Raw genomic sequence first — 72,089 nt, 5'->3', positions numbered from 1 at the left:
GTGTGTGTGTGTGTGTGTGTGTGTGTGTGTATGTGTGTGTGCCTTTTATTACCAGTGTACTTACATTATTCCACCTGATTCATTCTTGGCCTGCAGGGAGGAAGTCACTGGAGTCACTTTCACCACTTCCTGTTTTTTTCCACTCCTCCCACAGGGTGGGTTGGGGTGGGGGATCAAAGGTCATTGTCTTCAGGTATCTATGTTTGTTCTGTGGCTCTGTGTGTCAGCAGGACCTTGGCTGCTGTATCAGACAGGAGATAGTGGACTTTAGCTCCTCAGTCTTAGATCAACGGCCCACTATCTCAAAGGCTGCCAGCCTTTCCCAATGTTTGCCCAATGTTTGTCCCTGCTCCGGCACAGAAAATGTTGACACGGTCCCCAAGGTCCCTCTTTGAGTCCCTCCTCCCTCCGTGGTCGTTTGTTATCACACGCTCAGGTTCAAGAACATTTTCCATTTGCTGCTTAGGGTATGTATTTGTTTTTGTCTCGGCAGACAATTTTTTTAGAGCTTTGTGTGGACATTATTTTTTTCCGCGGCAACGTTGTAAGAACATTTATGTTGAGTATCATCACACGCTGATGTAACACTCCATGCCGCAGAACCTTTGTGACGAAGAACAGAGAGGGAAAAGAAAGGAGTTAGGACCTGATTTCGATTTCTTCTCTGTACAATCCTCCTACCGACAACTGAAATGAGCTGTCCATCGTTTGAACCATTTTGACACCTACACCTGCAAAGTGACTGTGGGCTTAAAACAGCTGAATCTGATTATTCTCCATCAGTAGACGTTTGTTTACAGAGGAAGGTATCAGTACGTGCGAGTGTGTCTGTGTGTGTGCGCGTGTGCATCTTCTGTTTGCTTGATTTGTCATATGGAATTGTACGCCTAAGCAGCTCTAATTCCAATCAAAAACCATAAAACAGATGTATAGATCGCCGGGATGGATCATTCAGCATGTGTTGGTAATTAAACACAGTGTTTCATCTGCTGTGGGTGAAGCAACACTATACTCCAGAGCCACTGGCACAGAGTGGGATTAACTGTGGGATGCCCACATTTGGCATCAGTGGACACCTAGTGGTCAAAATGTGAAGTTTACTCCTTGTCTTAATCATCCCATCCCATAATTCTTTGTTTAATTCAGTTTTTTTCTTCTCTTTATTCCTCATTTACCTTCATTTTGCCCTCTCCTCTCTCAGCATCCTCTTGGTGTTTGTATTTGTTTGGTGGAATTAAAAGATTCCAGTTGGACAGATCATTGTGCCCCCTTTTTCCTCTCTCTCTCTCTCTCTCTCTCTCTCTCTCTCTCTCACACTCTCACTCTGGACTGGAAGGCTCCAACGCAACTGGAGCCTCGGAGGCTCAAGAGAGGAGCCTGGGAAAGGAGGAACAAAGGGCCGGCCGTCTGCAGCCATCACCAGTCTGCACCTCCTCTCCTCTGCCTCCTCCTCCTCCTCCCTCTTCTTCCCTCCCTCGGTCCCCTCGCCTCTCTTCCCTCTCGCCACTGGCCAGCTCCCCAAATTAAGACTTCAGACAAGAAAATGGGCTCACTAAAAAAGGGAGCGAAAGAGGGGGCGAAAGAGAGAGAAGGAAGTCCATAACAAGCCAAGAGGAGCAGAGCGACAAAGCCTCTGTTGTTGGATGGCAGGGCCCCTCTGTCGCTCTGCGAGGAACTGTCACTGTGTCAACTTGGACCCCTTGTTGTGAGGAACACAAACAAAAAACCATAATGAACACACACACACACACACACAAACAGAGAACATGCTCCCATACACAGAGGACATCGCTCACACACAAAATAGGCTGTGTGAAGTATGCAACTACACGTCCATCAACACGCACAAATCATGCAACGCACTCACGGATTTAAATAAGTAGAGACAGGATAGGTGAAGAGACAGTGTGTGATGCTGCAGCTGTAAATTCCCATCGCACACTTTCCTTTTTACTGCCAAGAGAGGTGGGGGGTGCAAAGTGAGTATGTGTGTGTGTGTGTGTGTGGGGGGGGGGGGGGTTAAATAAAGGTAGTGAATGTTTTTGAGTGTGCGCACACATGTGAGAACATGTGTCAGCGGACAATAGGAGGATAAATGATATATAAATGATTAGGGCCTTTAAGGTGCACGGAAGGCCTCCGGGGCAAACACCTGTTACAGGATCCTCTGACACACACACGCGCGCGCACACACTTCAAGAGAAGAGGTCATGGGAAGTGTGTGTGTTTGTGCATGCATAACTGTGCGTTGAGGGTTAAGATGGAGGCTGAACTAGTTTGGCTTCTTCCAGTCTAAACTGAGTCTAGTGGCTCCAAGACAGATGGCACTCAGGGCAAAGCTGGTCTGGGATTTCTGTCCCTCTTTCTATCTTCCTCTCTTTTAATAGCCATTATTGGCATTCTTTGCCTCTTCCAGATCCCTGAATCAGAAATCACAGTGGCCCATTATATTTCCTATTGACCCATTTGGCAAGATGGTGGGAGCAATGAGTGCTGGATTAAATCAAAAGCAGTTTATAATCCCGTAATTCGAATGTTTTAATTACTTAGATGAACAGGAGGCGTTTGAGCAAAGGCTAATCTCTGAGACATAAGGGGGAGAGACACAGAGACAGAGACAGGAAGAGATTTGTCTTTCTTTGCAACACACACACCCACAGGCTTACTCGTTGAATATTAGCGAGTATTAAAGTTTATCACCTGTTATGAAAAGCAGATTAGGAGATTCACAGACTTGATAATTCATATTAAGGCTCAGTGGCGTAGAGGAGGGAAACTACTGCCAAGCTTAGTCACCAAGTGTCGGTATGTCATTTGCATTTGTATCTGATTTTGATCCCAAATGGTCTTGAAATACAATTTATTAGGCACTATTAAATAAAAGCAAAACAGCTTAAAGTGATACTTCAACTAAAAAGTTCAATGAACATTTTAAGTACTCAGATATAAGCGTCTAGAACTCACATTATCGCCTTTTCCCCCTCCAGCATCACTTCTTTTGTCACTCCAGAATGCAGGAAGAGTCAGCCATGTATATTTAGCTTGAAGCTAAAGGCAATTTATAGCTAACAAAAGCTAAAAACAGAATGTTAACTTTGATTTGAGCTGAAGACAAACAGACTATAGCCCTTCTGTGAAAAGAAGAAAAAAAAAAGCAAGTTGGTTCAGCTGAATATGGCAGCTGGTTGCTAATGTGAGCTAGCAGCAAACTGCAAATGTTATACTTTATCATCTTTAGCTTAAATCAAATTGTTTATGGATTACTGACCATACGGCTGATAACGAAGATGTAAATTATAACCGACGATACGCTTGGGAGTCTGTGAAATGATAATCTTGGCCCTCAGAGGCCATTAGCTTCACGCTTCATATAAGTGGCTGGTTCTTTCTGCATTCTGCGGTCCCAAAATAATGCAGGAGGGAAAAAACTGTGTGTGTGAGTACTTGAATGGCAAAATACACATTTCAGATAAAGTATCACTTTAATACAACAGTTCCTAATGCTCACTTTCAGAAATTTTATTTGTGGTGCTGTTGAACTCTACTGAGACATCGAGAGAGGTTTCTATTTACTTTTCATTTTTTCACGTAGTGGCATCAGTTAATTTCACCTGCAGCACAGTTTCCAGCTTCCAGTATGAATGTGTGCCCGTTTCTAGAATAATTTCCACTATTGTCATAAATATTTCTATTGGAGATGTATCCAACATCCATGGCTGTGACCAATCCCAAAATTGTCTTTGATCGCCGCCCCTCCTGTCAATCCAGCTGTATGACAAAGGCTGCTAAAGCAAGGCTGATGACCTCATGCCTGGGGTCTGCTCCATACCGAAGGGGTCTTAACACCGTTCAACTTGCCTTTTGTGTCTGGGGCCATTTTTGAGATGGTGCTGAGTACAGAGAATCGCCTCGCTGTATCTCTTGGGGCTGGGGATGCACACACACATGCGCCGACACACATCCCCTTGATCCATGGGCTGGAGCGTTGAGCCAGGAGTGAGCCTTAAGACAAGGAGTGACAACCGGGACAGCTGCAGGGGCTGGAAGCCAGTCTTATAACAACCCCCCCCAAAACCACCACCACCCCCACACACAGCCTCCAGCCAGCCAAACAAGCCATTGTTTCTGGCCAGCGCCTGTGGTATTTCATTTGTCATGAAATGGATACAGACACGGGATGAGCATGAGGCTCATTCTCCAAAAAAGACGCTGCTACTGCAACTGCTACTGCTGTGGCTGCTGCTTGAATCGCTAACTCTCATCATCCTTAACCTTCTCATGCAGCTTGCCCCAAGCACCTTGCTCGGAACTATTAATAAACCAGCTTTTTCCAAGGTGGGGGAGGATGGTCGAATGGTATTGTTTGAGCAGGTAAAAGAAAAAAAAATGAAAATCTGTTTTCGGTGCAAACTTCATTTTCTGTGGTTTCTTAGAGGACATGAGCCCAGAAGGTCATCAGGTCAAACTGTACTGATGGATGCGTGCCTCTGTCAGACACACGCTACCTGGTTCATGTCATCTTATAGAGACTTCCGACACATGCATGGCAAAACGATGCTCCAGAGATGCTTGCGGTCTTCATAAAAACAGTCAAGATGCTAACATATTAATTGCCCTCACTACTACATCATTTTTAATTCTCCAAGTCCAGAAGAGTTCATGGGCACTAAAACAATGCCCCTCTATCTCTGTCAAGGGCATTCCTTGGCACAACAATAGGACCATCTCCTCCCCCTGTATTTTCCTTTCCTCCCCTCCCTCCTCATTCTCCAGCCCCTCCATCAAAGAGCATTCCAGCTCCAGAGCCCCCCTAAGCCCTTCACTCAGGGCTTGTCCATGTGACACGGCACGCAGACAGTCATCTTTAAGAATTGATTCACTCTGGTATCCAAAGCCTAGGGAGCCAGGCTGCCAAGATACCCAGCATAGGCGCCACTCATGGGCTCCAGGTACACAACAGCTGCTCCCCAACAATAAAGACCAAAAAAATGGGAGGCACTCAGAGGGAAGATGCGGCCCTAACCACCCTCTCAAGCGTGAACTGGTCACCTTGAGCCAGTTGTTGCCTGCCTTCAGAGAAGACAAAGGATTCGGGTTCAACTTTGCTGTGAGGAGGTGGTTAGTGAAAGACACCTATTATTCAAAAATAGAAAGAGGAGTAAAAGTGCAAAATATGGATGGTTTTTCTCACCGTTGGATGCAGCCACAGCTGGGCTACAAGGATGGTACAGAGAAGATCGTAAATAAGACAATGGCATGTTGTTTTCTTCTAAGGTAGATCATCTGGTAACACAATGCCTGCTGGAGGTCAAGTGAAGGGGATGAAAGCCCACGGACCCCCCCCCCACACACACACGCACACACACACACACACACACACGCACACACACACAAACACACATATCTGTAGAGTGATACTACAGATAGAGATCACAAATCACAGAGAAGGAGACAGGAGAGATATTACCTCACCTGAAGTGTTTCCATAAACTCCAGTGTACCAAAGCCTTGGGAAGTGGTATCACTCTTCAAACAGGTCCTGACCCACACAAACCAGTGATTTATGATGATACAATCTAGCGCTTCATCCATCATAAATGAAAGAGATTAAAAGAATAGACTATGGATATTCCACAACCACAGGAATTACTTTAACTGTTGGGCGGCTTTGCGTTCTCTAAACACAACTTGTTTAGGAAGAGAGGGAGACATACATGTTTCACTTTCTTCCTTAAAGATAAAAGATGAGGCATCACAAGAAAGAAAGACAGAGACACAACTTTGCATCGTCTGTCTTTTCATTGAAGTTGGAAAGCGATGGCAAGCCCGGGGAAAGAGATGGTGAGAGAGAGAGAGGGAGAGGGGGGGGGGGGGGGGGGAATTTACCAAAGCTGCTCAGGAGGGCCCTCATTACGATATTAAACAAGATTTAATAAGTGAGAGTGATTTGATGAGGTGATTATCCTGGCCCATTAATCAAGCAGGTTTCTGGCCTCGCTGTAATATGGCCCATCTTTCCCTCTATACCAAAGCCTCTTTAGACGCTGAGCTCCTTACTGCGCTAACGCCGCTTCAGAAACAACACCAGGCCAACAAAAAAAAAAAAAAGGCATATTACATCTCATCTCTCAAGCCTGTGGATATTTTCAATGTTCGCTCATCCCTCCCTCTCCCCCGTCTCACCCTCCACCAAGTCCGCTCTTCTGGTACATCTGATAAATTGAACTCCTTAACATCTGGGTCAGAAAGTAAAGTCTTATCAGAGGGAGTTAGGAGTGATAACTGGCAGCGATAACGAGAAAGCATCTGTTGGCTTTGAGGCTTTTAGGTTTGAGAATATGTTCAGGATCCACTGGTTGATGGTTTCCTGGAGAGGTAGGGGAAGAGTGCTTGTGTGTGTGTGCGTGCGCGTGTGTGTGTGCGTGCGCGTGTGTGTGCATGCGCGTGTGTGTGTGTTATAGCAAGGTGGGAGACCTGGACCAACCTGCGCTCCTTCACTCCAAGCTGGAGTTGTTTCTGAGCCAGTGTGGGCCAGTATTTTTGAACTGGTTCGGTCCAGTGCATTAAAACTGGTTTAGACCTGAAAGTGTGAACTGGTTTAATCCGGAACATGTTGTCTGCCTTGGTCCAGTCAATGTGAATTGCTATAATCTAGTACCTGTGAAATAGTTTGGACGGCATGGCTCAGCGGTAGAGTGGCCATCTAGCAACCAAAGGGACGCTGGTTCAATCCTCACTTCCCCGGGTCACCATGTCGAATCGGCCTTGAGCAATATACTGAACCCCTAATTGCTCCTGATGAGTAGGGTGGCACCTCGCATGGCAGTTCCACCATCAGTGTGTGTGTGCGTGTGTGTGCGTGTGTGTGTGTATGTGTGTGTGTGAATGGGTGAATGAGACGACAGTGTAAAGCACTTTGAGTGTCGCTAAGGTAGAAGGTGTAATATAAAAATGTGTCCATTCTGTATGTGTGAACCGGTTTGGGTCAGTGCAAATGAACCAGTTTAGTCAAATAAATATGAACTGGTTTGGTCCAGTACGTGGGAAATGGTTTGGACCTGTAGGTCTGGCAGCCAAAGACAAACCCCTTTTATATCTGACAACTCTTCACTCATGCAACGTTGAGCTGACGCCTTGGGTGCAGATGATTCTTGCTCGTTCTTAACCCTGCTGCTACCAAAACCGGGCCTCCTCGTTGTTTTGTGCTCTTAGCTCAATTGTCTGGTGTGTGCATTCTCATGATTAAGATAGCAGTCGTTACGTCTGTGGTTCCACACAGGTTTATTAAATCTGGCATTAAAATAATCTTCACATGTGCACCTGGTACAACAGTTAGTTTGAGGTCAGAGGATGAGCTGATTGATTCGTTAGTAACAGAAAGTTAATATGCAACAACCTACTTATTGAGGCGCCACGAATGTGAGTATCTGGTAGTTCACCACTGCAACAATCGCAGTACAATAAATCAGACAATCAGAGTCGTTTCTCCACTTTTTAAATCTACAATTCAACATTTAATTATAATTCATTTCCATGGAAAAAAACTGCACTTCCTGTGAATTAGCAAAAATTACTGCACGCCAGAGAACACAAATACACTCAAACTCTCATAAATGTTCTTTATTGGTGAGCGTGGTAGTTAACATGCATTCACATGCTAATGGTGTACATTAACATCGTAGATGTGTAGTTAATCCCTATCATTAAAGGAGAATCCAATCCCACCCAGGAGATCCATTTGGATCTGAAAAAAAGCCTCCTGGCCACTGACTGTGCAGGCGTTACCTGGGCGTATTTAATAAAGATACACAGTATAACTTCATCAGGTGGAATGATAAAGTGATTCAGTCAAATATAACCTCAAGAGTAGGAGAGATAAGGTATTACAAAGACAGACAACCCCCCGAAAACATTTTAAAAGCTCAAGTGGAAGAAGATTACCTTAAAGCAGGCGTGGGACGGAGCTTTTTCTGGGAACTGCCAGAGAGTATTAATACAATAAGCACAGAAAATATAATACAAGAATGTTTTTATCAACGTAATCCGGAGATACGAGGCCAAACCAACCTGGAATATAATCCCAAGGAGAAGGTCTCCTGGTTATTTGTTATCAGGGACACACACACACACGCGCACACACTTACCGAGTCTCTCTCTCGCTCTCTCTTTCTCCCTCCATGACTCAAACTGGCTTCAAATAATCAACAGATAATCTTCAAGAGGATGTTGTTGTCCCTTCACTCTTATCTTACTGTGACATCATCCTCCAGTAAAAAGGGTCAACAGGTTAACCGCTAGGTTAAACCGTCAGCGAGAGGTCACTTTGGTGATATTTAAATGGTTGGGACAACTTATATGAAAGTGTGTGGACTCTAGAGAAGTTATACTGTCCTTTTATGTGATTCAGTAATAACTCCAAGTGTGAGATGGCACTCGGATCCCTGGAAAACACAGTCAGCCGGTCGGAGGCAGTCAAACTAAACAACCGTTAGCTGATGACGTCCATCAATCCCTGAATTTCTATGAGTTTAAAATACGCGACAACTTTAGCTACTGTCTCTGAGTACTGGGAGTACAGAACTTCAGCATTCAATTATTATCTTCTTTTTTTTTTTACTGATCCTACGCCTGTGATTACGTGTGGCAAAGATAAAGACAGGACAATGAACAATAACATCCCATCACATCCCGTAAGAACTAGAGCTCGGCAGACACGATGTGGAGCCAAACACTCTCATATCGCTGTACATGTTTTTTTCCTATAAATATTCCTCAAAATGTAGCCATCAAAAATTTTAAAGCAAAGATATCTAGTACAACAGGATATTTTACACTGAAAAATAAACTTTATGAAACAATAAACTTCACTATGAATGGTTTCACAGTTTAAAAACTTTCTGAATTTTATTTTGCAATTAAAAAAAAAAAAAGAGAGAGAATCATATAAGCACTTATCTGACAACATATACTCCGTTACTGATCTGTCCATGATCTGGCCAATATCGGCCAGTATTACCGCCAAAGTGATATCACTCAGGTTGAACCACTTTAAACTCTGACTGAACACTCATCTGCTTTTTCTGATTCATTTGATGAATCAATTTCTGTACCAAACTTATTTTCATGTCAGTTAAATCTCGAACACTTGAAAACTCACTATTGAATACATTATCCCCAGATCTATGCAACCCAAACAAACTCTGTTTACCTTTAAGACAAGAATGAACTAAATGTTCTATAATAGCAGCACAAGTGAAACAGAGACATCTCCAGGGAAGACGGGGTTTACTTGAAGGACGGATGCAACATGAATTCGTTAGCTGACACTGGCGGTTGTAAGACAATGTCGCCTTGGCGAGTAACTTTGTCTCGCTCGCTCACTCGCTCGCTCTCTCCCTCCGTGTATCTATGCAGCATAATTTGAGTAAATGACAGGGGAACATCTGCTGTGCATAAGAGAGAGGCCAACACTTTAACATGCAGATGTCTCTCTCCATCTGCATTAATTCAATAATTACCGCAATGGAGGGAGGGGAAAAAATCTTTTTTATAGCTTAAGACAATGTTATCTGTGCCAGTTGGTATGGGGAGGGCAAAAAGGGAGGGAGGGGAGGGAATCAGTGTGTGTGTGTGTGTGTGTGTGTGTGTGTTTGCTGCTGGAGGTTTGTGAGAGGAGGGGTAGATTATTACACCATTTAGCCAGAGCAAGCTGTCACATTGTGGAGAATCTCACTAATTCCATTGTGCCCTTGGTGCGTCACTGGCAGACTCCAAGTGACCGATGATGCCTCGACGCCACCACTTGGCCGCATCACGACCAAACTCTCGCTTCACTCAGCGTGTCTTTCATACATATGTGTGTGTTCGATGACTAATCTGTCTATTACAATGTCGGCAAGTGTGTGTGTTTGTGTGAGTACTCACATGTGTTTGAACTAATAGAAAAACCTGCATCAGTGCGGTGTGTGTTTGTGTGTGTGTGTGTGAGAGAGATTATCATATAGTGTCAAGGTCTCTGAATCCCAATTAAGGGGGAAATTAAGGTACAGCAGCAATGACAGAGGACAGCAGGTCAAGGCTTTGACACATTTTACAAATATTGAAGTGTGCTTGTGACATCTAAAATGGCAGGCAATCACATTTTGGCCGGCACCATCAATTACCATGAAAATATTGGGCCACAGAGAGCATTAACACGTAATGATTTCCATTCAAGTAGAGCTAATTAGTTTATTGAAAGGTGGACTCCAATATCTCCCTCTCATTAAAAGCATTTATAAAGCAATCAAACAAATCTGATTATAATGTCCTTGTTTGAGAAATGAAAGGGATCAAATCTGGACAGAATGATTTAAATGATAGGAGGAGGTTACTTTTTGGATATTAAAGAAACAGATGGCAATATAGCCGGGAGATGTCTACCAAAAAAAAAAAAGAAAAGAAATAATGTATTACGGTATTCATTTAATTTTTCATGATACTGGATTGATATTCAAGCTCACAGGAGCAATATTGTATCAAAAAGTTCATATGAAAGGGTATCGAGATCCACGTGTGTTAGTGACAGACACAGGAACTTAAATGCGCTTTATTTTTCGATGTGATTTTTACGGCCGCAACATTTGGTGTGAAACCTTGCAAGTATCACCCGAATTACTTGGATTGGAAACTTTGAAACAAAACCTTTCTATTTAATTAAACCTGCATTCTTTATCAGAAGATTACAAAGGAAAGTCAGCTCTTATTTGAAACTTTTCAGTAAATTACAAAAAGTGTCACAGTTTTTATTTTATCGTACCGTATAATATTGAAATATACCCTGATAAAACCTTAACATGTACCTGTGTATTGTGATACACATCCAGAGGTGGGAAGTAAAAATACCTTGTTACTGTACGTGTGTAGATATGCAGTTACTTTGACTACATTTTAACTCAAACACCTGTACTTTCTACTCCACTTTTGATTACACCTTTAAGATTCTGTACTACTGTACTTTACTTGGGTAAACTGGTTGAATCAGTACCTCTGCTTTTACTTTTTTTTTTTTTCTTCAAAATATATATCTAATCACATGCCAAGTGATACAAATACTTATTCTGCCAAGCGGCACCACCAACCAGTCTTGGCATGTGACCTCTCTGTAAAAGGTCACATCGTGTGAGAGGGGCTACACGCACACACACACACACACACACACACACACACGCGTGCCCGCGCACACTCACACTCACACAGAAACATACACACAAACAATTAAGGGATGTATCGCTGTACATATATGATTACATACATATATGAACATACAACCTGACATAACACCCATGAGCATGCACACACTTGGATCCTTGCACACACACACACAGACACACACACACACACACACACACACACACACACACACACACACACAGACTCTTACATGCCTGCTAAACATAGGGACAAAGGAAAATATTTGTATACTTGGCAGGCCAACTTCCTTTGATTGCAGGAGTGCTGCTGTAGGAAACAATGCACAGGCACTATTAATACACCAAGGAGAGGGAGAATTCCTCTTAGAGGAAAGCTCAAAGGAGCCAGGCTATTTACAGACTTACTGACTGATTGAATGACTGACTGTACTACACTGTCGTCTCCATCTTGTCTTACTGTTTTTTCCTGCAAGGACTCTGACATGCTGACACATACAGACACCATGCCACAGAGAAGTTGCATAAAGCCTCCTCACATACATTTTGCTGACTATTCTGGTTTTGGTGCACTGATTTTGAAAAGAAGCAAGTAACAAATCTCTTCCACCAGCCTTTGACATTTGACTGGTGGTAAATAGCCACCCGGCAACACTTATGATCGCCTCTCCTTTCTAAAAGTGCCCAGTTAAAGAGCATCAAATCCCCACTCGCTAAACCCACACAAGCCCAACCTTCATTAGCATAGCTAACAAACTCCCTGGAAGAGCAACAGTGGATGGAGAGAACAATGGTAGTCTATTAAAGGGGTGGAGGAGAGGGTGAGATGAGGGGGGAATCTATTGTTCTGTTCTTATTTAGACCTTGGTGTCACCCTGCAACTGTTGTCACTTCTAAGTTTAGCAGGACGGCTGAAGAGGACAGCGCAAGGAAGGAGGGAAGGGAGGTGCAGGAGGAGGAGGAGTTGGGCAGAGGGAGAATGAGAGAAAGGAAAGGGGATGGAGAGAGATAGGGTGAGGAAGAGGGGATGATGAAGGGTAGAGGGTTAGATGGAAGCAAATGGAAGACGGAAAGAATGCAGGATGAGATGATGTAGATTGCAGCCAATCGGGAGGAAGAGGGGATATTAGGATGATGATGGAGTAAAGTTGGAGTGGTGGAGTGACTTCAGTGACACGCGCACATACACACACACACAAACACACACACACACACACACACACACACACGTGCATACACATGCTCAAAAAAGGCCAACACAGATGATTCAGCTTTGCCCAAGTGAATGAATGATGAGGTAAATGTCAAAAAAACTATTAAAACTCTAATGTTGCAACTAATTAGCAAAGCAGTTAGCATTCAGGTAAATATAGCCGCACCTCCTCTCTCTCCCCTCACGTCCTCTACTCCCGGGCACAGGAAAGAAGATTCAAAAGCTTTAAAGAAGTTGTAAAATATTGCAGTAAAACATCAGTTGGTGGTTTTCCACAGCAGGAACAGGTCAGCATGTGTTTTTGTATGTGTACAAGTTCAGGTCCCTGCTGAGGGGCCCCAAAACCTGCCGGCGGTCGACGACAGTGATGGTCCATCAGCTTCTTGACTGCTGGGAGCTAATGTTTCATGAGGAGTCAATACAGTAAAGAGCTGGTTTGGTTAAATCAGAGCGAAACATTTGGTTACGAAGGGTAGGAATCACTATGAACTTGACTTCAGCAGAAGCGGTCCACCTGTCGCCACCATCCATGACCCAACTTGACCCCTGTGTTAACACCAGTAACCAGGGAATTCTTCTTCCCTCCAACAAAATGATTCTAATTGATTGACACTGACTTTGTCTCCATGTGATTTAAACACATTGTAAAAACCACTGAGCAACGCAACGTTGTCATGGTCATATAAGGTAAGGTATAAGGTTGCCCTGATTTTCCTAACAAAACAAAGACAATTTTAACTAAATATCAACATAGAAGGAACAGAGACATTTGCCTTCTTGCAGTTCACTATGCTCCATTGGACTCCTCTTCTACTTGCTCTATTGTTTCACTGAGTTCGGGTCACACGAGTCATGTTCGACTCATCTCTCCAGTTCATTCTCTGCACTGGAAACAGAGCAAGTGGAAGTGGCCAGTGCAAATGTAAGTACTACCAGGCACATGTCCCGAGTTCCTGCAGTGGAAAGCCACCTCGTCTTAGTGTTGGATCAGCATGACAGTGCTACAGAGGACCAAGAGAGCTCAAAGAACTATCAGGCAAAACCCAAGAAGGAAGGAAGAAAGAAAGAAAGAAAGAAGGGGAGAAAGAGAGAGAGAGAGAGAGAGAGAGAGAAGGGAGACAGATTAGCCCAGCTGTCTGCTCATAAAGCAGCCGAGGGGTGAGGCGCTAAGCCCTCCAGTGAAAGCAGAGCTTAGGTGGGTGACACAGGGCAGTAGACCCCACTCAGCCCACAGTGGCCTACAGCGTAGGGTGTGAGCCAAAGCAAAGACAGATAAACAGTGGGAGATGAGGCTCTGCGCCTGCAAAGCCCACAGGGCTAAGACGGCCGAGCAGGCGTGCAGGCAGGCAGGCGTCACATTCCCCCCCAGCCGGGAGTGGAGACATAAGGGGTTAGACCTTAGGCTTGGCTCCCTTACTGTCTGATAAGGGACAGGGTGGGATGGTAAACATTGTCTCGGTCAAGTCACCGAATTTATCTGAAAGAAAGTGGATTTACTGTGCATCGCTTGGGCTCAGGGTAGAGAAATAAAGGGGTGATTCATATGGTTTTGGCATGTATGCCCCCCCCCCCCCCCCCCGCCCCCAAAGACAACCTAGAATAATCATGAGCAACTCTGCAAACAAACACAGCCCATCTCTGAAGCTTTGCCCTGCTGGTGACCCCTAGTTAGCGCAACAGTCTGAGAACAGCCTGCGATGACAAGGTCATGAATATGAGCTGATGAGGGCCCCGGTTCACCACTACTGCAAGGCCGAGAGTAGCAAAGGTCCTTAACCACACTGGATTTCACACGCAACCCTTGTCCCCAGCACTCATGGCACAGAGGCATTAACAGCTGCTGTTTTACGAGGTCCCCAATGTGACAATACCCAGTGAATATCCATCAGCAGTTTGGCTGCGAGCTTTCATACAGCGTCTTCGGACGGTGTGAAAACAGAGGGCTTATGACGCGTGATCCTTGAAGAAGGGGAAGACAGCACCCATCATGTACGGATCAAAACAAAACACAAGAGTCACACGGCTCTCACAGACGGATGGAACTCCGCCGTCCTTGAGGACGATTCCGTCTGTAAGACTACACTGAGCTGAACAACTGTCATACCCACTGTATTAACATCAGTTTGCTGACTTTATACTATTTGGTTCAAATTTGAGCCTTTATTGAAACTATATCTATAATATAATACTGTTTGTTTTTTTTAAAAAAAATCATTACATTATTCTTTTATTTTTTTTGAAAATAAAGAAAAATTGGTGAAAACTCACTACGTGCTCACCACCAAAACCACCAGTCGATGTTGTGCGTCTTTCTTGGTAACGAAGTGACGCATTCAAGATTTATTCCTGACACACTGGGACTTCTTGATTGACTTTTTGCTGTTTCCTTCTAATGATATAGCCCAAGCACAAACTGTGCTTAACATACCTCACCGTGACATGAGCCCTTGATCATAGAGTAATCCAGCACTGTTATCAAAACAATCACACTAGAAATAACTTTTGGAGCGTGATAAACATTATAACACCGCTGCGGGCAAAAGCTTGGCGTCGTTGACAGGTGACCTCATGAAACACACCTTTCATGTGATATTTCACCCAAAAAGTGCATTGTCCGTTTTAGCGTCCCCACAATTAGTGGGGATTGTCTTGATCTCACAAAAGATGTTGTTGTTTTTTTTTCCCCTCCTGCATCGCTTCTTGGTGGCTCCAGAATGCAGAGAGACTCAGACGCGTACGTATATTTAGTGAATGGCGAAGGACAGCTAACAACAGCAAAACCACCCACAAGAAAATCTGTTTGCAAACTCTCAAGGGCATTATCGGGTGTAATCTGGGTCTTCTTTATCCAGCCGTATGCTCAGTAATCCACAACCCCCCCCCCCCAAAAAAAATAAATTTAAAAAAGCTATAACATAACAAGCAAAGAACCACGTGTTATTGTTTGCATGTTTTTAGCTCAAATGAATTTGGACAAAAAGGAAATCATCTTCAGAGGCTCAAGACGGTTATTTGTGACAGTTGAAAAAGCTGGACAGACAATGAAGCATTGCTTGAGTTTGAGGATTTATCTGAGTTTTGAGTAATGCAAATACACAACTCACAAAACTACGTAACGCGAGTCAAGTGTTTTTTGACACCTGTTACATAAATGCGGGTTTGAAGAGGATGGAGGTGAATGCAGTTAATGCATCAGGTACAAAAACATGATTTTATTAGTTATTAAAACTGGTCCAATTCATTTCACATGAAAATCCATGGCAATTATAATAAAGTACAGATATTTGATGGAACTAAATTCCAGTTTGTAAGACAACTTGTCTCTCAAACTAACCAGGTCAGGCTTCTACTGTATCTATTTAATACCACTGTCCAGTCTCTTATTCTGTTTTCCCTAACAGGTTTTCCTTGAGAACTAAATCTACTTTAGGATTTATTGTTTCTTATTATTTCTCATCATTGGAAATTATAATCCTTTCACCTAATCCCCCTCTCCCTCCCTGTTTCAGATCCTATTCATCAAGATCATCCTCTCTGACAAAGCAAGAAATCAGCACAGAGGGGAGGTCTAAAGAGATCCGAGTCCTGGAACAGGGGGTTTCTTCTAAATCAAATCAGGTTCCTCTGATGTAATCAAGACGAGACGCCAAAGACGATGAAATAATCTCCCAGGGACATGTCTGCCTTGCTTGAACATTATTAAAAAATGAAGAGGAACACATCTTTAGATTGAGAGACTGGAAAAATGGAATTATAATAAATAGAGGGAAACTGGGGCAAGGTTGGATAAAGGCTTCAGATACAGATGAGGGACAAATCTTCACAGTGAGATAGGGCACACACAGTTATACACACACGCACGCACACCTGCCTGCGTGTTGTGTGTTTATGGTTGTTTATGAAATATTTCAATTCACTCAAGAGCAAGTCCCTGACCTGAGCTGTGCCGGTGAGCCCGTGTCACTCTTACTACATGTCTAAGGTAATAACACGAGGACGAGGGCCTTCATAATCACTTGAAGGTGCGTTGACGGTGAACTCCCACACGAGGGCACAATGTGACAGAGCTGGAGGGAACTTGAGGGCCCCCACTCTTCATCTCACCATGTCTCTTGGATCCACCATCACCGAGCACTCAAGACTTTTCTCGACAATATTTAACTCAACGACATCATTTAGCCAACATATCTCCAAACTCTAAGATGAGAGTTGGCACAAAGCATTCCTAATCTTCACCACTAGATGGCCTCATTAACCTACATTCAAGCGTACCAACACCAAGGAGCTGAAACACTTGATGACATGAATGCTGCTTTTGTTCTTTGCACAACTTAGCTCATATCCAGTACAAGGCGGTCAGATTGGTTCAGAAAAGTTCATCCAAATGAAACAATCTAAAGCCACAATGGAGACTTACGTGTTTTCATCCATTGCCAGCAGCTACAGACTTCATAAAGTCCAGTTTTGCGATGGTATGTGAAATATACGTGACATTCATTTGATCACCAAACTGTATCAGCATATAAGTGAACCATGACTGCTAGAGGTGAACGAACATTTTGCTGATGTTACAAATCAATGAAGGAGATCGTGCCGGTCATGCAACCTGATTGGAAAGCATACAAAACAGATCATAACATATGACACCTATGATGTACACATAATTACATATATATAAGGCACAAACCCACTTTCTCTCCAGAAGCTGTCTCTCTGATGAGTACTTAATGAGGAAAAAACCCTCTAACTCTAATAACCACTCACTATAAATTTACTTTTAATAATTTCACATTAATTGTGAATAATTCTATATTTATTCCACTGAGTTTGAGCCATTGCTCCACCTGAAACCTGAACATCCATAACCTACTTATTCTCATTTTTTGCTCTCTGTATCGTTGTATGTCACTGCGCCATTGCACTTATACGAACAAAATGTCTATGTATTTGTTCATATTGGGTTAAATGTTTATTTGTCCTGCGTGTGTTAAGTAAAGAGAAATGTAAAAAAAAAAAAATGGGGTTAAAATCTTGGTATGTGCACTTCACCAATAAAGCTCATTCTGGTTGAGATTTAAGGACACAGAGCAAAACTCATGCGCTCAATAACACCAAAAAAGGACAAAAGCAGATGACAAATAGAAACCCAATGGGCGCTGGTGTTCATGTTTCCTGTCTGATGAGGAGGATGTATGTAGAAGTCTGTAGCAATGTTAGCTCTGCGGAACCTGACAATTCATGTTACAGGTGAAATCCTGGATCATTTACATGGACAGAACTCTAAAAAAAAGAAAGAAAAAGTATTTATCGTATTGCTGACCTGAGTTGATGAAGTACTGCACACCAACGTACATCAAAATGATAAAGGCTCACATCAACACTTATTCTACCTTTCAGTTTAGGTACCTGGCAAAGCTGATGTGAGCTCCATATCATACGCCAATCACCGCTCACCGACTTGGTCACTAAAAATGGTTTAAAGGGTTCTGAGGGGGAAAAAAATTCTAACTCCTGAAAAAAAAACAACCAAAAAACCGAATATTGTTGATTTCTGACGCAAAACTCCAGAAAAAGTTGACGCTAGTGGCAAAATCATTTCATTAATATCCGTGGTGTATTAATGAGATGACATGGGTTCAAAACATCCCTCAGTTTTTCCCCATTTATTCGTTTCATATTTTCTCATTTACTAAATGTAGTTCCATTACAATGAGGCGTTATGACACGTTTTGATATCATTGGTTTCATCTAACTGTCTGTGTAGCAGCCGCTGCCTCCTAGGGGGCGCTGTTTCGCTCATTTATTTATTTATATTCTTATTTAGTTATACGTTTATTTATGTATGCTAGAAAGGAAATATTTCTCCCGTTCAGGCTTGGTGCTGATAAAAATCGCCACTGTACTTTCCTTGAACCAGACGTCATGCTGACCACAACTACGATAAAAATGTATGTATGCCTCCTTAAATCAGAGTTTTTAAGTGAATAGACTTTGTCTCTCGATAGAAAAGTGGAACTGAACCTTGGTTTGTGTAAAAGTGCAGCGTGGATGTGCTCTCTGACAGGTCGACGCCCCCACCACCACCCATCCCACCTCTCTCTATCCTGACGTGACTCTCTCTCATTTGGAGGACGGGGTGCAGCAGGAGGAGGTGCGATGACGGGCAGCATCGAGGGGATTGAGAGGTTTGACAGCCCGGGGAAAGGGCGAGGTCTCCGCGTTACCAAAGCCTTTAAAGTCGGGGAGCTGCTCTTCTCCAGCCCGGCGTACTCGTTTGTGCTGACAGTGAAGGAGAGAGGCTGTTACTGCGAGTTCTGCTTCACCAGGTAACTTTACTGTCATTCAACCACGTTACTGCAAACATACAAGTACATCATCAGTGACCTGCAATACTTGAGTCATAAAAGTGCCTCTGCTTCAAATCTATTTCTGTTTGGTGTCTCATCTTTCTGAAGGAGAGTTCTCCTTCTCTCCCACATGTCTGCACCACTCTCAAGGGGGAAATGGATATGGAACATGAGAAAAAGTACTTTATCACATGTATTAGTACTAAATCCATTATATTGCAACTGCAGATGGTTAATAGATGGGTTTAGGAATCACACCTGATATGAGTCGTTCAGACCATCAGCCCAAATCTGAATTTCGACGTATCCAGACTGTATTTTATTGTTACGTTGAAGAGAGAGAGAGAAAAAACACATGAAATGTGATACTTGTACATCTCATCCAAACCACATTTGGAGTTGGGTGGCAAACTGATTCTTGGAGGACTTCAACAAATGTGTCTCAGTTTGGGTGCTCGAATGGGAGCTGCGTTCACACTGCAGGTAAATGTGGCACCCATTTGTTTTGTTTTGTTTTGTTTTTTTGGTTTTTTTTTTTTTTTTGCTCAGATCTGGGGGGGGGGGTTTGGGGGGGTGACATAGAACAGAAATCGGATCTTTTCCCATCTAATCTGAAACATTTTTTATGTAATGTCTGAGCAGACCAATCAGAATTGGTGTGAACTGGTGGTGACGCTGGTGTCACTCTCCTGTTCCCGTAGGACTTCTTCCACTTTAGTGAGCTTTGACAGTTGATAAACCGGCGTACGTGTTCATCATCGCCACCAAATGGTTTGGAATTCATCCAAGACATGTGTGACATCTTTGTGATGGTGTCGTCGCCAGGTGTGGGACGGTTTACAAGTGGGCCACATTTGAACAACAAATGGGAACGGCTAAAAGAATTGGATTCGAGCAAAAAGTCGGAACTGAGCATTAAAACTGGCAGTGTGAACTCAGCTACATTGTTTGTTGGTGTTTTATTCTTGGCAGCCTTAAGTTTGCCTCGTCTGAATCAACAATTTTGATCTCATCACCTTTAGATATCAGAAAAAGATGGCATTTGAGAACCAAACCAGCTTTGCCTCCAGTTTGAACATATTAGCTTACTGGTGAACTGTGTTGCCCTTGCATCATTTAATAACTTCAAGGCTGGGGAACAGTAATTAACACAGCCGCATGTTTCCCTGAGACAAGGTGAAGTTTATGCACAGCAACGTCGTTTAGTCATAAATCATTAACTTACGTGCTTTTTTTTCCAGAATACTTTATACTGAGTTATTCAAGGCTCAGTAAATGTCTATTGCAACACACACACACACACACACACACACACACACACACACACACACACTCACACTAACAGCAGCCATTGTCACAGTACGAACACAGGTGTCACTGATAACCCTAATTATGGTCTTTTTCCAATCAGGCAGGCCAGAGCTCAGGTACTCCGCCATCTTGGACAGCTAGCTACGGCTACACTTCTGGGACAAACCACATCCTAGCAGCTGCAGTCTAGAACTCTCTTTATTTTCAACCGATTTTCATGAAATTTGGTTCAAATACAGTCCTGACACACAGCTTCTTATAGCCGTTTATGCTCATGCTCAATTTATATGCAAGCATTTGTAAATCATACAGACGACATCCTTGAATGATAATTTGAAAGTCAAACTGATGGAGGTCCAGTTTTTCCAGCATCTCTGAACTTCCTTGGAAGTTGGAATGTTTGACTCTATTTGTGGAAAAGCTGACAGATGGGAAATAACTGAGTCAGCGTGACATCACTTGTGAAAAGGTAACCTTCATCATCATAAATCCCTTTCAGTTTTCCTTTCTTTTGATAATTTTTGTATCACTTCCGCGTGTTCAGTCGATAAATGGCTGCTATGAAAAGGGTGTGTTCTATACCAGTGTACCGGGTCGTAACCATCACTATCAATAGATAATCACAAGAAAATAATTCTTCTGCATCACAGATGAGAACAAAATTCCAGCTGAAAGAAATCCGAGTATTGAAGTATGGATGGGTGGGCGGCACGGTGGAGCAGTGTCTGCTGGGATAGGCTCCACCCCCCTGCGACCCTTAACAGGATAAGCGGTAGAAAATGGATGGATGGAAGTGTGGATGCGTGACACTGGATTATTGCTGATATCCCATATGAAGATGCCGATATTTACTTCCGCTGATATTATCCGTACTGCATTGTTTCTGCAAGAAAATACAATCATTCAAATGTTTAAAAAAAACAACACCAATATCTGTGGATGTCCATGACTCGCCAGTATTATCACACCTGTCTTGAGATGTAAGTCATTTCTGTTGTTTAGCTGACTTTGCACATTTATAATAGCAGCACTCTCCGTATGATAGACCCTTTTCCTTAATGCTCGATCAGATGTCTATAAATATGGATCCTAGGGTGACACATCCACCCCCACCTGACTCCCCCCTCCTTAAATCAAGCACCAAGCAGCTTGCTGGACTCGTGACTTGCCTAAACTGACGCAAAATGACACGGCTGTACTTTTGGACTACTTTACTGTTTCGGTGTGTTGCAGAGACAGCTGGTCCGTCATAAGGTCAGCTCTATTAATACCTCAGAATGTTTTAAAGCCTTTTTTTTGTTGCTATCACTTACAACAGGCCTCCAGCATCTGCTGTCCCATGTCTCCCAGTAACAGAGGGGGGGGGATGTTAAAACGTCCACACAAGCGTAAAAACAATCAGAAAGTTGCACACAACCACGTGCAAATACACTCAGATTTAAGTCTGGTTGTGGTCTCCTGATCTGTGCCATCCAAAAGAGAATTAACCACTTTTTAATGTCATTTTACAGAAAAGAAAACCTGGCAAAATGTGGCAAGTGCAAGAAAGCTTTTTATTGCAATGTGAAATGTCAGGTAAGAAATCGTTTGGATAATAAAATGATGCACTGTGATAAATGAAAGGAAAATGACATGAATGAAACTGACCCCCATAACAAAGCTTGAAGCTCTGGATGCTGGGCGAATGGCGCTTGGGCCGGTAATGATGGTCTCACGCTTGGAAAAAAAGGTTCCGTCAACAATCGGATTGATATTTCGTAGACTATGGGGGGGGGGTCTTGAACAAAATGGTGCACCGTGGGCCAAAATAAACACATATTTTGGCTTTTGTCTGTGTGCCACCATTTTTTAGCCTTCTTTTTAACCCTCTTTTTCTAAGTTTTCAAAGGGACGGGGCAACGACCGCGACAAGATTAGTGACAAATTGGAGTAAAAATAGAGGAAAAGACAAAAAAGAAAAGAAAATGCATTTATTACAACTGAAGACAACAAACTGCGCAGTAGTTGGTACAAGTTAGCGTGGTATGATTATGACGTGCATATGACATACATGATGGAGCAGCTTGTGTGATAAGCAGCTGTATGATTTAAATGGATTGAAATGATTTGATTAACTAAGTCAGAGATGGGAGAGCAGTGGATTGCAGGCTGTGGAGGTAAAAGGGTCAGGCTGCTCTTCAGATTAACACACTGTGGTGTCGCATTTCACCACGTTGCTTTCATGCTCTTCCAGCCGCTAACCTAGTTGAGAGGCTCTTTGTTGTGGTCCAACCAAACCGTAAATAAAGCTGCAAAATTCGATATCATGTGATAATACTGCGTGTGATTTGTATGCATGTGTGATTCTAGAAAGGGGACTGGGCCATGCACAAGATGGAGTGTTCCGCAATGATCGCGTATGGAGAGAGGTGGTGCCCGTCAGAGACGTCCCGCCTGGTGGCCCGGATCCTTGCTAAGAAGGTTAGACAAAGATATACGTGCTAGCTTTCTGGTGTGTTGTTCTGCCCATACTCACTGAGTTTCTGTTAATTATGGCCACTTTTCTACAGAAAATGCAGAAGGAACGATCTGTGGCTGAGAAGATTCTGCTGATAGATGAAATGCAGTCCCGTGAGTGATTTGTCCGTCAGCACACAGGCCACAGCATGAAGTATACCATAATAATTACATCTAAAATCTGTCAGAATAAAGGCAGTGTCTCTAGAAGGCCCTCTTAATGAAGTACAACCCATACAGATAAGCCTGAGGAGGCACTGATGGCTTGGCCCCATCTATATATATCCTATAGGCACCAGCCATAAGCTCTTGAGACAACACAGCAAGTATGCCAAGTTGATGGTGACATTTTAGGCTGGTACACACTGGGCAGACTGCAACCTACACACACACACACACACACACACACACACACATATATATATATATATATATATATATATATATATATATATATATATATATATACTGTATGTATACACACACACACATATAATAAAGAACAAAGTTGAGGAGCTTGATTTGTAATAATACACGGAGGAAGTTAAACTATGTGCATCCAGTTAGTGTTAGTATCTGATGAACGTGGATCATTTGACTCTAGAGTTACAGGTCGGGAACAAAATGTGAACAGAGAGAGAGAGAGAGAGAGAGACACACACACACACACACACACACACACAGTCTTGGCATGGTGATAATAACAGAAAATAGATCCTGTCAACAGTATAGACCCAGTGAAAACCTCTGAATGATTAAAAGAATCAGTGGGATTAAATTAACTGTCTGCTGTCTGATGCTAAAGGCTACTAATGAGGCTAATGGCTACCATCTTTAAAACTTCATAGGTTTGTCTATACGTAAGGGCAGACACACAACTGAAAAATAAATCGTGCAGTTTTTCTCATAAAGATGTGACCATGAATAACAGGAGTATAGTCTGTAAAACTGAGCCCAAACAAGTGTTACCTGGGACTTCCTATAGCTAAGTTCCAAAATTTTAACGTAATGATTCCCCTGAAAATGAGCTTGATATTCTGACAGACTACAGAAAGGTGGGAAACAACCTGATCAACCACGTAAACCAAATGTAATGAAGCTTAGGTCAGTAGTTAACTGTCAGCGTATTTACAGCTAAACATACGTTACAGTAGCTACAGCTACAAGACAGATTTAAAGAAGTGTGGGGTATCATTTGACATTAGAATCATATGTGCTAATGAGTACGGCCATAACTAATCATGAAGAGCGGGAACATATACATTTCTCATCTTTCTCTACAATTGCTGCCATGTCAAGTGACATCACAAAAACATCCCAGTCTCCTAGGTGGGATGTTCCCAGTTCGACCGGTGTGTCCTACCACCTTAGAGTGTTCTCACTTGGTACTCAGAGTGCAGCCTGACCATGACGTTAAATTTGTCCCACCAGATGCAACATCCATTTTCTTCCGCTTATCCTGTTAAGGGTTGTGGGGGGGCTGGAGCCTATCCCAGCAGCCTCCAGGTGAGAGGCAGGGTTCACCCTGGACAGGTCACCAGTCCATCACAGGACCAACACATAGAGACAGACAACCATTCACACTCACAGTCACACCTACGGTCAATTTAGAGTATCAATCAGCCTCGTCCCTCTTGATGTCTTTGGACTGTGGGAGGAAGCTGGAGTACCAGAGAGAACCCACACGGGAACAGGGAGAACATGGAGACTCCACACAGAAAGATCCTGTGCCCGAGTTGGGGCTTGAACCTGGAACCTTCTTGCTGTGAGGCGACAGTGCTGACCACTGCACCACAACAATTAAATGAATATCAAAACAAAAATAGGTGATTAAAAATAGCAATACATGTGGTCATAGAAAGTACAAAATACATTTAAAAGTAACATTGTAAATCACTTTTTCACTTTCACTTTGTGATATTAAATAGTTCGTTTGCTGAATAATTAACATTTTTTTCACAATCCGATCAGGCAGCAGAGGGGCACTTTATTCAGGATGCCATTATTGGCAAGAATGAAGAGGGAAAATAAAGAGGCACCAGAGACAGTGGCACACAGGGGAAAAGCATTTTTAGAAGGCACCCCTGCTTGAGGTAAAATCACAGTTAAAACAACGTCAATCCACTGGATGATGCTGAAAAACCCCATTCTGTCGCTCTTCCTGCAGATGTGGAGGATGTAGACAACGATAAAAGGGAGCTGAACGAGGCAGACATCGCTGAACTGCATCATTTTTACTCCAAACACCTGGACTTTCCCAACCAAAAAGAACTGCTCTCGCTCTTCTCACAGGTACGAGCCCTCATCACCAACCAGCGCTTACAGATGCGTCTTGTTCTCATTTGTACCACAGATGTCTGTAAAGCTCTCGTCTCACGGTCCTAGACTGTTGTCTGTGATTTGCTCCCCTCTTTTCTCCAACCAGGTTTCCTGTAACGGTTTTACTGTAGAAGATGAGGAACTGTCCCACATGGGGACGGCAGTTTACCCAGAGTAAGAAGACAAACTCACATGCATACACTGGTTTTTATTTCAGTGCTGTTTTTAACAAGACATTTAAAGGGATTCTATGAAACACTGAAAACTAGCATTGGAATGTCTCTTCGTGTAATACCACTTAGAGCCTCAAGAGGCGATGTCGAGTCTCTGCAAAAGTGCATCAGCGTCTTTTCTGATGCTGCGATCAAATGGAACTTGTGGTTTCGACGTTGGAAGCTGTGCTTTCGAAATGTTTGACCTTCTCAAGAGGTGAAGTCGCAAGAAAAGGGCTGTTGGGCTCCAGTAATATCTGCGTCTACAACGACTCCTCGCTGTCCTCTCATTTTTCACTTCTTTCAACGAAATGTTGGTCTAGTTTTCCCTTCGGTGCCATGCAAAGGAACAAGACATGAGATGTTTTACCTCTGAAAAAGCTCATTAGTTAAGGTTTCTGTTAGCATGCTAATACTAAGTAGCATTCTCAGGAGTCTTTCTCCTCCAGTTGGACATTTGTTTGCTCCCTGCTGTTGCAGAGGCTGTAAAGTTTTAAAATTGGCTGCCTGAAGGTGAATTTGCAAACTCAGCACCCTTTTTGGGGGCTATTTCCAGTCTACAACTCAGACAAAACCAAGGTCATAAACATATTTCAGGGACGCCTCCTCCTGTTTGTCTAGTTGTAGTACAAATACCTGCTAAGAATAGAGCTTGGCTGTTGTCATAGCTATGAGCAATAGTACGTCAGGACTGGACTCACTGCTCCTCCATCTTCTACGTAGGGAGGGAGAAATAGAAGGCGGTTTTTTTAATTCTAATCTCTTTCCTTGTCTTGGTATCTGCAGCGTGGCTCTGATAAACCACAGCTGTCTTCCCAGCGTCATAGTCACATACAGCGGGACGTGTGCGGAGGTTCGGGCAGTGAAGGACATGAAACCTGGAGATGAAGTGAGGAAAGGGGACAGCTGCCTGGAGAGGGGGTTGGGTCTTCTTTGTTTTTCCAAGTGTGTTTGTATGTCTTCATGTCCGGGGGGGGGTCCTTCAAAGAAAGAAAGGGTGAATAGTGAATAATCGGTAATTATGTCAGGTCTCAGTGTGAGCTCCCTCTAGTGGTGGAAGAAAAGGCTCTGTTTTAATCACCCTACAACCAAATTCAAGGAGTTTTAACAAAAGGAAGGATTTTAAGCTTAAATGACTTTATTTTAACAGCATTAATCTTCCATTAATTTAGAGGTAGGATGATCAGTTTTGGGGTTCCTAAAGCATTCGATTGTAGCATTCAGATTTTTTACTTGAATGTCAGCGCGTTTGACTGGTTGAAGTTCTGGGGTTGGGCTGTCATAGAGACTTCTCTGATAGCTAGAAGTTCCCTCTAAAGTTGACACACGCACCGCAAACTGTTGAGAGACAAACTGAACAGTTCATGCAAGTAATCATGCAGGATTACGGTTCATTGCACGTCACAGGAGTGTGAATTGTCCACAAGGTTCACATGTGTCTTTATACTGACCGCTCAAATGCTCAAGCTCCATGATGAATGGCTTTCTCTAATATCTGTAGGAAATGAGCGAACGTAGACTTTGCAATTTTGAGGGAGCTAAGCTGACTAGCTAAAATCAATGTTAGAATTAACTTTAGCTATCAGTGCGAATGGTCGCTGTCATCCTGGGGAAAAGAATAGATTGCCCTCAGAAGGGCAGCACAACCCTCTATTGTGTGTTTTAAAGATGGAAGCAGCAGCTCATCAAAGAGTCTGCTGCGGTTATTTTCAGACCTGACTTTTAAACTTGTCTGTCTGGAATGGAATCAGGAAAAACCTTCTTGAATTAAGTGTGTGTGTGTGTGTGTGTGTGTGTGTGTGTGTGTGTGTGTGTGTGTGTGTGTGTGTGTGTGTGTGTGTGTGTGCGCGTGTGCGTGTGTGTTATTTGCACCTCTAGGTACTCATCAGCTACATAGACGTCCTCTATCCAACAGACGACCGCAACAACAGGCTGAGAGAGTCCTATTACTTCACTTGTGACTGCCAGGAATGTAAAACCAAGTCCAAGGTAAGAGGAAGATGTGACTTTTATATGTGCAAAAAAAAAAAACCACAATACATCTCGTGATTGTAATTTAAATGTTAAAACAGCACTTGAAAGCCTCTCTCTGTCTCCAGGACAATAAGAAGCTTAAAGTGCGTAAGCGGAGCGACCCCATCGAGCCGGAGGTTATCAACAACATGGTTCGCTATGCCAGGAAAACCATCAGAGAGTTTCGAGCGCTCAAACACCTCAGATATATCCTTTAACATCACTGGGTGACGGTTTGATACCTGTTATGAAGCTAATCTGCTTTTTAAGTTTATTTGTCTCTGCTTTACATGAATCACACACTGTTATTAGTGTTTGCATGTTTGCTGATTTGGACTAAATCTGTGATGGGTGAGTCTGAGAAGAACAACAAAGTCCCTCAAAGCAGATATAACTCAACCAGCAAAACTTTGAAACGGAACATTTCTGTTCAAAATCAGTTGTGAGGCATCCTTGACTCAATGGCACCCCCTAGTGAGCTACTGGAGATGTGCGAGCAGAGCATAGAGGAGATGGGGAGCGTGTTTGAGGACTCTAATGTCTACATACTCCACATGATGTACCAGGCTATGGGCGTTTGTATCTACATGGAGGATGTAGACGGAGCCATCAGATACGGAGAGAAGCTCCTCAAACCCTTCAGGTGGCCGAAAAATCAGTTTGCTATTAGTATGTGGCTGCACTGTAATTATTTCATTTTCAACAAAATTCTTGCATTCGTATGAATTATGAGTTTGGTAGCTTGTGCTCTTGTTAAAGACACTGCGCAACAACTCTAAACACAGCGATTATTTGGTGTTTTTCCCCTGCAGGAAGACCATATCAAGCTTTTCTCACAAGCTGAAGTAACAATTTTGACACAGCTTTGATTAAAATCATATAAAATTACACCACCACAAAGGAAAAAGAGAACGAAGCTGCAGGGCAACAACCATCTTTAACACCCAATTGATGATATATTATAATTTATGTCGTATTTGAAGCTGTTCCAGGATCATTTTATACACTCAGGCGTCCAGTCTAGGACCAACCAGCACTGAGCTCTACCCAGTAGGGTTTTTTTTTTCGAGGACTTTTCAAATGTACTTACCCTGGAAAAGGTGCTGTTCTCCACCAGGAAGGGCCCCTGAAAGAGGTTCTAGCACAGCTCTTGATGCATTTTACCCTGGAAACCTGCCTCATATGTGACTAAGTAATGGCTGTACTTACATGGGATTGTATGAGCCAGTGTTTGGGGAGACAGAACAATTTAAAGGATCTAAAAGTCTGTAAACAACAACGTAAACAATGAGTGTTCTCTGTTCAAAGGCCAACTTACCTGTGTGTGTTTTGGGTAAAGTAACAGATGTAATATCTATGTCCAACACAGCCAGCTGTACCCCGCCTACTCTCTGAACGTGTCGTCCATGTACCTGAAGATGGGTCGACTCTACATGGGAACGGGGAGAAACCCAACAGGCCTCAGTGCTATGAAGAAGGTAGCGCAGACTCAGACACAATCAGCTGAACCAAAATCCCTGAAAGCTAAAGTGACGCCCCCATGTGGAAGAGAACGGACCAAATCGAGATGAAGTACCAATTTGTTTTTAGGGATTTCGGATGTATAGCAAAACATATATATATATATACACATATACATACACATATATATAAACATATATATATACACATATACATACACATATATATAAACATATATATATACATATTATATATATACATATTATATATATACATATTATATATATATACACATATATTATATATATACATACATACATATATATACACACACATATATACATACATATATGTATATATACATATATACATATATGTATATGTATATATATATATATATATGTATATATATATATATATGTGTGTGTGTGTTTGTGTGTGTATCTGATCGGATCAATATGTTATGTCAAATATCCAAAATCTCCTCATGAAATTGATTGTTTATTTGGTCCACGTCCATGGCGAAGAACATCAGGGATATTAGTGGAAAAGTTATCGCCTACTTGAGAAGCTACAGCAGGATTAAGTAGGAATGCTACATAACTGGCTGTAGATGTCATGCACGTACATGTTGTCAAGCTGTGTGTGTGTGTGTGTGTGTGTGTGTGTGTGTGTGTACAGGCATTAGCTATAATGGAAGTTGCTCACGGCAAAGACCACCAACATGTGAAAGAGTTGCGTAAAGAGATGACGCAGAAATGAAGAGGACAGCGGCGGCCGACCCCTGTGGACTGCATCACTCCACTGATGAGGAGCTCTACTATTTTTGCTATTTTTGAAAGAGCATTTTTACACAGAAATTAATATGTGGAGATCAGTTGTTGTTTTGTATGAGATCATTTGAGGAATGTACGCATTTTGCTATTAAGTTGCTTTTTGTATAGTTCTTTTTGATGTCTTAAGGAATTTGTAGACTTGCTATCATGAATGTTGTTTACGTAGAGCCGCAACCCAGCGAGGTTCTGAGAAACCCCCTCAGCTCAAAGCTAAAAGAGTCTAAATCTGCTACATAAAAGATTGTGGGCGTTCTTAAAGAAAATAAGGCTTTTATTGCATAATAAGCAAGTACGACAGTTTCATACATGTCTGGGGAGAAATAAAACAAGACGTAATGCACTGAAAACGCATATACAAAACATATGTACACATATTTTGAAAGGTATTTTGGGTTCGCCAAAAAAAATAAAAAGGGGAAAAATTAAATATGAATGAACAGTGGAATGCCTTGTGAGAAAATACTGTCACAAAAGGAACAGAAGTGCAACAAAACACTTAAAGAGAGCAGAAAGCTTATTCTTATCAGAGAATATATATACATTGAAATATAAAAAAAATGCATGCATAGTTTATTTTGTTGCGGTATTTTTTGGGTACCAAGTCAAAAAAAAAAAAATCGATATAAAACATTTGTAGAAATCTTTTTTTCACATGTCCGTTGCTGTATGTACAGAGTTACTTTGGACACGGCAGGCTTTGCATCGTGGTTCAAAAAAATAAAAATAAAAGAGCATAATGAATGTATCATGCAAGAGTTTCTTCAGAATGTCACGTTGTAAGAGAAACAGATTTAGGATCAGATTATTGGAAAATGGACTGCTCCTTCAAAAACAACGTGTCGGGATCAAAAATGATTTGAAATATCTAAGATGTTTATAAGATGAAACACAATATTAAATACTGATTCAAAGATTTTATCTTTGGAGGAAAAAAAAACTGAATTTAGTTCACCAAACTCATTCAGAGGACTACACAAGGATGAATATATCAGCCAGCAGCTTCTCCTGTGTGTGTGTGTGTGTGTGTGTGTGTGCGTGAGTGAGTGTGTGTGCACATGTGTATGCATGTGCGTGTGTATGTGTGTGTGTGTGAGTGAGTGAATAAGGCACAATGTTACACTATATACAGTGTTGGTGGTTGTAAAACACAGTTCTCTACTGACTGGACATGTAAACATAAAAAATTTCACTCCGTTCCAAAAGTTGGGAATTTGCTGTCAGGAATTTTGTGGTTCTTAGGTTTGAGATATGATGGACACATTTGGATCACAAGCAGCTGTGATCGAAGGAATAGTTGAAATGAAAGAGTGTGTTTGCATGAGGTCCTGACAGACACGTGGTGGATGAGAGCGACCCCTCGTGATGTTTAGATGAGAGGAAGTGCAGATTAAAAGCAACAATTTAGCTCAAAAGGTGAAAAACCAAAGGATCAACATGGTTTAAACAAGACCGCAAGAGATCAATAAATTAAAAAAACATTTGATACAATGTCGAAGTAAATATTTGTTGAATGAATCAATACCCAGTGTGGTAATTTATAGAATACTTTTGCTTGGCAAACTCTTTTAGAGTATTGCAATAATACTGCTGCCACCTAGTGTTCATACAGCAAACTGCCATCTCTAATGATGGCAGAACGGGCAGTCTAGACAAACTGCAACTGAAATTTCATTTCTCAAGAGGGCGTGAAGACAGACACACAAATTCCTGCATGGAAACACACAAACATGCAGGAGCAGGTCCAAGATTAAAAACCAGGGAGAGAGGAAGAGGAAAACTGAAGAAATGGCTGACACAAATCATTTCCTCCCTTGAGGAGAGTTTAAATCCAAAGAACTGCCATGTAAGTTGAGCCGTTTCTACCAGCCAGGCGTCTGCACAGTTCTTGTCTAAGTACCATTTGTGGTCACTCTGTTCTACCATGTCACATGAGGCCAGATGGTCCCCAGCTCAGATGAGACGGGAGTTCTTGAGGAACTGGATGAGGACCTGGTAGACAAACTTGTACTGGGAGATGGTCTGAACCATCAGCATCCTCTGCTGCCTCAGGCCTGACAGCATGGTGGGAACCTCCACCGGCTACACGGGTAGAAAAATAAAACTCAAATCAAATTATTAGAAATGATTAAAGCACAGAAGCAGGTAGAAATGCAAAAAAACCAACTAATGGAAAATAACAAAATCAAGAGAATCTTTTTGGAAGAAGTATCTTTTTAAAGTTCTATTTCACACAAAACATAAAATTTGCCTTTCAATAACTTACCATTAATGAAGATATTCCCCAAAATATTTCCCCCTTGCATGAATTCTTGGCGACTCCAGAATTCAAAAAAAGCTAACCTCATATTTTCTTAGCTTGAGGTTAACTGAGACCACCGACTAAAAGCAGCAAAATTGTGCAAAATGTCCACTTACTAACCCTCAAAGATTTCTTTATCTAGCCAACATGAAGTTCCAAAGGTGGGGGTGAAAAGACAAAAAAACCGCGACTCAAACTTCTTGGGTGAAGTATCCCCTTGAGAGATTTTGGAGGTAACCTCAACTGTGCTTTATAGTTGTTAGTACAATTTTAAAATGAATTTTTAAAATGTACACGCAACCAAGGAGGAGTGGAATGGACAGATGTGAGTGAAGAGGGAATGCTGCTGCAGCATGTTGATGTTGGAAGAAGTTACACAGGGACAAAGCCAGTAACAGCAACCTAGATGTGATGACATGAAACGAGTGGAGAACAGATTGCTAATGGATACTAAAAAATATCTAACTTCACATGAAAAACAAATAAAATAGATTTAATATAAGAGAATATAACGGATATTTGGCTTTTTAATATAACTAGGAAGAGAAAATCTCAGTGGAGGCACCTGGACTTTCTTGATCTACTTTGGCCTTTTCCAGGCTGCAGGACTGAACAAGTGTGCTAGTGTTTTGCTGCATCTGTTCCCTGCTGCTCTGCTCTCAGGTCCAGTTCTTCAGCTCTTCATAACTGGGTTGTGTGAGGCAACAGAGTTCTATGATCCTTGTCCTTTGTAAAAAAAACTACAAAATCTGACCTTTCCAGCTACAAAGCAACACCCACTCAATAACTTTTGCATTTTCTTAAACAAAAGTGCCATTTCAGATCTAAATGCCCTCCAAGTCCTCTATCCACCCACCTCATTGTGCTCCAGGCAGCTGATCATGAGTTCAGTGAGGATGACCACGCCAGTACGACCCACCCCGGCGCTACAGTGAACCACCACGGGAGGATTAAGACTCTTGGAGGTGTCCAGCATGGAGTTAGTGTGTCTCCGCACTGATTGGATCTCCTCAAGGTAGGCTGAAGGGGAGGAGAGTGTGACCAGAGAAGAAGTGAAGGTGTGACACAAGGTTCACTACACATAAATAAGGAGGTGATGTGGCGATGATATCACTTACAGAGGAATCCCTGGACGTATTCAGGACAGCCCTGCTCAGGCCAGTCAGTGTACTGCAGGTGCCAGACTGTCCTCTCCTGACCTGACAGAAGGTGTTTGACCTTCAACCCGGTGGTGGCGTAGCAGCCTGAGTCTGTCCGAAACTTGGTGGTCACTTTAAACTTTCCATGAGTAGCTGAGTTGTGTTTGGAGCCAAGTTTTGGCCAGTAGCGGTGACTCTTGGAGCGGCCGCCCTCCTGGTGTGATGCCGGTGAAAAAGAAAACACACACACACACATATACCAGCTGACAATTGGTAAATATCTGTGGTTTGACTCTATTCAAGTCTTTCAGTTACTGCTAGGTAAACTGAGTGCGTGTATATCTGTGTGTGTGTGTGTCCCTGTGTGTGTGTTTGCATGTGTGTATACCTCCTCAGCGGTAACCATGGCGATGACGTTGACTCCCTGCTCCCACACCATCTGCCAGAAGTCGGCGCAGGTGTTGGCTAACGGGCCCTGGGTGGCAATGTAGTGCCACTCCTCCCCTCGGATCATCACCTTGGGAAACACACGCACACACACACACATATTAAATCAGTAAGAAGTTAATTATTAATCTGACTAAACATGTAAAATCACTTCCTAACAAGCAAAAACTCACTCCATAACTAGAAACTTTGCATTGGGTAATTTAATTAGCCACTAGAGGGCAGTGTAAACACCTGTCATCCCCCACATCCTCTCATTAAAATCCTCAACAGCTTCTCTCTCCCTCATTAACAATCAGAAGACACGCAAATACACACACACACAAATACATACAGCACTCAAGTGTTATTACATCATGAGGACGCCCCAGCTGATTCCTTGGACAACCCCGTGACTGTAAACGCTGTATTAATGGACCGACGGCTAATAAACAAGCTCTTTTGTTCTGCAGCAGCTACCTTAAATGACCAGGAAGTAAGAGGGTTACACGGTGATAGGCGGCGATTCAGGGAGGTGATCACACCCGCCATAAAATGCAAACTCATGCAGATGCTTGTCCATGCACACACACACACACACACACACACACACACACACACACGCGCAGTGAATAGAGGGGCTACTGAGAGCAGCTCAGGTTGACTTAAGAGGGTTTGGAGTTTGGACCACATTCCTTGTGAATTCCATGAGCTCTGTGAGTTTAAAGGCCCAAACAGCCTTCAATAGCAGCCTTTCATCCTCTCCTCCGAGCCGTTCCCTCGCTTAGAAATGACCACAACAAAGACAAGAGGAAAGCTGAGTGGAACTCTTCATCTGTGTTGTGTGATGTGGGGGATGCAAAGTTGGGGGAGACTGCAGTTGTAATTACAAGCCGCACACGTAAACCTTAAGATTATGAAACCCTGTGAAATAGGGTTGTTGTTTGTTTTTTGGATGCTAGGTTGTATTAATGTTCTTCTTCATAAAGCTTGCATCCAAAAACCCCCCCCCCAAAAAATCTACAATTTATGATTAGATAGGAAACGCTTTTTTTTTAATGTATTCTCGCAGAGTAAAAGGCTGTTTTCTTGTCTTATGAAATTCACATTTTGGAAATGCATAACTTTCACAGAGCAGTGATAACACACTTAATGCAAGAACACCTCCCACCTAACACATAAAAAGTGAGAATCAGAAGTGATGTTTTTAATTAATTGTCCAGAGAATTTTAAGCAAACTTTTGAGTTGTTGATAAAAACAAAACAAAACGGGAAATTCCATAAAATGGTTTGGGGTGAACAAACGTGCCACACAATGTGTACTTTGGTCAGAAGATGGCAGAATAGTCAATGTTGGCGTGAGCAAATAGTAGAGGCTCAAACGGCTGTCTTGGCTACTTTGAGGTGTAGTCACTCTTACATGCTAGCTAGTATCTGTCATGGTGCTTGCAGTCCAGGGACAAAGTTTTGCGAATAGAAGGTCAGTCAGAGTTTAAGTTTTGCGAATACAAGGTCAGTCAGAGTTTAACCTTTTAAAAAAGGCAAAAACCACCTTAAGAAATCATAAAAACTTCTTAGAGAATTGCCTTTTCTGATGCACCACTTCAAAATGTGCATTGAGCATACACAACCGAACTAGCGTGAGATCACAAAAGAGAAGGTGCCCCTCTTATCTTCTCTCTCCCACCCTGGACCCCATGGGCGCACCTTGATATGAGAGGCATTGATGTAGCCTGTGTTGTTCTCCTTGTTGGGTACAAGTTCCACTCGGTTCTCTTCATAAGGAACCACGTCACGGAATCGATTGCGCTCTGTGTTCTCTGGAAGGGTCGCTGTGGTGAGAACACAGTCCGGCCTCTTTTTGGGGACCTGCTCGTACTCAGTGAAGACCCGCTCCTCTTCCAGCTTCAACTCCAGGGTCTTACACTGTGAAAGAGGAAGAGGTGGAGGAGGATGGGGGGGTTGTTAGTCAGTGGATTCCAGTCAGAGGGTTTTGTTTCAGGCCTTACATTTCTCTACTCTCATCATCACTTTCAGCTAAACACTGATTCACCATCGAAGAACTCACAGTTATAAAAGTACTGCTTCTAAGTGGTATTTGTCCTGAGGGGGGAACATGTTTATCAGGCTAGTCATGATTAAAAGGGTAACATCTCTGTCTTTCTCTTTTTTTCTATCTCTTTCTTTCCCTTTCTCTCTCTCGGGTCAAATTCTTAACATACCAGTGGGCCCACAGGCGATAAGCACCACCATGCCATGCGTTCCACAGCCCACTTAGGGCTTGCCCCCGTTAGCTTAGCAACAGTCTGGACAAAGGCTGAGTGTCAAACCGCACACAACAACCACCGAAAGGACAGTTTTGGGGTAATGGAATGAATTACATGGACGTGATCAGATGAGACCATGCTTGAGGTTAACGCAACTCTAATGGGGGTTTTTTGTTCTTGTGCAGAACCAGCAAGTGAAACTGCAATGTTAGGATTTTTTTCTGGTCTTTAATTGAATAAAAGACTAATCTGTAACAAGAGCAGTTGAGTGACGCATTTTTTTTTAAGAAACTGAAGGAAAAAGACCTCTGATAATTATGTTTTCTATCTGTATCATACAAGGTTAGTACATTATTCAAATCATAACAAAATAAGCAGTTTTGGGCTGGGTAAAGTAACAAATGCAGGAGCAGAAAAACACTGGAAATCAACAATCACACCATCACCATTCAAAAATACTGAAATGCAAATTAAATATTTGCTTAATGTTTTGGTTCTCATAGCAGCGGTGAGCATCTTACCCGTTCGTCTGTAGCGGCCTTTCCACCTTCCTCGGTGGGACACTCTGGAACCGGCATTCGGGCCACATAGAGACCGTTGAGGGCCGCCATCATCAGCGGCCTCTTCATGGAGTCAACAGACATCTTCTGTCGTTCTAGCGTCTTCAAAAGAGAGGAAAATCCCGCTGTCATGGTTACAGGTACCTGCAGCATTGCAAGACTGAGCGAACTTGCCATGGCCTGATTACAGCAGCCTCTACTTTGGTGTAGTGTGCATTTGTAGGAGTGGGCGGAGAAAGTTTGACGTACATGTCCATATGTATACGCGTGTGTCCTTTCTGGCAGTCCTCTGGTGCCCTTCACCCTAAAATTTTGAGTTTATAATCACTGTCAGGTCCCTCCTTACTTCTTTCATCCCTTTGTTCAATCCCACCTACCTCCTCAGTCCTCTTTGCTTCACACACACAACACGCGCGCATGCACAAACGCACGCATGCACGCACACACACACGCACACACACACACACACACACTTCACTCCCTCTATCTTTTCTCTAACGCTACCACGTTAGCCAAACTCTGACCCACATTGTACGGTCCCTCCTTCCTCTGAGGATTACCTCCCCTAATCTCTGATGCTATTAAAACCTCCAGGACAGCTCCACCCTTCGCCTCTCCACCTCCTACACTGCCTGTGGGACAGTCAAAACAACAGATTGGGGGGTCACCGGGGGTACCAGCTAGGTAGGGGATAAGCCAGCTGGTAGCAACGAGGGATAGCTGCTTCATAGCAGTTTTAGACGGGAAAGTTACATTTATATTTTGTGAATTTGAACGACATCAGGTTAATCTTGAGATTCATGGCTGCAAGGCGATTATATGATTTAACTTATACCTGGACTCTGGTGCTGTGTCAAATGTTTGTTCCTTTACAGAGAGCCAACCTACACAAGAATGCCCAATTCAAAGTATAATCTGCAGGATTTCTCAAGGTTTTAGCAGCCTGGCGGGACTCAGAGCCTAGTGCTACCCTCTCAAGTGCTGAACCCCGGATTACTGCTAATCAGGAACTAAGAAACTAACTAACAAACAACAGTAGGACATATAAAAACTGGACCAACATGGTGTTGTTTTTCAGTGGAGGATCACTTATTTGTGCTCTGTCTCATGATTTTGCTTCTTTTTTAAAGTCGGGGGCAAGGTTGCAATCATAAAGACATGATAAAAGCTGTCACTGATCCCGTCATGTGATGCTGTGCTCCTTAGAAATACGCATAAATGCAAATAATACTTATATGCTGGAACATTTTGAATATGATTAGTGGGGCTGCAGGTAAAACAGTGTGTGCACAAGTACAGGAAAGCAAACGAGAAAAAGTCTGCAAAAAAATTCCAGCTCAGAACTTGCCCAAAAAGTAAAACATGATGAGGTTGCAAGTCTTTATATTTAACAAATTAAAAGCATCAAAGATTGCCACTTTTATGTGACAAAATGTGTAGTTCTCTTACAAATGTCCAATCATTTCAGTTACAATCATATCAAAATAGTCCAAAGTCAAATCATATATCCCAGGGTATGTTTAGTTGAATTATTGTCTTACCCTCTGGGCTATTTCTCTCTCCACTATGCTGTCTTCCAAAGAGAACATCTCTGACACCGGCCTCTCTTTGACTGGCTCCTTCCTCACCCTCTCCTTCACGCTGGTCAGGTCCGGTTCTGAAATAGATGGGCCTAAAACTGCTCCATTCACCCCGCCCTGGTCCCCTCTGGTCAGAGTACCTCCAGCCCCTGCACCACTACCACTGCTAGCTCCAGGGCCGCCGCTGCCGCTTCCTCCACCTCCACCCTGGCTCTGCCCGGGTTTGAGCGCCCGGCCCTGGGCTTGGCTCGGGTCCATTTGTCCCTGTGGTCCTTGATTGTGGTGGTGGGTGTGATTGTGATTGTGTGTGTGAATCTGAGCACTGCTGAGAGGTCTAGGGGGACCAGGGTACTCTGGAGGAGGCTTGTTTGGCAGCTTGGCCAGAGCAGCCTGGAGTTGAGCACTAATGCTGATGTCCTCATTGAGACCTGGGATTTGAACATCCAGCTCTGGTCTCTCCTCCTCCTCCTCTTCCTCCTCCTCCTCACTCTCACTACTATGGATCAGCATAGTAGCATTAGAGAGAGTCTTTTGATGCTGGTAGGCCACATGCCCCGACGATGTCACAGATGGTTCTTGTCCTTTCTGCGCAGGCATCTGCATGGGCAATTCTTTAGGTGGCTGAGGAGGGGCCTGAGGCTGGGGCTGGGTTTGAGGCTGAGGGGTTTGGGACTGAGGTTGAGAAATGGACTGAGGCTGAGGGGGCATCACATGTTCTCTGAGAGTATTCCTCCGATGAAGCTGAGTGTTCATGCCCTTCATCACCAGGCCCTCCATTCCCCCCCCTCCTCCGCCTCCTCCTCCTCCACCTCTCATGCTGCTGATCACCTCCATGCTGTGTCTCTTGCCCAGTGTTGAACGGTGCTTAGCTGCAGCAGTTAAAGGCTCGCTAACCTCCTGTAAGGACTGGTGCACTACAGCCGAGCTGTCCGGCTGGAAGGTCTTGACTGACAGTTGCACCATGCGAGTAACCAGCTCTGGACTGCTGCCCCCGATGCAGCGGTGACGGTGGCTCGCCAGGTCTGGCGTGCTGGTTGCAGGTCGGAAGGAGCTGGAGGGGTAAGGTGGGGGAGGTCGGGACATGTGGTTTCTCAGCATATTTGCGGTCGCTGCATAGTTTCCTGCATTTGTCCCTTGTTGTTTGGTGTTCGCCAGCTCAGGTGTGCTGACTGTGTGAGATATGGAGCTTCCTACACCTCCATCGCCGCTGCTGCCTCCACCTCCGTTGATGCACGGTGAATGACAGGGCCCCTGGCTGCTGGCCGGCCCACCTTGATGCGGTCCATGGGACACAGGCTTACTGTAGCTGATCTACAAAGTGGATAAAAATAAGCGTGAGATGCAGAAAAGAACAAAAGCAAAAAAATTGGTGAAAATGTATTTGGAATATCCGCTAATACCTGTGGGGTGTAAGGTCCTGGGCTGGGTCCTAGACCGTGGTAAGGACCCCTCTCCCTCATTTCAGGCTGACTACACACCAGAGCCTCAGGCTGGCGGTAAGCACAGGTATTACTGATGTTCAGACTCCGCAGTGATTGGCTGTGGAGATCATGGTGAGCCGGGAGCATGCGCCGCTTCTGCCGCATGACAGCATCGTACTCTGGTGTGGGCCGGTAGGACGGAGCAATAATGGCGCTATGGCGGTGGCTGGGAATATAATCTGGGCGCATGAGCTCACTGCCAGGTATGCTGAGGTTGGAAGACATGGGTGAGGGTGGGACAAAAGTCTGGGAATGGTTGAGGGAGCTTAGGCTGGGGCTGCTGTACATGCTTCCATTGGGGACTGTACCATTACGGTAGGGAAAGTCCACCGGGCAGCGATCCAGGCTGGTCTGGGACTTGTAGTAGTGGTCGTCATGGAAGATGCTGTCTAAAAAGCAGAGGAGGGAAAGACATTGAGACAGTTTTCTACTGATATGAAACATTGTTTCCTTTTCTATACAGCTAACTATGTTTGTTCAACAAATGGAGCATTCTCCCATGTGAAACTATCTCAAGCCCACAAGCAGTCAGACAAGCATAATATCCATCCACACAAAAAGGAGTGTGATGCCTGAGGTCCAACTCCAGAATGATCTCACACCTACGCATAGTAGCACGCCCAGAATGCTTTTCCACAAGCTCTGGTTTATTACAAGCTGACATGAATGAAGTTATTGGGATTAAAAAGGGAGAGTGAGCATGTGAACAAGTTAATTGAAGAGTGAAACAAAGATGAGGTCACTGTTCGGCAGCACAAACATTGGCTTAATTCGCTGGCATTGACTTCCACACCGGATGGGAAGAAGACAATTGACTCTATTCAAGTCCTTCAGTTATTGCTAGGGAAACTTTGTGTGAGCGTGTGTGCTTGTGTGTGTTTTACACATACCTTGAGAGCTCTGTGTGTCTTGATAATGCTCGCCATACTGGGAATGCATTGTCTGGAAGTTGCATGACTGAGGGCGTGGCTAAATGAAGACATAGACGCATGAGTATAAATAAATGTTATACTTGATTAAATTGTGAAGATTGTCTTTATCAACCTATACAGTATATACATAGATACATTATATATACATACATTATATATACACACACACATTTATAAAGATACACATACTTATATATATCTGTCAAAGAGAAATGGAATTGTCACTTTCAGTCAGTGACACAATTTTTACTGCATTACTTCTCTAATCTTTTTTTTTCACACATCCACACTAAAGGTGACTGTGGCCAGCTCAGTCCTATTTGAGGGCTGTGGAGTTGTTAACAACCAGTGCCTGTGGTTCTCCAGACAGACATCGGAGTATTCCAGTGGACTTACTGAAAAGCTATTGTGCCACTTTTAGCCTAGCCATTGTCTGGCCAGCAAGGATGGAGACGCACAAATCACTGCCTTCATTGTCGCACCGGAAATCAGACCAAGCAACACCCTTGCAAACTTTCCAACACCACCAACGCAAGTTAAAACCAAGACTCCGTGGCACAATTAAGAGCTGCCCTGAGTGGGAGAACAGGGTCACATCCCTAACCACAGCCTTTTCTGTCTTTCCTCCCAAAATCCCCCTCTGTCTTATAGCCTTTAAGAGGCCGAAGGGAAAAAAAAAACAATTTTGAGGGATATTAAATCAAATGAAAGAGACTTGTGGGAGAGTGACAGTACCAGAGAGAGGCGGTGGGTCCAGGTGGGTCTCCTCCTGATCGGTGCAGGTGAGTGAGTCGGTCTGCAGACACAGAAATAAATTGACAGAGGAAACTAGGATTTATTATACAAGTACTTTCTAACTTATTAATGGCTGTTCGAATGCTACAGCGATGACATATTCTGTAGGAAAGTAGGCTAGCATCACCATGTGTTCCCTCGACCAAATGCTCACGCGACTTAAAACACTTACATTTTATAAATTTTGGATTATTCCTGAAAATAAGCTACTGCACAAACGTTTACGAGACTTAAATGTTTTGTTTTGTAACATGGTTTCCCCAAATGAACACCAATTTTTTCAACTATTGAAGCTTAAATGCAATCGTAGAAAAAGTTAATGTGAGTTTCTTCTGTTGTTGTCAACCTCGGTCATCTTGTTCGTTTATTATTATTAGGGCCTGAGCCTGAAGGTACTTCAGGCGAAGACCCGATTATGTTTTTTACAACTGCCTTTTTAAGGCTGCATAAAAACCTCCACAAGGGCAGTGTTTAACGATGATTTCATGTTGCAGAACAAAACCTCAAAATATCTTTGCCAACAGGATTCAAAAATCTGATTGACCTTGAGACAAGACAAACTCATCAAATATGCTAACATATTTCCAGGTTTTAGAACTCCTTCCTGGTCCACTCTATTTGTTTTGGTGTTAGTCTCTTTTCAAAACCTTCAAATAATGTTATATGTAGAGACACTACTGAATATAAATGATCTAGTGGCCTTCAGCTGTCTTCCTTGCATGTCCTCCAGACTCACTCTGCACAGATCTTGTTCTGTTTGTAGAACTTGTGTCTGGCCGTGAAAAGACGAGCAATGTACTTGGCCATTTCCATATCCTCCTACAAATACAGAAACAAAGAAAAACATTGACATATGAAATTAACACAATATCCTCTTGTGTTTTCGTCTGCCTTCAGGGATATCCAGGAATGTTTTTGTACTTTCCCCCCCTCATTCTACCTTGTAGGAAGCATGTGTGTACCACCTCGCAGACACAACACTCACCATGTGAAAAATGATTGTATCATCTCTACTTGTTATCTCCACTGTGATGGCTGACTTATTGTGCGCTATTGTGCCAATGTCATTCCACCTGTCACACAAAAACACACATTTCCCCCATAATCCAAATGTTAATGTCTTCACTCACAAATTGACTTGTTCATTTTAGACTTCAATGGATAAATATGGGTTTAGACTTGCCTGTGGAGCATGATAGATCTGCCATTTCGGTGCTTGACAAACACTCCAATGAAGGAAACGCCGATGAAAATGTCGTTAGTGTAGTTGTCCTGTCGCGAAAGTACAAACAATGTGTAAAAGTTTCACCACAATCAAAGCCATTTAGGTACTTTTGTGTGTTCATGAGCACATAGGAAGTGGACACAATGAATGCGTAAGTAAGCAGAAGGCTTTTAAAAGCCAAGGCTTGATGTTGAGTGATGTCACATATTGAAGCCCACAGTGTGGAACTTTACATCATAGGTTCCACTGTAAGCGATTAAGTCTTCAGTGTTTCAAATGTGTTGAGCGTCACATAGCATAACCCATGAGGAATTATTCATCCACAGTCAAATTAGCACTGGGCTAGCTAGAAGAAGTCATCAAGGCCTGTTTCTGCTGTAAACATGCAGAAATGTTCAAAGTAACACACAGCCCTCGTGGAATTACTTGTTTCACCATTGGAAATATTGATTTAGTCCAATGAAGTCTTGCCATTTAGAGAGCTTTACCTTGCTGCAGTAAAGTTGATAAGCAAAGACTTTTATTTCATTTGGCTGGAATTTACAAAAACCCACAATTAATATGAAAATATGATACAACTGGACTCGTGAGCCCAGGTGATTATTTAAAATGAAACATTTAGAGATGCAAATGTGATGTCATAATGTGGATAGCTAGCATGTAGCTAACAAAATGTCTAGCTACCCATGTTACCCCATTGTCAGTAACAGAAATCAGCTGGAAAATTGATCTTGTCAGCTGCTTGTTGGCCATCTTGATGAGGATGATGAGGTTTTCTGTAGAGCAGAATTAGAGCTCTTTTTCTGGAGGCAACCATGTTTGATGGTGTTATAAGAACACTTTTAACTATGAAGTGGGCTTTTTCCAAATGGGAACTTTCCCAATTCCCTGCTCCCTGATAAGTAAAGGCATGTGTGGGAGGATTGAGTTGATTTATGTACCTTTGCGGGAAAACTCTCCTGACCGAAGCCGTCAAGTTTCTCCACCTCCTTGATGTACAGCAGCTCTGCCTCAGCAGTCTGCATTCGACTGCAAAGATACAGTTCCAGGAACTAAGAATCTACAGATCTCTTTTTTTTCCCCCACACACAGGTACAAACAGACACACACAAATGCAGTAAATAATGTATAAAAGCTGGCAGTACCAGTGGCTCTTGTGCTCTTCAGCAACTTTTTGAGTCCACTCCTCCAGCACCTCGTCTCCATTAGGCCAGTTCTGGAGGATAACAAGCATAAAGGGAACAAAACATCAGGAGGCAAGTTAAGAGAGAACATTGATGGAACAAATCAGAGCACCAGTGACTGAGGATTGTGTGCCTTCAAGCACTCAAGCACACACTCACGCATAATTTGATAACTCACCACTGGGAAAAGCACGTACTCCCTGAGGAAGTCCTGAGACATAAACTGAGTGAAGTCCCCAAAGTCAGCTAGAAAACAAAAAACACAGATTTATAATGCGTTTAATTGATTTTTTGCACATGTAAAAGTGTAAAAGGTTGATTAAAATTTTTTTTAGCATTGATGATAACTTAACGATCTTAAGACAGTCTTTCCAAATAACCAAAAAGTCCCCTTTCTCCTTAAAGCTATAACATTCCAAAGGATTCCAAAAATAAATCATAATTGCTAAAATATTTGCCTAGTCCTCTGTAACAAATCTGCTGATGACCACTGAATTGCCAGGTCTCGGAAACACTGCCAAACTTTTATTACAAAATGTGCCAACTGTGACAAAAATTAGATTTCCTGTGGCTGTTTTGGTTGTTATATAACATATTTAGGAAAGCCATTTTCATACAGTGGAATTCATTACTATTTTTATGATGGGAAATAAAGCCTTTAAGCTGATCTTGTACTGGTTTGTGATTTTTTTTCCAGCACTAATTCATTTTAACTGCTGATAAAACTCTTACAATATACTGCTCCATCACCCTCCTCAATGACTCCAAATAGGGCCTGTAAGGTCTTTCCTGCAGGCTGTTGGATAAAAAGAGGTGCGGTAGGAGGTAGCTGAGGATTCTCGTCTCCTGACTGATAAGGGTCTTCCTGATGCTGCTAATCCTAACCTTGGAGCTGGTGATAAGCTAACTGTCTGTTTACATTCCCCCTGAGACGCAAACAGCATTTAGGAGCTAGACCGCAGAGTTGGAGATCGCCCATGAGAGAGAGTGAGAGAGAGAGAGAGAGAGTGAGAGAGAGAGTGTGTGTGTGTGTGTGTGTGTGTGTGTGTATGTGTGTAAAAGCTGATACCATAGGAACTCAAGTGGATGGGGCTCTCCCTGTGGTATGCAGCCATATTAGGTTGTGAAGTCAAGATGACCTGAGAAAGTGTGAGTTTGCACTCTCTCGTTCTCTTACGCTGTCTGTCTGCCTCGGGTAGATTATCCGCATGAGTTGTTTGCGTGCGTCTGTGTGTGTGTGTGTGTGTGTGTGTGTGTGTGTGCGTGTGTGTGTCTGACCCCTGGATGTACTACCTTGTACTGCTAGGCCAGCTAGTCTGATTCCCTGCTCCACTGTGCAGTGAAGACGTCCATCCAACAATTCCTTCTTCACCTGCAAGTAATACTGATACCTGGAGACAAAAAAAAGGGGAAAAAAATCAGATGCTGTAGAGACATCCAGTATAAATAGGCTTTTTTGTGAGAAGTCTCAACATGTTTAGAATGGATGCTTATTATACTGATAAATGCATACTGAATCCCACTAACTTGATTTGGAAATGTACTGGAGTTCATATACGCCAAGGACAAGGTTAGAAAATGCAGTTTATGTGAGAGATGGGTGAGCCAGTGTAAATCAAGGAACACAACATCACAGTTTTTTTTCCTCGTTGAAGTTTGTCTGTTACAGTGACATTGACATTTGACCCCCAAATCTTTTCAGTTCATCCTCGAGTCGCAGTGTTCCAAATTTGAAGGAATTACCTGAGGGCATTCCTGAGATGACACATTAACAAGAATGGGATAGATATTATGTACATGTGAGGTTGTTATGACCTTGGCTTTTGACCACTGATACTCAAAATCATTTGGGTTCATCCTTTAGTCCCAGTGGACTTTTGTGCCAAATCTGCTGAAAACTCCCTCAAGTCATTCCTGAGACATCATGAAAACAGACATGGGACAGCAAGAGAACCCATTGAACAAAATGTCTTCGCTTCCACAGTTGCCACCATTGCTGAGGCATAAACATGCAGTTTTTCACTCTTTTTTGAAAATCTGCCATGTAGATTTTGTGTAATTTCACTGGCAGATAGGTAATCCTAGAGCAGAGTCCTCCACCATTGTAAAATATACCTTTTTTCATGATGGTGAATGGATCTGTGCCAAAATGTTCTTGATAAGTTCTTCCACTATCCAGGTCAAAGCAGACAGACACGAGGCCAAATATAACTTACTTGGAAAAGGTAATGAGTTCTGCCAATTTTTGTTGATGCACAAGCAAACAACATTCCAATTAGCTGCAGCTGTATACAAAGTGTAGTGATAATTAGCAAAGTTAGCATGCTGAAATGCGAAAGCAAAGATGTGAACATTGAAAACATCAACATTTATATCTGATAAACACAAGCGTTGCTATTTGTAAGCATGTTAGCATTTAGCTCAGAGCATCAGAGCAAAAGTGCTGCAGACTCTCAGTCTAGCATTTAACATATCAGACTGCACCGCAGCCCCTCTACCTAATTAACTGACTGCACAAAAAAAAAATCTAAGTGGGTGGTAGCATAGGCAGTCTTATTAGCTTTCAGAAACTCTCCAGCATTCAGTTAGTGGTAAAAGTGATTTTCCCAAATAGCCACAATGTCTCTGAAAACCACTTCTATAAAACTGAATTGGAAAACATGATGTGGGTGTCAGGTCTGTCCAAAGACAGAAAGAAGGGTTGAGCTGGAGGCGTTGCGCATTAGCAACTGAAGGCTTGCAAACATCTATGAGACACCACAGAGGTATATTCTCCTGGTTTGTGCCACAGAAGGAATGCGTCATGACAGTTAAGGCACCAGTATTAGCTGGCTAGGACAATGCCAGAGGAGCCTGTTGCAGAATTCGAGTGAGGAATGAGTGAATCACCTCTATTTGAAATACCACTGACTCATTTTTAACTCCAGAAGGATGCCAATTGTATACCATGCTAAATCTTCAGCTAACAGCAAGCATTTCACATGCAACCGAATGTTGACCCAATGCTAACGAGGGCTGGGTTTGATCTTAGATAGGGTAACACAAGCTTAGAATTATAATTGTTGTGTGAATGTGAGGCAAACCAGGACCAGAGCATTGTGGTTTTAGGCAGTGGTGGTTTTGCACAGTGTAAGCTGATATGATGACACTGTTCAGATTGTTGAGGCTACGGCAGCCCGCACACAATGTGGTTAAATTCCCAAAGCCAAGAAGCTGAAATACACTGAGCTCCTTAGGTTTCTGAGCTCCTTTTGTCCACTTTTAGCGTTGGTCCAACTGGATGTTTGTCTTTTGAAGAATAGAGTGGCCACACAGGAGGAAAGAGAGAGAAACGGTCAGGGTGACTGGGCTCAGCTGCATAAAACTTGCACACCGTTTCCTGTTTGTTGCCATGGCGACCGCAGGGTGAGTCTTTCCAATGTGGGCTGCGAGACAACTTTCCTGACATCTACACACACCAAACCAGAGCGAGTCTTGAGTGGAAGCATACATCAAACCGCTCATGCCAGAGTACACAAACGTCTCTCAGAAAACCACGGCGCTATACATGCTTAGTCACTCGCTCACTCTTCCCCTCTTTCTCACATTTTTGGTTGTTCCTCGATGTCTCACCATAAGACTCCATCTTTTACATCCTAACATCTTTTTATTTTCATATTCGCATCCTCACCCCCTCTCCTTCTCCTCCTTTTCTTTTTTGAGCTCCTCTCAGCATACTCTGGGCCTATAATCTGACCCCGCCCTCCTCCCTCACCCTGTCATTACACCCGTTGGCTAAGCTGCCATTCCGTTCCCGTGGCAACCCTCTAATTAGCCAACCCCAACCATCACTGCTGCAGCAGGGGGGAGGCGGAGCTTGATGCGGTTTTAGAGGGGAGGAGCCTTGCGGAACCCTAAACCTTCAAATGATTGTGGACTTTGTTTTTACAAACGCTCCATGTTTTCCCAACGTTCCCTCCGTACGGGGTCTAGGGAAATGCAGACATTGACGGCGGTTGCTTCTCTGGGGTTCACTGGTAACAGAATGAGGCCAGCGGTGGTGCGGCGGACGGCGAACTGTTGAAATAACTATGAACAAGTGAAAGCACAACAGTTAAAGGCAGTAAAACGAGGTCTTAGTGTTCACCCACGGGAGAGCCCAAACGACAAGAAGCAGCAAGAAAAATGTCTTCAAGAGCAGCGGTTCCCTGAAAACAAACCCACGTCTACTTGCGACAATCCGACGAGTACCTACAGGCCAATTCAAACATAAGATGATTGATCCCTCTCACTTTGTCTTGCTGGAGCCACTATTAGAGGCCCAAAGTTGTAAATTTATTGCATAATTCACAAGATAACATATGAGGATTGTCTGATTATGTGTATTCGAGAGGTTCTTCCCTCCTGTTGACTATATACTGAGCCCCTCAGCTTTGAGCCACTTTATAAAGCGTTAAACAAATTAATTCCCAGAAGGAATTCTTTAGTCATGGATTTACAAAGATTGAATAGTGGCCACATGACATAAATCTAAAATGACAAGTCATCCATTTTGAGATGAACCAGTCATGAGAAGTGCCTCTCTCAGTAAGCCTCTCCACCAGTGACAGCCACAAGTGCTTCAGGGTTGTCCTTTGTCAGGTCTCAATGTCACTTCATATGAGGGAAAATCTTCAAATTTTGCAGGAACATCCATTGGGATTCAAGGATGAACTGAATTTTAGTGATCAAAAGGTAAGTCTCCTCTCATGTTCACAATATGTGCACTATTCTAATTAAGAAAATGTCTCCAGTTGAGATTTTCCCTCAAATTTCGCACAAACATTAACTGGAAATCATGAATATACGGAACAGTTTTGGGGGTCAGAGGTAACTGCCACTTCTAAAAACACCACATCTCAGGAACACCTTCGGGAATTTCTTGTAATTTGTCACAAATGTCAACTGGGACTCAACAATGAACTGATTCTGGTGGTCAACGGTCACTCTGGACTGGTGAATTTCAAAGACATACACAGCCCATTTAGTGTAAAAGGTATGAAAATAAATTAATACACACAAACACTCATATCAATGTCAAATTTGATGATTCATCCAACCATAAAACCTGTTAAATTATGCTCATAAACTGAAAACACACCCTTGTGACTGTGAATAACCAGAGTGGAACAACAGGAATATTTTGCCGTTGTAAAAAAAATACTTTTCTGCACCCATTTGAATTGTATTAACATGTCTTGTACAGGAGTAAACGAATAAAATCCTGATCTGATACTATTTGTTTGATTTGCCCTCAAGTTGCAGTCTAAACGTGGGTAGCAAGCCTTATGTATCAACACCAAAATCCCAGGAAAACAACATTTGTATCACTCTTGCAACACGTACTTGTCAACAAAGACAGTCTTATAACAGGACACACATGCCTGGCATGGATGCACATCAGACTGACATCATCGTGGTGTAATAGCAGGTTAATATACACGGATAAGCATGAGGTAAAGCTTTTCTAACTAGGGGTTTCTTGTGACTTCCACCATGGCAGAGTGCTCTGCTGGCACTCCAGGCAGTCACACACAAAGAGTCCTTTATGTGCCCGAGCATGTTTGAGCCCAGCTCAAGACATGCTGCCAGATGTCCAAGCAGCCCTTACAACAAGCCTGCTAGCATATGTGCATGTATGCACAAATGTGTGTGTGTGTGTGTGTGTGTGTGTGTGTGTGTGTGTGTGAGTGTGTGTGTGAGTGTGTGTGTGAGCGAGAGAGTACATATGCCTGTACTGACCCCTGCCACCTCTGTAGTGGTATGACCCTGACCACCCCTTCAGCTCTGTTATGAGACCAGACGGCTTGTGTGGGAGGCCGGAGGATTTCACTTTGAAATGTGTTGAATCAGCAAGGGGCAACGGAGTACAGCTGTGTGTGTGTGTGTGTGTGTGTGTGTGTGTGTGTGTGTGTGTGTGTGTGTGTGTGTGTGTGTGTGTGATAACTAGCTGAACAAAGCTAGGATTTCAAGGCTGTTGCTGCTGTTAGCCTTGGGGGCTACTGAGGCCAGCTGGTCCCACTCTCGTCAACAGCTCTCTGTTTAGGTTCCTCACTCTCTCTCCTGGGGCCACTTTGCTCCTCTGTCACTTCCACACCTTACACACCTCACCCTCTGTAAGATAATTGTGTTCTGTTGGTCAACTGGGTGAAATCTACTGAAGCGAAATTCAGAGAGAGTTAGTACTGGATATCTGATTACAGCAAAGTATAACAGGTAGTTTGGGATTAGTGCTCTGAATATGTATACACAAATAAAGCTGATTCAGTTTATCCTCTTCTCACTCTCTCTCTCTCACACAAACACACACACACACACACACGAACACTGACACATACATCTTGCCACAGAGTGCATGAGTTAAACCAGTACTATTAGAACAGTTCCTTAATACAAGACACAATAAGGCTACAGTTTATTTTGTCATTACATCCAGTTACCTCAGAAATAAGAGAATGTATTTAAATGTTCTTTTTGGGTACATGTTGACTGTGACTGTGCACTTTATGACTCAGAAAGGTTGAAAACCACTGGTTAGGTATAGATTTGCTCAAGAGATTATTTCAGTTATTGCTCTTAGCCATGTCTGCATTCTGACATTTATATAGATACACATCAAATATGAATATATCAAGACTACTGCTTCCTCTACTACTTCCTCTGACATTTATTTGCAAGGGCACTGTCACCGCATCCTGGACTTAGCCCCCTCATGTCTATCATGACTGGCCTACAGAAATATAAACAAACCTGGGCATTTCTCTTGTATAGAAGGTGGTACCAGGTTGAGTTTCTCATGGACTGGTGCAGCACAATGGAGGTACGTCTGTCTACACAAGCCTGAATGAAGAAGATACAGATCCACCCTGATCGATCACTTACTGGATCATCCCTTTAACACAACTGCTGCTGACCCGCAAAGCAATGTGATGATAACAATAATACTAACTAGGCTTTAACATCAGATTTCTCCTCTATTTTCACCCTTAAGTCTGATTTTACATCACAGTAGTTTGAATATGATGTGTTTGAAGGATGTTACACACTCAAGAGCGAGTTCGAGGTTTGTTTCAAAGGCAAAAAAAAACCGTTGTAAAGCACAAGCCTTTTTAATCCTATCAATGTGTGGAAAGAACAAAACAGTAGAAAAAAAAAATCCAAGCAAAAACACATTTTACACAGATTCTTGTCGGCATACTGAACTGTTGGTTAAAAACTGAGGGGTTTACAGCGGAGTTTGAGAGCCCAACATGTTTTATCTCAATACAATCATGAGCTCACCGTAATCAAATCACAGTAACTGCAGCGCCGTGTTTCCATGAGCGCCGACATCATTACATTACTGTCTTCATTGCAAGATAATTGGATTATTGGCTGAAATATGTAGCCAGAGTGCAAACACAAAAACACACACCAGGTCATTTTCAGAGCTGCATGGAGAGAATAAAGAGGGAAGGAGAAACAGATGGATGGACGGACGGGAAGAGAAAGAGATTGGGTATCAGGTTACACATCAGTCAAACTCTGAACTTCAGAGACATGACCACATTATAAAACTCCCATCACTTTCTCAGTAAATCTCTTTTTACTCAGGGTGACTTTCTGCTTTGTGGCAACAACTTACAATGGCTTTGTTTGAAAAAAAAAAAGTTTTGCCTTATTTAAAGAAAATGTCATATAGTTCTTTTATTTTAAAAAGGAACAGTACAAAAAAAACAATGTCCCTTTAAAAAAAAAACAACCCAAAACCCCAAAATAATCTGTCCTAATCTGAGTTCACATAAAAGCATAAACTTATGCAACTTATCTCTGTGGAGACATAAATATGTATACGTTCCAGCGAGTACGCATGCAGGCAGTGAGCTAAAAATGACATAAATGACATAAACTTGGAGCAAATTCTTGCTGCCAAACATTTACATTCTCTGTCCCTGCTCTTTTTTCCTCTCTTACTCCAACTCCTACTCTTAAATTGCCACTTTTATCAGACAAGCAAAGCTAAAAAAAGAAGTGGCTCTGAACAAAATGAGTCAATATATTATCTACCTTTGAAGGCGCAACTGTGCTCATTACCCCACAAACAGAGGGAGTTGTTAAAGAAAAGTGCTGCTCGTTTCAGCAAAAAAAAAGGCTTTTAATTTGGTAAAACCTTTGATTAAGTCTGGGTAATAAAAGAAGTAGGTTGAATTATTAAAAAGGGTTTGATGTGAAAAGCCTGGGGGAGTGTGTGTGTTCTACAGTATTGTGACTAACTCTTCTGACAGCGCTGCAGCTGGCTTCCAAGAGAGGATTCTTGTGTGTGTGTGTGTGTGTGTGTGTGTGTGTGTGTGTGTGTGTGTGTGTGTGTGCGCGTGAGTGTGAGGTGAGGAAGCTTGTGTGCATATTTGTGCATATGTGAGTGTGAGTGTTTTCTAAACCAGACACCCCCCCCCCCTTTTTCTTTTTAACCCCCAGCACTTCTGCTGGGAGGAATGTGTGGTCCGCCTCCTACGCTGGACGGCTGTGCCAACATTCCTGCCTAAGAGAAGAAGACAAGAAGGGAGGTCGAATGAAAGCAGGATGAAGGGATGAGGAAAGAGAGAGAGTTCAAATGTGTGACTGGAATGATGCGAGGATCATTCCTCTGATAAAAAGAGGTGGGGGTGGGCAGTATGTACAAGAATTGTAAAAGAAAGAGAGGGAGCTTGAGAAAAAGAGACTATTGTTCCTTCAATTGCCCCAAAAGGCCCCATCATAGCCCCTTCACCCTCATACCCCCCCCCCCCACACACACACACACACACACACTATAAAAGCCTGCAGGGGATTCCAGGAATACCTTCCCTTTACCACAGCAGATCCTAGGCTCTATATAACAAACCTGTGGACACATACTCCCGAACCTCTCTGTGAGCACATCAAGCCAGCCACTTACATACATGACTTTATTTGTTGCGTTATAAATACAGAACCTGCATGTCTAGTCCTGCATCACCAAATATGAAGGAAGAAGAAGAGCATCAATGGTTAACACACATCAAACCCAACTCAAGCGTCAAAACGTCAAGCTGTGACCTGCAATCGACCTTTCCCACATCCAGCAAAGCTGCAAATTCACCAGCTCAGTGCTAGGCAGACCTGCCGTGTGTGCGCGTGCACGCACGTGTGAGTGAGTGAGTGAGTGAGTGAGTGAGTGAGTGAGTGTGTGAGTGTGTGTGTGTGTGTGTGTGTGTGTGTGTGTGTGTGTGTGTGTGTGTGTGTGTGTGTGTGTGTGAGTGTCCAAGAGGTAATCTGAAATGACTGTCCACCACCCACTGACCCCTGGATGCCCTTTTCACGTCTAGGTAACATGCACATTCACACTCGCAAAATATGCACAAACACACCCTGGGAAAAAGAAAATGGCTGCTGACGATGTAAATGTACCTGAGTCATCACACATGTTTGATTCTTCACACAGATGTTAAATGCCATACTCAACCTAAAGGTGAAGAATCCTTCAGAAAGCAAACAACACAGCTGCCAAAACCTTATCTTTTCTTTATGTTGCTTATGTGAGTGACATTTTTAGAGGCTAAAAAAAAAAGAATTAAAAAATAGGGGTTTCCAGAAACTATATTTATCAACATTAATCTTCAGTAGCCAAAGAATTATCATCTGCAACTGCATCATTTTTACAGCGTTATATTTATCAGGCCAGTTACAAGTTTAAAGGTCTGAACAAGCACTTCAAATTTCACATTCCACAACAACAGGGGGCAATATATTACCAGAAAGCTGAGCTGTCTACCTTTATTCTATGAAACAAGAAAATGCTTAACTTCCTGAGCATGAATTGCAGGGGAATCACGCCACTGAAATAGCCGTTTCTCATCCTCTCCTGTCATGCTTCCATCACCATATTTTAATCAACATTTGGATTTTATTGCATTTGTTGAAATCAGTGGAAATGGAGGTGGAAGATGGAAAACTCCTTTTGCGATTAAGTTCAAACATTGAGTGCATTTAACAAACATTAAAATAAAAAAGACAAGCATCTGCACTCAGGGTGTCTTGATAAACACGAGTGTACAGAATCTGAATTTTTGGTCTTTGCTTTTCCTCACTTCCTGAAAATTCTCAAATTTGTAATGGGAACCTGATTACAGCTATTTCCCGTAAGTGCATGAGTATGGGCGCAGCTGTCTGGTCCTTAATGCTACTGTGACTCACTGTCACCTCAGAGAAACAAAGAGACATCACATGAAAAGACGGACCAGCACTAGCTTGTCCAGTCTAAAATCATCCCTTTGAGATGTCTCTTTTTCAACATCACCACATTGTACCTCATGGTTTGTTGTCCACCTCTGCATACAGAAGAGACCTATTCTGTTATTACTCTCACCAAGAAGGTCAGTTTTGATTGTCGTTTTTTTCAGAAGGAATACACTGAATTTCATGGAATTATGGCAAACTGAAATGTACTAAGAGGAGAGACAGAAGAGGTTTGGGAGTATGAAGTCAGTTGATGGAGCACATCACTGTAAAAGGAGGTTCTGCTTATAAGCTTTAAGCACGACTGCCATGTTGTTGCTGGTTTACGGGTGGCGGTGGTGCTGTACCTGGTGGCTTCTTGCTCCAACCGGGATACATTAGGAACGTAGAACATGACTCCGAAGAAGAGCAGCGGTTCATTGCCAAACTTGTCCAACTGCTTCTTAAGGGGTTTCTCCAACTCCACCCAGCGCTGTGCCGGGGCCTGGGTCTTTCCTTGGAACCACAGGCCGAAGTAATGGGTCTAGAGTGAGGGCAAAAATGTGGAGAGGGTCAGTGGGCAGGGAAGCATGGCGGGAGAGGTAAAGAAGTGAAATGGTGAAATGACTGGTGAGACATTAAAAGAGGATGAACAAGCACATATTTTCCTTCTAAATCCAATCAAATCTTTGACGTCAGCAGCATAACTCAGTGAATATAAATATTAGGCTGGACTCATTTCCATTGAGATAACACAGAAATAGATCCTATCAACATTTATAAACCAAGTATCTGGCATATTATTCTATCTGGTGATTAATATACTCATCCACAGAGAAGCACAATTCAGCTTCAAAAAATACAAACAAAAACATAATAGGGTCTTCGCCTGAAGTACCTTCAGGCAAAGACCCTAAAAAAAACCTTCGCTCAGTTTGCTGTTATGACACATTACAGCGATCAAAAGGCAATGACTGAGCACGCAAGAGCATTTCATTGAGTTTGTGTCACTGCTAAACACCTGTTTCATCTGTGTGGTTTGACTACAGTCGTAAAAGTTGTCAAAGCTACAAGCTGCAGCTGCAACAACACACACAGACACACACACAAATCTCATCATACTCCTCGCATGTGCATGAACTCAAAGCCTAAGGTGAATAAAGATGGAGACAACATACACACACACACACACACACACACACACACACACACACACACGAAATCCTGAGATGGCATGCATACAGAGGGTAGACAGCCACTGAAGCTGCGGCGTCACCTCGCCGGATTTATAACATCACCGACACCTGGCAAATACCACAACACCGTGTGAGTATGGACAACCACACCGCCTCCTTTCCATCACTTTGTTTGCTGCCCCAGCGGGCGCAGTTGGACACACATATTCATCAATCAGTCCTCAACTAAAGACACTCATTCTCTCTCTGAGCAGAGTACACAAACACACACACACACACACACATACTTGAATGAGCACAGAATACACCAAGTGAACGACATCCTACAGCTGTCTAGACTGTATTAACAGTGAAGAGACGATAGAGATGAATGAACAGCATTGGAGGCGTTAGAAGCAAAGAAAAGGTAGAGAGTGGCATTTTTGGAGTTTTCTGCCAATATCCAATATTTTCACAATTGATTTGCTCACAAATTCACTGATTTTAATACCAAATGTTTGTCTTTATTACCACAACGTTTTGAAAAGCCCCTATAAACCACATATCTTCTGCATTGTTTCCTCATCATGAACAGATGATGAGCAAGGTAGAAGAGGCTTGGAGCACACCAAAATAGGTATATCTCGAACGTGACCAATATCGATATTGAACCAATTTTATCGTGCAAGTATACAAACATGACTGTGTGAGACCAGAGCAAGAAAGTGATCAGAATCAATTCAAAAGAAGATGAAAACATTAATGCTGTCTTTCTACTGAACTATGAATTCCAAACTTTTTTTTTTTTTAACTTGTGTCAAGGAGAACTTTACGAATACTTTTCATAAGCCAAATCAAACGAGCTGACAGATGGCAGCCATGAACTGGTGTGAAGATGTCTCCTCACCTCCCGTAGCTCTAGCCGCTGGGCCACCGCCTCCAGACATTCCTGTCCCGTACTCTCCACTGACAGCGTGCATTCAATCACATTGTTGTCCAGCAGGTGAATCCGTGTCACAAAGTAGTTCTTGCTGAGGACGTTGTAGCGCCTTGTGCGCCTCAGCTTCAGCCGGAAGGGCATAGCTGGCAGCGGGGTCACGGGTTCACGGCTGAGTCAAAGGTCAAAAGTCACTTTGGGAGGAAGCGAGCGAAGAGGGAGCGAGAGAGGGGTGGGCAGGCTCTATGACCTGGCCGCTGCCCTCCTCACTCTCGCACGACGCCAGCCACACCACCGGGTGGAGAGATGCACCCTGGCCAGGCGCTGGCCCATTCCCAAAGATGTCCGGAGAGGAGGAGCAGGAGGACGATGATGAGGAGGATCAACAGGTGCTGTTGAGAGAGATGAAAAACAGTTAGATCACACCGATGTTTTGGATTCTTCTGAACATTTAAACAAGAAGGAAGGAATCTACACGGTGCTCTAATCGGTCAACACCTCTGCTATCAGACTCCCTAAATCCTCGCAAAATCAGGCTGACACGATCACTGGCAATCAGAGCCGCCGTGGTGCTGCAGTGGCAGCGTTTGCAGAGGCAGGAATGGCACAGTAGCAGCAGACAGCTTTATCCTACAGTTATGGCAGCTGTGCTCTCTCCAGCCCCCTGAGGCCCAGCGCTGGGCAAAGCTGGGAGACAGAGGCAGCAGAGATGTAAGGCTATGGATGAATGAACATCAAACAGCAGAGCTCAGACATCCATCTGAACCCAGCAGCTGGCTTTGAGGAACTAATGGAGCTTCTAAGACTCATATCTGACTGTGTGGGAGGCCTTTCCTTTCCTTTTTATCTCTCTCTCTTTTTTCTCTCTCTCCCCCCCCCTCCTCTCCCTCTCTCTCCAGACATTGTAGCGTACAGTGCAGTAGGATAACACTTCTTGTCAACTACTGCTATGAGAGAAAAAGAAATATAGAATGATAGCTGTAAATAATAACAGTTAATGAGCACACAGACACATTGTGGTTTTTAGGTTGGAGCAGGTCTTTGTGGGGAGGGAGCACTGTGAACATTTTGAAGAGTTAATCATCAGTTCTAAGCAGAGAGTTTGAAGTCAGGCTTGATCCACATGAAAAGAGGAATATGTGTTTAAGAGAGTTGACTCCATGAGGGGATTTGTTGCAAAGAATAACACTGCTGGTGTTTTCAATGGGAATGCCCCCATTACACAATAGAGATGACAAATCATAAATTGATGTAAGTAGGAGGAAGAAATGATCAGAATACAGCACAACGGCACTCTAGTGATCAAAAGAGGAGAAAAAGGGGGTGGGAAGAAATAGTGAGGGAGAAGGAGGAGGAGTGAAGATGGAATGGATGTGTTGCTTCTTGTCCTGGACTCTGGCAATATGTTGTTGATAGTCAGCTTGGACCCTGGCCCAGATTCCTCTCTCCCCAGACTGGAAAAACAGAGCACACCTGACACAAGTATGCACCACAAAAAGTGTGTGTTCATATGTGTGTGTGTGTGTGTGTGTGTGTGTGTGTGTCAAGGCTGAGTGAGTCTTGAATGAAAGAGGGCAAAAAGCTGCAAACTGCTTACTTGAAGCCACGTTGTTTGAATCACACATTCTGTGTTTTTTTTTTCTTGGAACAGCCATGCCCCCTCTGGGAGCTGTTTCACATTCCTTACTCCTGAGACAACTCACTATAATGTCGCATCCTCTTCATCGTGTGTTTTTTTATTGGCTGTTCATGCCAACACACACAAACCATGCGAGAAAAGCCGCAACAAGTGAATAATCCAGCAGCAATTAGATGCTCTTTGCTTTTTGGATGTGTGGCCACCATGACTCTAGTTCTTGCTGGACCTGAACCGCAGCCCCTCTGACCCCACCCCATCCCCACCCCCCTTCGCTGACTAAGGGACTTCACAGGCTGACGGCAAAAACAAACAAAAACAACAACAAGTTCCCAAACACACCAGCATGCGAGATCCATGTCAACAAGTACACAGATAAACACACACAAAGACACATAAAGACACATACTTTCACTGTGTAGTGTACAAACATAGACATGCATGAACAGGGCACACCGCAAACACACACTGGAGATCACAACACGCCCACCAGGTTCTTCAGAGGTTAGCCAAAGGACCAGACAGCAGTTAGTGCAACTCTAAACTAGTAATCAGTGGCATGGTTGGGAGTGTGTGGTTGAGTAAAGACAGACAGACAGACAGACAATAGGTTGGGACAAAACTATTCCCTCACACACACAAACGCAGCTGCAACACCACGACAGCTCCGCAGCAACATTCTCTCTCAACCGTCATGTTTATTTCCAGCGTGCAAAAACAGTGTATACGTTTATGAATATGCACAGTGTAATTTTGTGGCACAAGGAGGAAAGCGAGAGGGAAAACTGAAAGGAGAGAGTTGTTTTTCCTTTTTCCAGTGCTAAATATATATGAAACTATTCCCATCTCTTGTTTTGTTTTCATTCTTCCGCCAAGAAAGAAAAGAGATAGAGAAAGAGAGCGAGAGGAGAGGAGAGGAGAGGAGATATGATCATTTGCTGTGTGTTCCCTCTGTTTCCATTACTGTTTGCAGATGTGTTGGATAATGACTTGAGACATTTTTACAAATCAGCCAAGATTAAAGATCTTAAGGATGTCGATGCCTCCAAGTCATTTCATAAAAGGAAATCAGAGGGGATTAGTCTGACTTTGCATACTTTTAAGTGAACACTACATTAATAAAGTTGTGTAGTTGCCATGTGTCACGACACAAACAGAGCTCTGTTCTCACAGAATGGGGTCAGATTCATTTTTATCAAAAAAAATTTTTTACATCTAAATCACAAATATTTTCATCAACATGACACGTTTAGAAAACGGTGGCTAATAATACAGCAGCTAATTTGAACAGTTATCATGTAAACTACTTATGGAGCCCAAAAAATAGTGGACTTGTGTGTCCAACAGCAATATTAGTGACTAAAACTTCCAATATTGATATATATTAGCCAATATTCATGTAACTATTTTTTTAAAATATCAAACTAAAGAGTGAAGGAACTAGCAAAACATCTGCTGTCCTCTCTATGAAACTACCATTCAATCAAGCTAACTATGATGCCACGACGATATTCTGAAACATCATTTCACAGGATTGGACACCTTCATGCTTATTACAACCTGTAATTTTTAACTAATAATTGGCTTTTAATGTATAAAGGTTCAAAATAATGGTTTGCTACTGCTAAGTAGAGATGAACAGTGCTGCTAATGCAAACATCCAAGAGAAAGACTAAACAAGACACCAGGCTTTAAAGTATCAACTTTTCTAAAATCGCGATGATATTCTAATGATCGTGAATACAAGCGGCCGAAATGCGTTTCCTCCGCAGGGTGGCTGGGCTCTTCCTTGGAGATAGGGTGATAAGCTCAGTCATTCAGGAGGGACTCAAAGTAAAGCCGCTGCTCCTCCATGTTGAGAGGAGTCAGTTGAGGTGGTTCAGGCATCTGGGGCCTCCTGGACGCCTCCCTTGGGAGGTTTTCCAGGCATGTCCGACCAGGAGGAGGCCTTGGGGCTGACCCAGGACACGCTGGAGGGATTATATCTTGCAATAGACCAACCAGATAAGCGGAAGACGACGACGACGACGACGACAACTTTTCTAAAATGCAAAAACTAGAGTTGACACCTGTAGGTGTTAAAAAAATGTATATTATTTTGTATGACACTCCATAAAAGTGAAAATGAATTGGCAGAATGGGCTTAGACGCTCCCAAATTAGCTTCCGTTCAATCAAAGTATGAAAGATTTGAAAGTAGCCACAGAGTTAGCTAGCTAGCTAATGTGGCAAATAAGTACGATAAACAGTCAAATTAAAAGAGTCAAATTATGCACTGGAGGAGGACCTATCTGATTACATAGCATCAAAATTACTCCTCTTATCTTCACTTGTGGTCTTCCAGGTCCATAAGTCTTACAAGCACACATATGCCCCAATACAAGAGGGCTACAAATGATAGAAAGCATTTACTTCCAAGGCCAAGGAAAACATTGACCTACTATGGTAGGAAATACCTGAAAAAAGTAAATAAATCGCATATTAAAAAAGTATAGAGGTTGAGAATGGTACAATATTAGATTTGAGGGGTGCTTTCAACTAAATTGATCACTAATTCAGTCAAATTAGCTAACAAGCTTCAGCCACAGGTGCTACCAGCAGATGAGAAGCCTGCTCACCGTGTCTGAAATCAAGGTAACGTTGTTTCATAAAATTACTGACAGTTTGAAATGGTGACTGTCAATGTTGTGATCGTAAACTACACAGTGCTGCAATAGAGAGGCTGACAAGCATAGTAACTGTGGGGGGGTAAGAGAAAGGTAAATTGATGCTGTGTGTTAACAGCTGGCAAAAGGATATAAAACCAGCTAAAAAGCAATATTGACACAGGTTTCCCCCCACAGGGTGTAATGTTTTGCAGCCCGTCACCTCTTTACCCACTCAGGTGCCACCTGAGAATGAACCAAACCAAAACATGCAGTGACAGATGCCCCAGCCAGCCAGGCGGGCGGGCAGTCGTACACAATGAAAATACAAACCAGACTTGCATTTAGTTGTTCACTGGCTCACTAAACACAACTGAAAATCCTGATGAATGAACACAAATTACAGACAGAAAAAGTTGTAAACACAACTATTTCAATGTGCAAACACAGAGTCATCTACAGAGGAACAGAGCTGCTGATGTGTAGTCTCTCTCTCTCTCTCTCTCCCTCTCACTCCCTCCCTCCCGGGGCAGTCAGTCCGTCGCTTTGCTCCATTCACATCGACACAATAGCGGGAACAAAACAGCACTTTGTCGCCTACTGCTAAGACCATTAGACACAGGCTGCCGAGAGCTGAGGACGCAAGTGTAGCATGTGTAACTCAATCAATCTGATCTGTGTTGCTTGTCTCCGTCTCAAATACCACCATCCCCCTCCCCTGCTGTCACACATGAGCGCTGTAGCAAAACAAATGGGTTAAGTGCTTCACAGCCTGTAACTACTCTTCCTGCAGCGTCCTCCTTTTACAGTTTGGGCAACAAGTCCAAACCAGGACCGGATCTGATAGTGAAGCATGCAAAGTCAATTATCTGTATGTTCTCGGAACAAACAATACTCCTTTAACATGCATCAGTTTTGAATTTTCCTGCTCCTCGTTGCTAAAGTTAATCTTAAAAGGATGTGAATGCTGATATCAACAATAATGTTACATGCACAGTATGATAAAGCAATAAATACAGAGACGCTACATGATGGTGTGGTGTAAGGAACCGTGGGGTTTGCTGCTATGTTCATTTTTTACAACGCGTGCAGAAATACTGTAGGTATTGATTATTTTAAATTACATTAGACTTTTTACATGCATCATGCCATTAAATTCCACAAAAACACCTTTGAGTAATGTCAGCAAATATAATGGTAGTTACTTGGAATTGAATTACATCTTTCTGTATTACTATTGATGAAAACAGGAAAGATAATTTTAATACACAGCCAAAAAAGCCAACTAACATCAGCCTGAAAGATTTTTTTCCAAAATTTGAATGTGGAAATGGTCTTAAATATTCATTAGATGAGGACTTATACAAAAATAGGACTGTAACAAAGCTTATGAAAATGCTATTTCCCTAACACAGCTCCAAAACAGTCAGATTTTGCTTCCCTCTAAAAATCTTAAGACTTCATCCTCTTTATTTTGCTCCAACAGTTTACCACCAAACTCAGATAAGTAGTGAGATATTTGCTGGAAACATGTCTCTGAAGTCAACACACACATTCAGCAGAACCCTCAGACGCTAACCTGATTGTGGAATTGCAAAACTGTACAATTACTGGACGTGGACACAAATTTTGAAGTTCTTTTGGTACTTAAAAAAAACACGCACATGGAAAACACACAGTAGTGTCTCTCTCAGGATGGAGTCTCTTCTAAGGGACATCAGGACAAACCTCCAGGGCCTTCTTTGTTATCTGACACCAGTCCAGTCTGTTTCTGTGTGTGTGTGTGTGTGTGTGTGTGTGTGTGTGTGTGTGTGTGTGAGTGTGAGAGAGAGAGAGAGAGTGTGTGCGTGTTTAAGTGTGTGTGTTGGTGTGCACAAAAACATCCAGTTTCCTTACCTAAAAGCATACAATCACACATCCAGCAAACACAAGAAAAAGACAAAGACAAACACATACAGACACACACACACACACACACACACACACACTCTGTCACACACACAAACTTCAGCAGCTGCAAACAGATGGTGGAGCCAGCAGGCCAGACAGTATGTTGAGCTTTTTTTTAACAAGCGCATCTGCTTTTTCACTCTCCAGCTCACATTTTTCTCTCTTCTCGCTCCATCTTAAGACACAAAGAAAGACTCATACATACACACACACAAACACACACACACACACACACGCACAAACACACACACACTTGTCCAGATACTCTCTCTACAAGATGAGAACACGGCGACAAACTGATGGAGCCTAGTGTTCACATAGAGGTGACATCCAGACAGCCAAGGAGCCTCGTCTGTTTTACACGATCACACACACACATACACACGCGCGCATGCACACACACACACACACACACACACACACTCTGTCTCTCTTTTCCTGTCTCCCAATTATTATGCAATACACATGTGAAAACATATCAAAAAGATGCACACAAATAAATCAATATATAGATATATATCAAACACTGTCCAACTGTGTGTTGCATTGCAGATTTTTTGTGTGATTCAAAGCTTTTATGTAAATCAGTGCTGAACATTAAAGAGTAAAAAGTAAATGATATCTGGAAAGTTGGAAAATACCAAGTGAACATAAGTTTCAGCTTCCTATACCTCAAACAAAGAGGCTACATGGTTACAGAGTACAAACAATCACAGTCCATTCATATATCTTCTTTCCGACTTCCATAAATGGGTCTTCCAGAACATCCAGATCATCATTCCTTAGGAATACAGACCGTTAAAACCAAAATTAGGTCAAACATTCTTCTTTCCACAATTCCATATGGACTCAAAGAATCTGATTGATATTCAGCTATGACAACCACAGCAAAATACTGCGAATACTGCTACTGTATATCCTGCTGATGGCCTGGAACTTTCTTAGGGATCCAGGATCTACATTTGGATCAGGATCACCTCTAACAGTTAAAATCAGCTTTTGACATATCCTGCTACAAAATAAGACAGACGCCCTCTTATTTTGATACTCCTCATGTTTATATTGTACTCGGTTTTGTACCTTTCCTCATCTATGTATTGCATGTTTATTGCTATCGTGTTGCTGCTGTAACACCAGGAACGGCTACTTTGCAGGACTAAAAAAAGCTTTCTTTTTTTTCCTGAATCCCACAAACAGACTGTGATCACATTTACTCTGGAAGTAATTAAGCATATCGCGCTTCTCATAACCATACAGTACCAATACGATGAATATCCAAGAGAATATCTGACATGTTTTCCATATCCAAGCAGGTATCTTGATATGTTTATAGATCGATAGGAGAAAAGGCCACAGAAATATCATGACAGTCATTTCTTTCCAACTCTAATGTCCATGTGAAACAGACAGCAGACAACCTCCTCCTCCTCTGTCCTGCTTAATACAACAGCCATGTTTAATCAAAGAGATATTTCAATCGATTGCGGTGCAGATGATGAAGGACAGAATGTCTTTCCATGACGAGACCAGGGGTCACCAGCAGCTCTGTTGATCAGATTTGTATTTTTGAGAAGCGGTTGAACCAGTGTTTTGTTTTTTTTCTCCTTAGGAGCATTTATTTGGTTAATAAAATGTATCATTTCAGCCCTCAGTGGCGAAATGCTGAGCTACAGTCACTGCTGCTCTCCACTGTCTCTGAACCTCAGGATAATAATCTATACTAGGATCCTGATTCAGTAGATGCTGCAAATTACGAAAACTGTAAGAGAGCAGTACGAATGTATGCGGTTCACTGGGTTTTAGGAGACGGTAAGAGATAGTTGATGCAGAGCGTTTCAGCCTAGCAGTGCCGTCCAAGAACCGTCAGGAGAACACGAAGGAGGCGGAGGATCAAAGGAGGATAGAGCTCAACACTGGCCAGAGGTTACTTTTCATAAACCAGGGATTACGCAGTGCTTCCGACTCACTCTGGCTCTTTGGCTTGATGTCACCGAGTGACAGTGGAGGTAGGCTTTAATTTTGGAGGAAAAAAAAAACCAAAACATTGTGAGAACATCTCTGAATGCCTACAACACGCTGGCAATTCCCATCACCTCAGTGACACATTAGATAAGCAAGGACACGGAGGGTGGAGGAGAGAGGAAAGAGAGGTGACATCTGACTTTCTCAGGCTCTTATCATGTTGGTACAGTTGGTGAGGAGAAGGGGAGTGAAGCGTGGGAGGGGGGGTGAGAAAAGACGGAAGGATGGAGGGAAAGAGTGAGCAAACATGGACAGTGAGGCTGATAGCAGCAGCTCTCCACCTCAATAACACAAACATGGGACCATCCACCCTCAGCCACCGCGTCTGTTTCAGCCAAACCACTGTGCTGTTCACATTTTCCATACTCCCCCCACCCCGTCCTCCTCTTGGGAACCACATCACAGTCCCTCATGCACACAAACACAACGCTACACACTCAATCACCAACCAACCGACTGCTTTCTCACAACTGAACCCAGAGGCGCGCCGATAGCATGGGGGGGGGGGGGGTGTTAGAGGCCTATGAAAGCAGCAACACATTGGTTTTGCTACTGTTTACATCCGGCGCTATCTGACACACTCCACTGCTGTCAGGAATACTCGTGCACTCTAAACTTCAAATGGCAAAAAAATACCTCCGCTTGGTGCTTGTATGTAGGACCTACTACAGGAGACGGGGCCCCGCAGTCATTGACAACTCGTCCATCGCACCTGGAAGGTGGAGTGTGGGAGAGTTGGGCAGGTTGTAGCACGCTCTCTTGATCTGTTGCTGTTTGCCGGGATGCCAGAGAGAAGAGAACTTGCACAACTCAAGAGATCCTCAAGGAAAACAGTACACTGGCCACACACACACACACACACACACACACACACACACACACACACACACACACGAGCCAGCGCTGAAGATGATCCCATACACTCATGTTTCCCCTCCGCATACCTGAATTTCAGCTGATCCCATACTTGTTTATTCGACGAATATGAGCCTGTACGGATGTGATGTGATGTCATCATCATTCTAAGACATGAACAAACAAGTACAGGGACTAAAACTATGTCTCAGCATTTTTGGTGGGATTTTAAATATTGCCACATCGCTGACACTTAACTAACTCCACTACTGGGCTACATTCTATGACTCTCACCGTACTGAAAACATTATTCAGACACACACAAGTTCCAACCTACTCATCAGGAATAATTAGCTTGCCTCAGCTCAAGGACGCTTCAACATGTTCTCTGAGGGGAAGTGAGGATCGAACTAGCAACCTAACGTTTACAAGACAGCAACTCTACCACAGAGCCGTGACGTCAAAAAATCAACTTGAAAGTGCAGAAAATTTAATTTCTACCATTTCATTATTGATCTTTTATTTTTTTTTTAAATCAATGTCACGATATTCTCAAACACACAAAATCACGATTACAGTATTACCGTAACACAATTTCATTTTTCTAACAATACCGATGACATCGTCTTTGAAAGGCAGCCATTTATCATACATTTGGCAGTTGGATTGTGTACAACATGCCATCAGTGATTCAGTATCTTATCATCCAGACGTTTTGATCTGCCGTTGCCGCAGCCGTTTCTCCGCTTCATAAGAAGGAAGATCAACCTTAATTATTTCACATTATTCAGGCGCTACACTTCAGGTAGCCCTGTTAATTAGGTTTTCCCTCTTCTCATGCGTTTCTCGGTACCATCTATAATCGCTACCACAATCAAGACACTGAAAATCACTCTCTGTTATTAAAAAGACACAACCCCCTCAGCCCGAAGAGCTTTGACCCGTTATTGTTTCTTTCAAACGAGTTTTTAAATGTGTCAACAATCAAGCAACAGAAACTCTTTCCATAAACATCTGAGGAAGAGAAGAGAGGAAGAGACAAGAGAACGGCGACTGTGAGATTCCACATCACAGAGCTACATTTAGCCCTCTCTATAAAGGGCTGTCAACTCTGGAACACATAACCAATTAAAATCAAATAAATTCTCCTTATTAACTCTTTTATAGCGAACGTTAAGTGCTGAGAAAACTGGAGCGGCACTCGTTTAAAGCTCTCTGTAGTCTAAATCACTCTCAGTGGCTGGTACAGTGGGCGGGCCTGGGTACTGGACAGAAATATTCAATACAGATACTTTTACCAATAGCCGTTTTCAATAGATTGAACGGTGTTTCAGGAAAATTAAAATCAGAGAGAGTTGAGTAATGAAAACATGTCAGCATTGTGAATATGAAAAATACTCTTCTTTATTTTAAAAATATTTGGAAAAATCCACCCATCCATCCATTTTCTATACCACTCATCTGTGTAGGGTCACACTGTGGGTGGGTAGGTGGAGCCTATCCTAGTTGACATTGGGCGAGAGGCGGGGTTCACCCTGGACGGGACACCAGTCCGTTGCAGGGCCATCAGGAGCAATTAGGGGTTCAGTATCTTGCTCAAGGACACTTCGGCATGGTCACCAGAGGAAGCGAGGATCAAACCAGCGACCCTTCGGTTGCTAGACGGCCACTCTACCTCTGAGCCACACCGCCCCTCAAAATTCCATAAATGCTACATTTACCACATGGTTCCCTTATACTAAATGGCAGATGGTGAGTAAAGGTCGAGAGACGAGTAAAACTGGGGTGACAAACACCGACCAACGTTATGCCGGTATTACCAAGCATCCCTAAATTACACAAACTCTCAAAACGGTTTCATAACATGAAAATATAAACCACAACTTGAAGACTGACTCCTCAGGTACAGAAATTTACTATTAAAAGACTAAGCAGCTTTTGAAGCAATTCTGTCAGCATCCACGTGTGTACTTGTTTACAGTGCCTGCCAGTGTATTTTATTGTATTCACAGGTTGCATTGCAGTTTAAAAAGAAATCAGCACCAGTGACAAACTCTCTCTGCAGCGTCGGTGACTCAAACTGCCCCATCCTCCTTTCATAGAAGGAAAGAAAACACACAACGTCCTTGAAGGAATTCTCGAGGTTTTTTTGGCCGTCACTGTAACCCCCGCCGCCCTTTCTTCTCCTTCCCTTCCTGTCCTGCTTGACCAAAATTACAGGTACGTTTGTCTCACATAGCAATCAAATGACTCAAATGACCACTGGCAACAAAAACAATAGCCACTGTTCATTTTACACGATGCAGCAAACACCCATTATAGTCTTACCCTAAACAAAACATACCGTTGGGACTTTTCCTTTTGTTTTGAAATATGAGAGCAGGAAATAAACAACGGCGCTGTGGAAGGAGCTGGAGAACCTGCAATCACTCTCGAGCAGGAATGAGGTGATGAGGAAGAGAAGATGAAGGATACTTTGGACTTTTCAGGCCTTTAAATTCTCCACCCGTGTTTTAAAGCTGCAGTGTATTTCCAAACCACTTGCTCTGGCACCATATAATTTACGCAGCATGCCTTTGAGCTTATAAAGGCAGCCAGATGTGTGTGTGTGTGTGTGTGTAGCGCCTACGCCTCCTGCAGATATGCTATATTCACCTCTGCACCCCCCCTTTTTTTTTTTTTTACAGTATTGGTGCATGCCCAAACACATCCTTTACATAGTTAAACGCTCACACAAACATTTACGCACTGCAGGGTGTCAGCAGTGGAAACAAACAACAAATCACTGGAATATAGCAAGCTGACACACACACACACACACACACACACACACACACACACACACACCCACACCAGCTCATCTGAAACAATTTAAGATTTAAATTAAAGTGGAGGACGGTTTACGAAAGTCACAACACGCTCTTTCTTCCATTTCATTCCTTGAAAATGTCCAAATGACCAACTGAAAGTCCTCTGCAGAATCGTTCCACATCTTATCAAACATTTTAGGAATTTAAAGTAGCCTATCCAGTGGGAGAGGAGGCGGAGGGAGGGGGGAAGGAGGAGGAAGGAGAGGGGGGAGGTGGGGACTTGGCACGAAAATGTTTGGGATCTCCTGCCTGCCCCCAAACATCTACCCAACTTACTGCACATTGTGTCTTGAAAAAAAAAAAGAAGTGATTTCAACAACTTCCAAGAAGCGCAAAAGCGGTGTTGTTGTTGGCGATCATTTGCATGAGAACTCACCCACTGATCCTGCGCTTACATGCCGATCTCTGCTGGAGGAACTCCTCTCTGATCCGCCGCGATGAAGTTCACAGCAAACACATAATCCCCACCAAGAGTTTAGTAAGTCTCCACATGGGAAACTAAAACTTCAGACTCTTCAGTCAAACGAGCGTAACCTTTAACAAGAGAGGAGGGGTGGAAAAAAAAATAGTCGGAAATGTCGTAGTCAACTCGGTCCCGTTTGCTCTTTAGCGTTTTTTTTTTCTTTCTTTCTGGTTTGTGCGAGTTTTTCATGAGCAGCAAAAAAAAAAAAAAAACAACAAAAAAAACAACCAAAAAAATTAAGTTAAAAAAATACCAAAAAAAAAAAAAGGAGAAGATGAAAACAGGTACAACAGTTGTCCAACTTGGCCGTGAATAACAACGACGTGGTCGTCTCTCGCTGGGACGCTTGGTATGTGGTGGCCCCTCCGGAGAGCGGCGGAGGCGTTCAGGACGCGGGGGTGGGGGGTGGTGGGGGGGGGGGGGGGAGAGGGTAGGACATGCTGCATTCCAACGCTGCAGGAAATGTCGGTATCGCAGGTTTTACGTCTCATCAGAAAAGTATAGAGTTGTCGATAGCCATGATGCAGATGCAGAACAACCTACAAACGAAGTTCATAGTCGACCAAACACACAATGTCCTTAATTTGCACCTGAAATATGGATGATTGCCTCTTTTCTAGACTCTCTTGTGAACCGTTTACTCAACACACAACCCCTAAATCAGACCAAATGTATTCTTGTGATCAGGTCACACATTTTAAGTCCTGCTAATGTTTTAACAACAACAGCATCGGCTAATATTATGACAGTATGAAAGTTTGCGCAAAGATTCATTTTCTTCTCTGGATAACTGCACTCTGACTTGTTTCCTATGGTCTCTTTTCAACCCAAGGCATATTTTATTTGTGGTAGGCCTATGACTAATTTTACCCACCAGCGGCGCTCATTGCTAACAGAAATAGAGTTCTCCAAGGATGACGTAGTTTTGTAGGACAACATAGAATCAGTATGACAATGGGTTCCCACAATGAAAAGCCAATAGGGTTTTGTTACACTGGCTTTTGGATTACAGTTGAAAATAAGTCCCATGGCACATAAAAGTTTAGGAGACTTACACATTTTGTCCAGCAACATAATTGCTGCAAATAGAGATCGCTTTTATGATTTTTGAAGGATAAATTCCCTTGTTAGAAGCACAAAGCTAACGGTGGGCTATGGAAGAAGTACACAGCAGACAGACGACCCTAATGTTGCTTCAACTAGCAGCGTGGTTCAGTACGATGACGTTTAATATAACTTTCTGTAGATTTGTTTCACTACTTCAACTTTAGACATCATTAATGCCTCACAACAAACCGTTGAAATCATAGCTGTCACGCCTGTGGGCAAATCCCCCAACAATTTTTAAGCTTAGTTTGCTGTACAAATGTAAAATTATTTTAATATCTCAAGCGCCCTTGAATAGGTTATCATAACATCATTTACAGAAATATAGCTTTCTGTGTGCTTTTATTGATTCCGAATGTCATCTCATACAATAAAACCTTGCTTTTCATTTAGGAACTTAGTGTTTTCCAGGTAATTAGCAGTACGAAAGAGCAGCTGTGTTAACGAGGGTGACGAATCAACAAAACCTAAAAATTTTATTGGAATAAATATTTAAATCGTACCCACAGCCTCAGTAGTTCCCCGTTTACATGACTTTATCATTAGTGGGTTTCACTACAAACCACAAGGGCCTAATTAACGCTAGTATTAGCTTGTTGCACTTTGCTACAAACCGTAGGCAAGGCAGTATTTTTCTCAACACTAAAGAGGCCAAGCACGAGTTCAATAAAAAACAGTGGGTGGACATAAGGAGAGGTGTTTTTTGATATTAGGGATTTGTTGCTTTGTATAAATAGTAGCTAAATTGAGAAAGTGAGTCCTGTGCTGACGCTAATGAAGCGCAGCCATTCGGCCAACAGTTCCATGTTCAGTGTCACCATTGAACGATCGGCTGACAAACCAGTTCATTTTAGTTATGGTTCCAGATTATTTTAGGGCCGACCAGAGTAGAAGAAACACTTAACTGGTACCATCTTGGCTGTTTTGTGGTTAGCAACCACTGGTCTAAAGTATGCACACTTTAATTTGGTTGCCACTAAATTATCACACCAAAAATAACATGATACATGACGATTTTTTTTTACAAAATTTATTAAGTGCAACAATAAAATCAAACTGTATATCTTTTTCACCCCACGTGGGATAGTTAAAAATACGTGGATGAGTCCACCGACGCCCCCAGAGCTCCGATGTCGCAGCCTGGGTGAGTACCGTGAAGGCAGCAGCGGGCGCAGATGCCTCTGGAGCGCCGTCCCCTCAGCTCTGACATCAGACCGGAGGAATCTGAGGAATGCTGGGCTCCTGGGAGAAGTCCTCTTCGTTTAATGGTTTTCCAGGGGCCACAGAGGTGACTAAACGTCGAACAAAGGAGGTCCCCTCTCTAATTTATGTCCTGCCTTTTTTTGCCTTTTGACGGTGCTTGAGTTACAACTTTGGAGGGCCAATTTATTTGCATAACCTACATTTTTACAACGTGTTTGTTTTAGGCAATGTGGTTCAGACACTTGAGCATTATTTTACAAATATGCAGTTTAGTTTGATAAACTATATTTTCACATTGGACTAGCTTGATTTTATCTTTTAAAAAGTGTTTAATGACAAAAGTTTTTTTGTTTGTTTGATTTTTTTTTTTTTAGATGAAAATTTGCTTAAGTCCTGTCTCCAGGTTATTACACAAACAGTACTGGTACTGCCTGAATTTCTCCTGTTCACTGTAATTTTAATTTTTAACCAAAAAAATTCAGTGAAGATGAAAATAGATTCGATTTGATCAGATTGGATTATCTGGAGTAGATTTGCATACACTCATAATCATACTCCATCACCTTCATCATTTTTCTATTAAATGTATTCTTCTGCTGGTGCAACACGTGTCAACTTTTATCAGCGGCTGTGATGATCCATTGTAGCTCTACACATAGTCAAATAACACCAAAAATATTGAAAGCCCTACCAATCTACGTAGATATGACAAGATGGGAGAATAAAACTGACTATAGAGAGAACGTATTTGTTATCAAGGGCCCTTAAAGAGACTTTGTCAGGTATGAATGAGTTAAAAAAAACAAAACTCTTTACATATTAAAGGGCAATATGTCATTTTAATTTATAAACACGGCTGCTGTTTGACTGTTTATTTCAAAGATGGAATTTGAACCCCTGTAAAGGACCAAGAATGCAGTAAAATGAGTTCAACTCCCAGCAGACTGAACACAACCCTGACTTATTTATGACTAAAGTGCACCCTCTTGTGGCGAGCATCTAAAACTGCAGTTGGTGGTAATTGAGTCTTAAAAATGTGCTCAAGCAAAAATATTTTTCAAGTTACTTTTTAATTACTGAATTTTTTTTTTTTTGGTGGGGGGGGGGGGGGGCATTGAGCTCGAAAGGTTCTAAAGTGGACAGCCATCTGCCCTGACCAGCTGGGGTGACAGAGAGCAGGAAAAGGAGAAAGAAAGGGAGGGAGAGAGAGAGAGAGAATCAAATCTGCATCTTCACGTCGTGACAGACCTGAAGTTTGCGGGACAATCTTTTACTGAACCCAACCATCATAAGTAACACCTGAATAGTGATTATGGCTTTGAAATGTGAAGCTGTGCCTTAGGAATACGGTAATTTGAGGTATTTTTCTATTTTACAGTTGCCCTACATTCCAAGAGTCAGAAACTGATAAATGGCCGAGGTCAGGCTGCTTTCACACGCTTCCACGGGAATCAGGAACCTTTTTTTTTTTATTATTATAACTCAAAACAGACTCATTTGAGGAAGTAGTTACTGGTCTGAAATATAAACAAAAAATTCCTTGACCTAGCAATCAGAAACCAAACTGTAATCAGGACATAACGTTGAAAATGGCTGTAACAGTAAAAATGATTATTTTGGATCAGGTTGTTTTAATTCTGTGGTTTTTCTCCAATGAAGAAACTGCAACCGTTTAGTTGAGATCCAGGTCAAGTTTTTCTAGTGCTTTTTTT

General features: G+C 42.7%; 2 protein-coding genes across 2 annotated transcripts; one reads left to right on the top strand and one right to left on the bottom strand.

Moving 5' to 3' along the window:
- Positions 1 to 18,548: 18,548 nt before the first annotated feature.
- On the top strand, positions 18,549 to 30,168 carry smyd2b (SET and MYND domain containing 2b). Its single transcript, XM_086188929.1, has 12 exons — positions 18,549 to 18,728; positions 21,572 to 21,635; positions 22,410 to 22,520; positions 22,610 to 22,670; positions 24,724 to 24,848; positions 24,982 to 25,049; positions 25,874 to 25,976; positions 26,966 to 27,076; positions 27,187 to 27,307; positions 27,569 to 27,743; positions 28,470 to 28,578; positions 29,243 to 30,168. The coding sequence occupies exons 1-12, from the start codon at positions 18,559 to 18,561 to the stop codon at positions 29,321 to 29,323; spliced, it is 1,299 nt and encodes a 432-aa protein (XP_086045055.1). The 5' UTR covers positions 18,549 to 18,558; the 3' UTR covers positions 29,324 to 30,168.
- Positions 29,668 to 68,424, bottom strand: LOC147242980 (tyrosine-protein phosphatase non-receptor type 14-like). The gene is made up of 20 exons (XM_086188928.1): positions 67,981 to 68,424; positions 55,598 to 56,019; positions 53,884 to 54,059; positions 44,579 to 44,676; positions 43,464 to 43,531; positions 43,247 to 43,317; positions 43,043 to 43,130; positions 42,060 to 42,148; positions 41,862 to 41,949; positions 41,613 to 41,695; positions 40,817 to 40,877; positions 40,040 to 40,118; positions 39,069 to 39,538; positions 37,630 to 38,979; positions 36,050 to 36,190; positions 34,969 to 35,187; positions 33,224 to 33,352; positions 32,815 to 33,049; positions 32,553 to 32,716; positions 29,668 to 31,476 (listed from the first exon to the last, which is right to left on the bottom strand). Exons 2-20 carry the CDS (start codon positions 55,769 to 55,771, stop codon positions 31,348 to 31,350), a joined length of 3,912 nt encoding a protein of 1,303 aa, XP_086045054.1. The 5' UTR covers positions 55,772 to 56,019; positions 67,981 to 68,424; the 3' UTR covers positions 29,668 to 31,347.
- Positions 68,425 to 72,089: the final 3,665 nt, after the last annotated feature.

Source organism: Aulostomus chinensis, chromosome 20, assembly GCF_037954235.1.
Source record: "Aulostomus chinensis isolate RoL2024-O1b breed Wild chromosome 20, RoL_Achi_v1.0, whole genome shotgun sequence".
NCBI lineage: Eukaryota > Metazoa > Chordata > Actinopteri > Syngnathiformes > Aulostomidae > Aulostomus > Aulostomus chinensis.
This window is presented reverse-complemented; position numbering and strand designations above follow the sequence as displayed.

Bases quoted from the DNA above. Each gene is read 5' to 3' on its own strand.
- smyd2b (XM_086188929.1), top strand. From the start codon at position 18,559: ATGACGGGCAGCATCGAGGGGATTGAGAGGTTTGACAGCCCGGGGAAA. The intron at 21,636-22,409 runs GTAAGAAATCGT...GTGTGATTCTAG, and splicing joins ATTGCAATGTGAAATGTCAG to AAAGGGGACTGGGCCATGCA. The intron at 28,579-29,242 runs GTAGCGCAGACT...GTGTGTGTACAG, and splicing joins GCCTCAGTGCTATGAAGAAG to GCATTAGCTATAATGGAAGT.
- LOC147242980 (XM_086188928.1), bottom strand. From the start codon at position 55,771: ATGCCCTTCCGGCTGAAGCTGAGGCGCACAAGGCGCTACAACGTCCTC. The intron at 40,119-40,816 runs GTACTGTCACTC...GTCTTCATTTAG, and splicing joins GGACCCACCGCCTCTCTCTG to CCACGCCCTCAGTCATGCAA. The intron at 33,050-33,223 runs GTATACACACAT...GCATCACACCAG, and splicing joins CCATGGTTACCGCTGAGGAG to GAGGGCGGCCGCTCCAAGAG.